This window comes from Equus caballus, chromosome 3, assembly GCF_041296265.1.
Source record: "Equus caballus isolate H_3958 breed thoroughbred chromosome 3, TB-T2T, whole genome shotgun sequence".
NCBI lineage: Eukaryota > Metazoa > Chordata > Mammalia > Perissodactyla > Equidae > Equus > Equus caballus.
Window position 1 is genome coordinate 85585956 of NC_091686.1, and position 72089 is coordinate 85658044.

At 41.6% G+C, this 72089-nt stretch overlaps 1 long non-coding RNA gene across 2 annotated transcripts; it reads right to left on the reverse strand.

Annotated features, from left to right (window-relative positions):
- Positions 1-15551: 15551 nt before the first annotated feature.
- Positions 15552-50610, reverse strand: LOC111772703 (uncharacterized). Of its 2 annotated transcripts, XR_011437580.1 has the most exons (7): positions 50568-50610; positions 35467-35580; positions 34955-35101; positions 33615-34516; positions 31813-32017; positions 31658-31723; positions 15552-15814 (listed from the first exon to the last, which is right to left on the reverse strand). It is a non-coding gene; the product is annotated as an uncharacterized lncRNA (long non-coding RNA). The 2 variants fall into 2 exon arrangements; XR_002806707.2 differs by lacking the exons at positions 15552-15814; positions 31658-31723; positions 31813-32017 and having other exon boundaries at positions 33385-34516.
- Between the last annotated feature and the right edge of the window lie 21479 nt (positions 50611-72089).

Sequence of the window (72089 nt, forward strand, 5' to 3'; positions counted from 1 at the left end):
AGGACAGAGCTTCATTCCCCCTTGTAACCCTGCTCCAGCATAGTGCCGGGCACAGAGAAGGTACTCAGGAATATTTGTTGAATGGATGGATAAATAAATAAAAGAATGATAGAACTGAGGCTGGCTAGTGGTGCGATGGTTAAGTTCACACATTCCACTTTGGTGGCCCAGGGTTGGCTGGTTCGGATCCCAGGTGCGGACATGGCACCACTTGTCAAGCCATGCTGTGGTAGGCATCCCACATATAATGTAGAGGAGGATGGGCACGGATATTAGCTCAGGGCCAGTCTTCCTCAGCAAAAAGAGGAGGATTGGCAGCAGATGTTAGCTCAGGGCTAATCCTCCTCGAAAAAAAAATGATAGAACCCACAGAATTTATCTTTTTATTAGCAACTGCCCTTTCACACAACTTTGTTTTAGTTTTAGCTTTAAGCCATTTTTGTCACTTACCAAGAAGAATATGATTTTTCTGAATCTAAAAATATTTTCAGCATTTTTTTTCTTTTTTTAGCAGCGGCTGTTCTTGACAGTCTTTGGATAATTCCATATTCATTCGTTCGTTCGTTCTCTCGCTCACTCGTCTATCCGTGTATCTGTTCCCAGAGGCCCAGACTAAATGGCATAAACTTCAGCACTCTTTCCTGAAAGATCCCAAAGCAACTCTTCAGCTTATTGGCGAGAGGGACTGTCAGCCTCTTAATACAGAAGAGGACCTGGGGCCCAAGAAATGGGAGAGGACGTGATCTACAGAATCAGGAACGAGGGAAGCTCTTAGGCTCCCATGTGCCCCCTGCTAACCTGGGTCCACAGGAGTCCTTCCACCCTGGCCAGTGACCTCCTCAAAGCCACCGGGAGTCGACTACACGGTGCCGCTCTCTTCCGCTTCTCTCCCCCTCTGACGCGCTCCCCCCCCCCCCCCCCCCCGCCCCCTCCCCCTGCCGATGAGCAGCCGCCTCCGCAGGCTTCCCCAGCGACGGGAAAACTGTCTGGAAATGCTGAGGAGCCGAAACTAGTGCTTTTCTGATGTATTGAATTCTTAAAAGTTCAATGTAAAACGACATCTAGCATCTCTTTTTGGTTTGTTTTCTGACTTTAAAATAATACAAGTTCATTTTTGGAAATTTTAGAAAATATAAAAAGGACAGTGAAGAAGATTAAAGGCTCCGACTATACTATGCCACAGAAATAACCACTATTAATATTTTTAATATTTCCTTCTACCTGGTAAAATCACTTTAAACTTCCTCTGTCTATCTTGTTCAGTTCTTTATCCTCCCTCTTTTGGTGCTCAAGAAATGAATGAACACATAGTTTGAGTTTTTCCTCAGTTTTTGAGTTTGTGCTGTATATACTCTTTTGTAATCTACTTTCTAGAAATATACCAAGAACGTTATTTTATCTGATAATATCTTTTTCTATGAAATTGTTTTTAATAATTTTAAAAGAATTTTTATTGGAGTCATTTGATAATTGTATTGGATTCCTTTAAAATATGGCTGCCTAATATTCTAAGGTATAGGTATACTATAGTTTTTTAAGCAATCTCTCATTATTGCTTTTTTAGACTTTTTTTCCATTATAAATAACACTATAAAGAGCATCATTGCCCATAAATCTTTGTGGGTGTATCTGATTATTTCTGTAGTATTTATTCCTAGTGTTGGAATTACCGGAACAAGGGTTATATATATGTTTAACAATTATGATATGTATTGGCACCTTGTCCTCCATAAAGCTTGTCTGGTTTATATTCCCCAGTAGTGAGGCATGTGGGTGACTTTGTTTTCCCTGGAGTTAAATGCTTTTAAAGAATCATTTGTATTATTCCAGTGTAAAATGCTTTTGAAGCAAGATGTATTTACCACTTTATTTTATCTGCTTCAGCCCAAGCGTAAGTGAACTGCTCCAAGCAGTTGCATTTTTCTTTTAAAAGGAGTGTTTGCAGCTGACCTATCTTCCTGTCGTTAGAGAACACCTCCCAGCCCCCAGGTCTTGGACAGTGAGTGCGTCTTCACAGAGTCACGGGCATCCTCACGGGCTGCCTTTGGTCAAGCTTTTGGTGATTCCTTGTTTTAGTTCAGATGAAAACAGATGTTGGTTTCTGCTGCCAGATTCCCTCTTATAGGAGGCTGAGCTCCTGAAGGGTCCCCAGGCACCTTTGGAAGAACACAGGTAGAACATAGGATACACCTTGAAGACGTGGCTGAGTCCGTGAGGCCAGTGCCAGAGACTTCCTCAAGAAACAGTTCCACCCAGGGCCTGAACGTCCCCAACCAAACCCTTCCAGCCTCCCCACCACAGATGAGCAGCCGTTCTGTTTGACAACAAATCCGTTAAGCCTATCCTTGTCTGTGTTCTTTTTTAATGGAAAAAGATTGTCGCAAATGCTCACCTCTTTGTACCCTACTAATCATTTAGAGGACGAGATGGAATGATCATACAAGCTCTCAAATAAGTCTCAGTTGGTTCCTGCTTCCATTGTCCCTGCACCCCAGACTCAAGAGAAGCAGGGAGCGAGCCTTACCTGTCAGTTCATTGCATCACTTAGAGTATTCCAACCAGTGATGCTGGACTCGCTGCTTCCCAGTCTCTTTCCTCCTTCCCACCTCTCCCTAGGAGGGTTGTTGATGAAGGAGATTTGCCCCAGACAACTAGACCAGGGAAAAGTATGAGGGAGGGAGCACAACGACTTAAGAAAAACACCTAAGGATTCCTTTAAATATACAGTCCTTTTAATATACAAGGCAATAGAAAAAGCATTTAAGTAAACATTTTTTAAAAGCAATATTCTGTTAGTATATTTTAAAATTCCATTTCTATGTTTTAATTTTAATTACATTAGTGTATTATAATCAATTAAATGTTGGTAGCTATATGCTGATACATGCCAATTAATAGATGCCTGATCCTGATGGCTGCTTAAGGAAATAGCTGTCCCTCAAACATTTTATAACATTTTATGTCATAGTATAAAGATGACTTTGGTCATTCTCTTCCATTATCCCCATCCCACCATTCTTCTCATCCCTTTCTTTTGCTAAGTAAATTCTTTTCCCCATTCTTGCTAAGTGGAAGACAATTTTGTTCAGTGCTTTAAAGAAATTAATTGACTAATTTCAAAGACAGAGGAAAATAAGCTTCTTTATTGTCTTCCAACAGCGGGGACAGAATAGACCAGCAGAAAGCAAAAGCTCAAAACCTGTGTGGACACTCATCTGAATACGTTACCCGCTGGGAACCTGGCCCCACGAGGTTCCAACTGACAGGAAATAATAGCACACGGATGGAAAAAGCTCTAACCTTGTCACGACAACCATGTAGGGCGGGGCCTTAAGGAAAGCTCTGGAGTGGCAGTGGACCACCTGACTGACCTGGATGCCTGGAGACTAACTTTTACAAAGATGAAGGTCCCCTCTGCAAAAGAAGGCGGCTCCCTGGTGCCTTAGAAACTGACGAGTGTAGCTCGAAGCTCTGCAGGCACGTTTTCTTGCTCCAGAAGGCAGTGAGAGTCTCTCGGGCTGTTGTGCAGCTGCAAGAACTCATAAAGCCAGTACCGTGACTTCATCTCTGGCCTGGGAGCAGAATATGACACAGAGCAGGAGCCATCAGCTAGTGCTAAACTGAGGTGAACAGGAAAGACTGGGAAAGACTGGAAAAGTCTGGAGTCTAGTTGCATACATTCAAAACTGCACCCAGCTATGATGGAAGAATTTTGCCATAAGTTAACAGTATCTTGAATACACATTGAGGGGACTGGTATGTGTGCAGGTATCTGACTCAGGTTTCATTTAAGAGATGCCCGATATCCTTCATCTGGCTCTGAAATGGCTTGCTGGGTCTCCACCACACAGGGAATTCATTCTAGCTTTGAGTTGGTTTTGGTCATTCCCTAATGCTGAGGGGGGTGTGTGTGTTTAGTGGTATACATTTGAGTAGGGAGTTTGAGAGATGTTGCCCTTCGGAACTGTGAAAATTCTCTTGCTTTGGTAGGAGAAATTTGGGATGTCTAAGGACATGCGCTAATCTGTGGTGAGGGTTGGTTTGGAAAACGCCGTTGGTGGTGGTGGGTTTATATATATATATTTTTATTGAAGTAACACTGGTTTATAACATATAAATTTCAGGAATACATCATTGTGTTTCAACTTCTGTATAGACCACATCGTGTTCACCACCAAAAGCCTAGTTTCCACCCACCACCATACAAATGTGGTGGTGATGTTTTTGACATTGAATAGCTAGGCATATACGGTCAAGTTCTCTCATGTGGTCACATGGTTTTCCACAGATCATGTAAATGGCTTTCCCATGTTATTATTTAGGACATCACATTGAATTATTCATTCATTTTTAGACTTTGTGATAGGTACATATGGATTTAAATTCTAATTTCTGTATATTGAATCATACTTTATAAACTCTGGGGCAATATGTTATTAAAAGATACTTTCTGAATCCTTTTGTTTGGTGGGCCTGGGAGAATAAGCATTTACATTCCCCAGATGAAAGAAATATTCTATTATAATAGTGGACCGCCTTATTATTCATAAAAATCAGAATTCATAAATATTATTTATAAATTCCTTCAGTGTTTTTTTCAAAATAACAATACATTTTTTCTTACCATTTGTTGAGTACACTTCATTTTATATTATTTTTCAAGGGATATTTTAAAAATGAAGATATCAAAAGAGCTTTCAAAGCATCAACGTAATAAAAAAAAAGGCAATATTTTTTCATTTATTCCTCAAAGTCTCTTCATGAAGCTGTGAGGTTGCTGATATGTCCTGGGCACTACAAATTGCCCATACCGGCTCTTCTCTAGGTATTTACACTTAGAAAGTCGTTTAAACAAGGGTTACAAACTTAGGTTGCCCATCCCAGGTCAGCTGTTAGTTACTTACATGTGGTTCATCCATTGTCGCATGGCTGACCTTCAGCACTGGTGAGATGTCACCAGGATTATCTCCTTCCCAATTCTAGCATTAAACGCGGCTCCTTTAGAGCACATGTCAGAATTCTCTAATGAGTTAGACTGCAAAATCCTGAGAGAGCAGCTGTGAGGAGAAGCGTGTTCATCCAAGAAACATCCACAACAAAGATGAGAATCAATGTTGGCGGTAATTGGCAACCTCTACTGCACACACTCTACTTTCACAGAAAAGAAAACTGAGGCCCAGAGAAGTTACGTGCTTAGTTTTGATATTCACAACTGTTTAAACACCAAATGGAGCCAAAAGACACACTTTCTTTCTACTGTTCACCACGCATTTGTTCCGCAAACACTAAATGAGCAACTTCCATGAGCCAAGCACTTGTCAGATGCCACTGAGAAGTGAACAGAGGCCGTGCCTTGGAGAGGTGTGCAGCCCAGCGGGGCAGATGGCCAGGAGCCAGGTGATAAGCATTGTTGTGTGCTGCTGCTGCTGCTTCTCCTACCTCAGCTTTCCTCCTTCTTTGGTTCAAGATCAGATTGTTACCTAGCCTCAGAACAACTCCATTTTTCCATCCCATTCTGGTTACCAGAACACTGTGTGTTACACCAAAATGAGGCACCCTTGATTTTTGTGGGAGACAGTAGTGACCTGTCTGAAGGGCATAAGCTTTGGGCTGTCTTTCTAGTGGTGGTGATGAGTTTGCATGCAGACGTTGACACTAATTCTGTCCGTCTTATAACTAAGGATGCCTTTCAAAAGCACAAACTCAAAAATATTGAAAAATTGACCCAGTTTGGAGCATAATCTGGACTTTGAAATGGAAAAGACCCAAGATAACAGTGGAGTAAAGAGAATAAGAGCTGGATAAAGGATTGACTAGTCCTTTGCAGCTGTTTAGTTCATTTTGTTTGATCCAATTCCCTAATTTGGGTGAGGCCAAAGCTGTAAGCATATTTAACTGCATTCCTGGTTTCATTTTAGAACACCACCCTCGTTTTTCTTTCTCCTTTCATCCCTCTTTTAATTTACGTTTTCCTGCTGTGCATTTGAATCCCTATAAGCTTTCCTAAATCCTTTCTGGAACGAGGCAAAATATAAATTAATCAATTGACCGAAGATTAGTCTACAATTGTAGTCATTTCTCCATCTTCTCCTCTCTCTTGGCTTACTTCACTGGCTTTTGCCTTCTCTGTTCTCTTGTCTTGGATCTGGCATAAGCCACCAGATTCCTCCTAATGGCTTTTCTCATTCATTTTTTTTTTGTTGAGGAAGATTGGCCCTGAGCTAACATCTGCTGCCAATCTTCTCTTTTTGCCTGAGGAAGACTGTCCCATCTTCCTCTGTTTTGTATGTGGGATGCCACCACAGCATGGCTTGATGAGCATTGTGCATGTCCACTCCTAGGATCTGAACCCCCGAATCCTGGGCTGCCAAAGTGGAGCATGTGAACTTAACCACGGCTTTTCTCATTCTTTATCCTCCTTTCCAGCTCAACCCAAGGCTCTGGTAGCCATCTCCTCTTCTTCAAGTTCTCTCCTCCATTTCCATGGTGACATCTGCTTCTCCTCTTATTTCTTCAGATGTTTGTTTGGGGAACCTTTCTAGTTCCTCTTCCTAACCGCATTCACTAATCATGGCGTGATACCAAGATTCCGTTCCTGGCGTTCATGTTTTTCAGTCTTCAGGCCAGCTCACTGACTGTCAGAGACTAACAGCCCCTTGAGGACAAGGACGATATATATATGTGAGTGTGTGCGGGGGGGTTTTTGAGGAAGATTAGCCCTGACCTAACATCTGTGCCCATCCTCCTCTACTTTATATGTGGGATGCCTACCACAGCATGGCGTGCCAAGCGGTGCCACGTCCACACCGGGATCTGAACCGGCAAACCCCAGGCTGCCAAAGTGGAACGTGTGCACTTAACTGCAGTGCCACCGGGCTGGCCCCAGGACGATATCTTTTTTAATATCACAGAAGGCCCTGCACACAATTGGAGCAACATGCGTCACTGATTTAACTTGATAACACAGAACTTCTAGGAGTGGGGACCTCTAGTGTCCCCCTCAAGAGTTTAAAGAAGAACTTTCAGGAAAAAAAAAATCAACTAGTTGTGGAATATATAAATTATATTGTCCAATGAGGTCTACAGTCTGATAAATCTATGAAATTAAAATGAACAAGAATCGAACTGAAATCTTTTATTATGCCCGGCGCCAACTTGAGTGCGTCTTACAGATAGGGATGTAGATTCCGTTTTGGAGGGTTGTTTTGTTTTTGCATATATTTTCTAAAACATCTAAGATATCTTGACTCCTTCCCTTCTCTCCATCCTCACTTCTGTACGGGGCTTGCAGCCTTATCGTCTGTCACCTGGATGACTGCAGTGTCCTCTTACATGTTCTCCTATCTTGACACCATGCTGCCTTCTGTTCCCTCTGTGTGTTCTCCACACAGCAGCCAGAGATTTTTTAAAAGCTACAATCTGGATGTGTTACTCCTCTGTTCCATAACCTTCTGTGGTTTCCTATTGCTCTGTGGATAAATTCCTATCCATTTGTATGACCTGCAAGGCCCTGCGTGATTTCACCAATCTTCCTCAGTTCCTAGAAGGTTCCTGGCCCCAGTGCCTTCACATGTGCTGTTTTCTGCCTGGGATACTCTGAACTCACCCTTAAGGGCTTGGTTTCCTCCGAAAGGCCTGCCCTGACTCCTCAGATTGGTTCAGAAAGGCTGATTCTTCCTTGTCATTCTTCATTGTGCTCTTCCTTCGTAGAATTTATGACAACTAGAAGGAAACGACTATTTGGGTACTTGTTTGCATAATGTCTACTTTCCCTTGCTGGACCCAAAGCTCTCTAAAGGCAGGCATGGTAGCACTCTTGTTCGCCACTTTTTCCACAGCATTTAGGCTGGCACACAGTGGGTGCTCCACACATGTTTATTGAATGTATGAATAAATATAAGTTCTAAAGATATCACACCTTGCTGTCTGGTATCCTAATAAAACCCCAGCGTTTAAAAAGCCGTTTAAGGCATTGCTGGAGCTGGGAGTAAAAGAAGTGGGCTGAGTTGGGAGTGATGTAGTGAGGGAAAAGTAGAACGAGATTCCACAGGCCCGAAGGAGCTGATCAGAATGTGAGTTGAATGAGGAGCCGTGTGAAGGTTGAGTAGAGTGGCCCAAAATCCGAGCCAGGGGTCTTTTCCTCAGTCGGGGAAAACAAAGACCTTCTCCCGTCTTCCGTACCTGCTAAGCCTGCACAGAAATGCCGTGGCCTGTCTCTGCATCCGATTTTGCACGTGGTGGATAGATCTGTGACTGTCTTCTAGGGACTCTGCTAGGTTGAAGCCATACGCTAAAGAAGTCACAGGTCATAATTCCTTTTAAAAATAGTTACGCATTGAATTTCACCTCACCTTTTCTTGGCTTATCTCTGGAATTTTGACATATTTCTTAGCATTTCAGGATAAACTAAGAGCTTTGGGAAATGAAAAGCAGCATCTATGATTTGAGAAATCCATAAATAAACCATAAGAAACTGAGCATGCCTATAATTCTCAACCTGACTGTGTTTTGGAGTCCCAGAGCTAACTTCATTCCATCTTCTGTGCAGTGACATTGATTTTGTTATTTTTGCATATATTAGCTGTGGCAAAATAACTGTGTGAGGTTTTTATTTTTATTCGTTTATTTATGTATTTATTTTGAGGAAGATTAGCCCTGAGCTAACATGTGCTGCCAATCCTCCTCTTTTTGCTAAGGAAGACTGGCCCTGAGCGAACATCCATGTCCATCTTCCTCTACTTTACATGTGGGATGCCTACCACAGCATGGCTTGCCAAGCGGTGCCAAACCGGCGAACCCCAGGCCGCCGAAGCAGAAAGTGCGCACTTAACCGCTGCACCACCGGGCTGGCCCCTGTGTGAGGTTTTTAAATCTCAAAGTTATTTATTTCATTAAAAAGACATAAGGTTTTTAATTTTCAGACAGTAAATTTTGATGCAACCTTTCAGAAACACAGAGTGTGCCCAAAGATATTTTCAACCAGTTGTTCAAAAAGGGTTTACTGGCTACTTACAACAGGCATGGGTGTGGAGCTGGGCATTAGGTGATGTGAGAGACAGAAAAGCCTCAGACACAGGCTCTGCCCCCAAAGTACTTGCGATCTACTATGGGAGACAAGATGGCGACACTTTTGAAAACTACAGTTCAGGGAGGAAAGTTGTAAGTGTTGTCATAGAGGCACAGGTGCAATTCTGTGTATCCTACATCTGTTTTGTGTGTCTTTTATATATATTTCGGTAAGGGAAAGATTCCTTCCAGATGGCGCTTCTGGAAGGAGGTAAGATTTGAACCTGGCCGTCAAGGATGGTAGGTTTTCTTATCGCTTGTTTATTAACTTATTGTATTTATTATAAAAAAATAAATATATCAGGTAGTATCAAGTGCAAAGGATGAAATAAAAACCTAATAATATCACTACATGGAGGTAATCACTATTAACAGCTTTTTCTCTGCATGTATTTATGTTTTTGTTTTACAAAATTGGAATCATACACTGTGTAACGTTTGCAACCTGCTTTCCTTGTTTAACAATTTATCATGAACGTCCTTCCGTGGCCGCTTGTCAGTCAATGCATGGGTAGGTTTTTTACTGGGTATCAGCTGGGAGGGAAATACCTAAATCTGAGCCATAGAATCTGTGCAAACAAAGGTCCAGAAGAAAGCGTCGGCTGCGCGGGGGAGCCATGTTCAGTGGGGGCCAGGGGTTTCCTGCTGGGTGCACCATTCCAACCTAGCCATTTCTCTTCTTGGCATCAGACAATGCTGCCTACACTTCAGAAACACAGCAAAGCATGAGCTCGTTCTGTTCTGATTAATAACCTGGTCTATATGATCAGCCCGAGGGCTGCTGAGATGCTTGGGGAAATTAAGAAAAACATGTCTCTATCTGATGGACTGGGGCCGTGGTCACTGTTGGGAGCGTCTCTGCCTTTTGATTTGTTGCCAACTGGAGCAAATGTGGCATGTGGGTGGATGTACTTTTATTTGGAAAAGCGCTACCAATTAGATGGTAAAGGCCTCCAATTTTCTGACTGTAATCTAAGCGGGTGTGCTCAGGGTGTGTCCCGGTGAGAAGCTTAACATTCCACTTGAAAACCGGCTAACCAAGGGCAAAGGCGCATAGGCTGGTTGTTTTGGTCTGAACCAGAATAATTTTTCAAGCGCCTAATGTGACTGTGAGAATGATTCAGAACGTCTGACCTTCAATGCGGGAAGTGAGTGTTTGCCACCGTGGCAGCATTCCAGGGAAGAACCGTTGGTGGGCTAATTCGTGATGATGTTACCAGGAGTTTTTGGACTCATGCCCCACAAATGGAGACTATTTGCATCTTGAAAATAAATGTTCTGTGGCCAGGTTGCAGATGTGCAATGAGCTACCCATGATTCTGTTATTCATCTGCTTACACACACACACACACACACACACACAACAATTTATCAGGAGGCTAATACCACTTGCCAAGGACAAAGCAAAATTCCACTGAGGACAAAGGGAGGGCCTTTCAAATCTGCCTTATTCTTGGGAGCAGGCAGGAAGCACATGGCACCAGGCCAAACTTGGTCTGACTCCAGGAAGGACATTGCACAAAGAATCAAGAGAGCAGGATCGAACCAGAGCAGGTGGTGAGTCCATAGAAGAGATGGGGTGAACCTGGCCTGAGAGTTTATAATGCCGGAATTGGATGTTCCCACAATGCAGTAGCCCTTGGTGGGATCCCTTTGATTGTCAGGTACAGATTCCATAGAAAAAGGTGATGGAAGCAATGGTCTCACGCTCCATCCTTTAATTATTACTCAGACAGAGGAGGGTTTACCAACAGCCCTCATAAGGAGTCTACTCAACAGCTGCTCCTATGCATGTCGCCTGATGCTCTCAGATGGTGCCAGAATGTGCCCATTCTGCCTCCCTGCAGTGGAGTCAGTGTTGCTCATTGTTTCTTCAGAGAAGTGTTGGTTCCTTTTCTTTGTTCCCTCCATCCTGCTTCCTACCTAACTTACTTCCAATTGTGCTCTTCAGGCCCACTGGCTGAGTCAATCCTGACCAAACCCCTCCTCCCCAGCCTTTGCGAGAAGAGGGTGGGTCCTGTCTTTCCAGGTCACACATTTCACAGTGGTCAAGTAGGGCAGGGTCTGAGGGGTGAACTGTGCAAGTCCACATGGGTACAAATTGTAGCTTTGATAATTATTAGCTGCATGAACTTGGACAAATTATTTAACCTCTCTGTGCCTTAGTGTCCTCATCTAAAAAGGAAAGTGAATAATATTATCTACCTCCTAGGGTTATTGTGAGGATTAAAAGACATAATACTCATAAAATGCTCAGAGCTGTTCCTGGCATTTAGTTAGCACTTAACCAATATTAACCTTTATTATCATTTTTAAGTTATTATTAATACTACAGAATTGGGAGGGCTCTTGAGCAAATTTGGCAATGAATATCAAAATCTTTTAGCCGTATATAGTCTTGGTTGCTCTCAAAACTTAGCAATTGTATAGCAACTCTTCTATCCTCTTTTTCTAGCCATTATTCCCCTACCGTTCATCAGATGATAAGTGACCGGAAATCAGAAATGAAGTATTTGCTCTGGATCTAAACTAAAATTAATTTCCACTTTAGTTTCCTTGCCAAATCCTGTGGCTGGAGGGACAAGCAGACGTTGCAGGATTTGAGACCTGTAATTAGGAGAGGGAGCGTGGTGGGGAGCCGCACCAGGGAAGAATGGGGGAGAGAAAGATGGAGGCGGGAGTTGTTCATGTGCCTCCCAGAGCACTTTGTGTCTCCTTTGTACCAGAGGGGCATTCAGAAGAACACCTGAGAGTGGCGGTGTGAGAGGAGCTGTAGTTGCCCTTTCCGGTTGTTAGGACTCGAGGTATTATTTCAACACTGGCTGGCACATCAATCCTACGGTTTTGCCAGACGGCATAAACCGCCAAACCTTCCACCTTCATTTTTATGGGGAGTTTTGCTAAATGTTTTTCCTGTGCCCTCATGTCTGGACACACCTCATTTTGAGTCAAGAAAATGAACTTTCTGCTGTGACTAAGAGGCCCCAAAACATTATATTAAAATTTGATCAGGGTATCACATATTATTCCACAAACCGGAACGGACCCAGCGGCCAGAGTGGCCTTTTTTGGTCTGTTTCATCCCAGACAACCCAAAGGGAAGCTGAGTAAATAGGGTTGCAGGCCCAAACAGGTTTCTCATGCTCACTAGAACGTGCAAATCACTAAGTAGTTCATGAAAGTCTTACTAAAGGTTTTCAGTCTAATCCAAAATGCAAAACATTTGAAAATGTGGACGGTGGATTTTTAATAGAGTCTGGCACAGTAATTACAAGTATTTCCTCTGAAGGAGACTTCCTGGGTTCAGATCCTGGCTCCACCACTTATTATCTGTGTGACCTTGAACCAATTTCCTGACCTTGCTGTGCTGGTTTCCTCATCTATCAAATAGTAGCTACCTCCTAGGGTCCTGGAAGGAGTAAAGGAAGCAGTTATTGTAAAGCCCTTAGAATAGCGCTTGGCTCATAGGAACCCCTCAGTTAATGAGCTATGAATATAATTTTAATTTTCAACTGCCTATTTAAAATCAAGAGTATATTTATATTTAAATGCTCAGGAAAAAGTATATTTTTAAAACACTTTTTCAATTGCAAAATTAATATCTGATCAATGAAAAAATTTACAACAGTGGTTTTCTGTTTTGAATATACATAGATGTACATAAAGAAATAATGTTTTAAAGTATAAGCTTGGTAAAAATACTTTATCAAGGCAAAAATACCGTAGATTTTCTCTTCTGTCTGTTGGTAAGGAGGACAAGGAAGTTGATTCTCAGCTATGCTTGATCTAGAAAAGTCTAGAAGGTTGCTCTCTACAGCCCATTGAACACTACCAAGTGAGCACCAAATATCACTTCATGCTCTTCAGCTGCGGGAGTGGATGACCCAGGGCTACCAGCTTGTATCAGGGCTTCGTCTGCATTCCCATCCTTTACTAAATCAGAGATCTTCGCATGAAACGGCAAGTCTCTCCTCTTCTCACTCTAGTATCTAGCCCACAATTTTAATTATCTTCTCTGGAACACTCACATATTTACAGTTCCAGCCCAGACTTTCCCAGTGCTAGACCATCTCCAACTTAATACAGCCTCTTGGATGCCCGAAGAAACCTCAAAATCAACTTATCTAAAACTGAACTTATCATCTTTCCTCTCAAACCTGACCCACTTCCAGGAGTCCCTGTTTCATTGAATGGCACTGCCATCCCGTTTTCCAAGCCATAAACTTCAGCTCAACCTTGCCACTTCTTTCTCCTTCATCTTTTATCCAACTCTTCACCAAGTCTTATTGGTTTACCTCTTAAATTACTATTGAAGTATCTACTTCCACATGCGTCTACTTCAAGCCTCACTACCAGCACTCAAGTTCAAACTATCCACACTGCTCATCTGAAACTACCCATATCACTCATCTGGACCACTGTCTTTTAGCTGAGTTTCCTGAATCCACTCTAGGCACTCCTCCAATCCATTCCCCACACTGAAGCCAGAGTAATCTTTTCAGATCTGATTAAGTCACCTCCCTGCTTACAACGCTCAAATGACTTTTCATTATTCTTAGAATAAAGATGACTTCTTGACTTCTTAATTCATCCTACAAGACCCTGCATGGTCTGGCCTCTCTCTGTCTTTCCTGTTTTGTCTTGTAATCCCTATTTCACTTGGTCTCTCCTCTTTTGTCCCTAAGGCCTTCTTTCTGTTCTTTGTCTTTTTCATGCTCCCTCTCACCACAGGGTCTTTGCACATATTGCCTTGAATGATCTTCTTTTCCTTCTCAGCTTAGTCAGTGCCTACTTTTCTTCTCAACTCAAGCATTACTTCTGCAAGGAAGTCTTTCTTGATCTCCCTAATGAAGTCAACTTCTTCAGGGAGTTAAAGTACTTCTCCTGATAGTACTTTATTAATGCAGTCATTCAACAAATATTTATTGAGCACCTGCTATGTGTCAGATTCTGTTCCAGGTACTAGACATATGGCACTGAACAGCACAGACTAAGTCTTTCTTATGGAGCTGCTATTCTAGGACGAGAAACAGACAACAAACAAGTAAATATAAATGTCACAGGGTGGTAAGTGCTCTAAAAACAAACAAAGCATGGAAGTGGTCAGATTTGCAGTTTTCCATTTTTTGCATATGGTTCTTTGATTAATATTTGTATTCCCCACTAGATTGTACGCTCCAAGAGGGCAGCGTTTGCTCACCCTTTATCTTCAGCATCTAGCACATCTATATGACATAATGTCTATCTCATAGTAGACACGCAGTAAAAATAATTGAATAACTCTCATTCCAACTAAGAGCAATTTCTGCTAAGTGGAATACAACACTGTTGGATTGCCTTATATAAGTAGATGTTAATGATTTTTCTAAGTGGTATTTGAAAGTGAATAGCACATCTCACTTCAATGCACTTTAACTTTTTTAATCGCTATATTTGAATGTAACACAGAGATCTTCTTGGGAAATTTCAGGCCCTGAATACTTTGAGTTCCCTTCTTTCTTTTTTTAAGATTTTATTTTTCCTTTTTCTCCCGAAAGCCCCCCAATACAAAGTTGTGTATTTTCAGTTGTAGGTCCTTCTAGTTGTGGCATGTGGGACCCCACCTCAGCATGGCCTGATGAGCAGTGCCATGTCCGCACCCAGGATTCGAACCTGTGAAACCCTGGGCCTCGGACACGGAGTACGCGAACTTAACCGCTCGGCCACAGGGCCGGCCCACTCTTCATTCTTAGATGAAAGACAAATCCTGAAAACATCCCACACTTTCTTAATTTTTATGCCAGTAAATGATTTTCAAGTTGGAACTCAAAAAAGCAATTCAATTAGTGAATTCTGCTGTGACCAAATAAACCAGTTAGAACACAAACCTGCTTCACAATCAGGTCTGTACTTTTGGGAAGAACATGACTCTCCCCAAAGGATGGACATGACCCCGAGGCCTGTAAGCTTTAGCTGGAGCTTTTTAGCTATTTCCAGGAAGCCCGACCAGCTACAGTTCCAAGGCATTTATTTTTCTTCTCTGTAGAGACAGTCAGCATCTTTTAAAACCAGAGTGTTTGCCTGCTGAGCATTTCTGGGCAAGGCAAAGCCCCATTCTGGTATTTGTGCTTTATTTCTCAATGAGAATGAAAGCTAAAAAACTAAAATGAGACAATGATAATAGGATGGTGAGAAGAAAAAAAAAATGAAAGCAAACAGGATTTTTAAAAGCGACATTTAATTTTAAAAGCACTAAATCCATCTGCAATAATTCTTCTAAAGCATTTTGAGAGTTTACTTGATAGCACATTTTCTCTTGGTTTTCATATTTTCTAAAGAAACTCTTGAAAAAGAATTATTTTGTCGGAATTCCTCCAGAAAGTGAAGGGAATAAAGCTCCAATAAGGCAGAAAATTGTGCTGAAAGCAGAATTCTAGTGGGATGGAAATGAGGGTGGGTGTGAGGCGAGGACACAAATTCATGGCCATTCGGTATGAAACGCAAAATAAGCAAAAGCACAAGGAGTTTATTTTCCAAGCACAGATCATCTCAGTCGGGTAGCTGTACTAGCTGAACCATAGAGCTCTACTGACATCTAGTGCACAAAACATAACGATCTTCTATGAAATGAAATACTCTCCATAGTTATATGTAGTAAAAAGTGAAATATTTATGTATCAACATAGGTCAAGGGAAACCATAGCAATTAAAGTCTTTCAATGAAGTCTTTTCTTCGATAATATCTCATTTCATTCCTTCTGCAATAACCCTGCAAGCAAAGCAGAGAAATTATTATCCATCTCATTTCACACATGGAGAAACTGAGGCTTGGAGAAAGAGATGCTTAGTGATTTTCCCAAGATGACCCGCCTAGTAGAACAGAACCGAGACAAAAATGAAAGACTTCTTTCATCTTAGACCTCTCTCTTCTGCAAATCTCCTTCTCTCTGCATCCACAGTTGTGCCTTCCGCACTTCAGAGGATGCTGAGAGATGTCCTCCAAAGGTAGATAAGAAGGTTACTGCTCACTTGGGATAGGGGAAGAGAAAGGGGCACAGTCTTGTCTCAACCCTATGGAAATTAGCAGAATCTCTGGATTTATGCTATCCTGACTTCTAAAACCACAAATTAGAAAAACCCAACTCCCTAGCAAACATGGTAGTTGGAAGTGAATATGGAAGGGAAAAGCCTCAAACTAGAGAGGAATTGAGAAGTACCAAATGTCCTTTTCCCCCTTTCTCAAATAAAAAGAACATATATACGTGTGTGTGTTTATGTACACATACATATACATATGTATACACACACATAAATATATACATATGCATATCGTGTGTGATATACACATCACACAAATATATACATTTTAGAGATACATATATATATATATATATATATATATATATATCTCCAAAAAAATCTTAAAGTTTCTTCCCCCTAGTATATTTTACACTGATGGCAGATACCAAGCACCTAAGTTTACGTTTCCCATTTAATAGCAAAAACAAAAAACAAACAAAAAAAACCCCAGGAGGCCAAATAAATAGAAGCACACAGTAAAGAAATTACAAGAAGAATTAACTGCAGGGAGATAGTCATCTTTATATCTAATGAGTAAAAATAACTTTATGGGAAAGAATACTTGCTTTCATTTAGGTTTCAAAAAGGATTTATTTGGGGAAAACTGCAGCCCCAATTCAGATTTCTGACCTGACTTCAACCTTTCCAAAGGCTTTTTAAAATTTGAAGGTCTCATAGTTAAAATAGTATAAAGTTATTCTGAATAAAACAATAATAACTACACACTAAAAAGTGAATTTATATGAACAAGCCAAAATATTCGGGGGAAAATATGGCTTTTCTTACTTATCTAGGGGAATAATGATTTGTTTAATGAACTTTATAAGAGCATTTTTACCATTGAAAATACCATTGCCTATGCCCTCATATATTTTAAAAAACATCGTTTCAACTGCTTTAACTATAACTTAAAGAGCAAGCAAAGAGAGCAGACGTTTGCTCTTCATCTGAACTATATTCAGTATTAAAACTTTCTGAAGAAAAAATATTTTTAAATATCCCATTATGAAATCTAATCATTTTGTGTTTAGTTGGTTAGAAAAAAAGTCCAAAGGAATGCTCCAGAAAATGTGAGATGAGATCAGGGGCATTTAGAACTTCAGCATTTTCCCACAGTTTCACTTTTAAGATTTGGCCCATTAAGATATGTTTTCATTGGAATCCTAAAAGCAAGAAGAGGATTTAATTCAGGGAAAATGATGGTTATTTGCTGAAACAATATAATTATTTGCTCAACCAGAAAATTACTATAATTTACTTAAACTTCCATCCAGCTCAGGATTTCAATTTCATATCTGTTTCCTTTGACATAGAAAATGAATATATTGGAAACTGCTGGGAGATTTATTAGGAGATCTTTATCTGAGCAAGAAACAATTAAAAATTGGTTATCAACAAATTTTGTGTATTCTTAGAATTTATGTACCCATAGAAGTTTTGACTCAAGAATCAAAGGAATGGTCTGGCAATTACCATGTTAATTTCAACAATGAAGAAGCCAACGCAGGTCATTCTAGCTTAAATAGCCAGCTAGCTCAGTTGTTGTCCACACTGACTGAATTAATCTAATGCTATACTTCCTCTGAAAGAGTGTTTGCTGTTAGTGCCCTCAAATGGATTCTGACTCCTTGAAAACCCATGTACAGCAGAAAGGGACCCTGCTCTGTCTTTTTGCACCATCCTCTGACCTTCCAGCGCTATATCAGACAATGCTCCGCTCCTATTCGTAGGGTTTTCATGGCCAATTTTTCAGAAGCGCGTGGCCAGGTCCTTCTTCCTAGTCTGTCTTAGTCTGGAAGCTCCACTGAAACCTGTACACCATGGGTGACCCTGCTGGTATTTGACATACCAGTGGCATAGCTTTTAACATCACGGCAACATGCAGCCATCACAGTATGACAACCGATAGATGAGTGGTGTGGTTCCCTGACCAGGAAATGAACCTGGGCCACAGCAGTGAGAGTGCTGAATCCTAACCATTAGACCACCACTGAAAGTGTGTACAATAGTTGAAAAGCTAGAAACAGGAAAGAAGTTATGAAAACCTGGCATAAGTTGCTGGTCTCAAGGAACAAATAGAAGTTATTATGGTCAAGAAATTCTATATAATAGGAATTGCAAATTTAAATATCCTTAGGAGCCAGACAGAAGACATGGAGGAGTGGTGATGGTTGGGGTGGTAACCAGGGTTGGTAAAGAACGTGATGAACTGGACGTGCCCTGTCCCAAGAGGCATCATCCACTACACACTTCCAGCCAATTAGATGAGGTAAGAATGTGGGGAAAGTCAGGAATCTGGAGTTTTCATCGAAATCTCCAAACTTAGAAAGGGCCAAACCAAGAATGTCTGTAGATTGCATTCAGCTCATGAGTTATCAGTTTACGATATCTTACATATAAGCATCTGGGCTGAATCAATTTTGCATTTTCTGTGTGTGTGTATGTGTGTGCTTATGTGTATGTGTGTGTGCAGACATGAATTTGCGTATCTTAGACCTCTCTGCGTATCCAAGGATGAGTCAAATTGACAAATTAAAACAACAGCCAAAAACAATCAGTCTGCTTAATTGATCCCCTTCAGCTATGGGATGTACACTGGCAGGTCCCTGAAGCACTGGTGAGGCCAACAGGGTCACCCTCCATCAGATGCCCCCTCTTTCCTTCTTGAGCACCCCCTCCCCGTCTCCTACCTTAACCGTACTTTTAGCATCCAACAGGCAGTATCCACAGCTCTCCTGTGCAGGACTGCCTTAGACCAACTGGAGCCACTTTGCTGACAGGTGAGAGAGCCAGAGGTACATCCCCCTAGGGTAAGCAGCCCTTAACAACTAACTTTCAGGCATGGGAATGTGAAAGCCCAGCTCTCCTGCCTTGGTTTGGGGCCACCTTGAGCTATAATGTACACCCCTGAGCTTTCCTGCAGGATTAGGCAGATGATCCCCTCCACAGGACTTTGTCTCCATTGGATCCTTGTTTGGTTTCTTCCTCTCCCCCTTTCAGCTCCCCTACTCCCCACTGGTCCCTCCCAGGAGCAAGCACTTCCTTAATAAATTACTTGCACATAAATCCGCATCTCAAATTCTGCTGAATCCAACCTACAACCACCAGCCTCCACTCTGCCTTAATTTCCTCTTCCTCAATATGAGGACAGAAATATTACCTACCTCATAGGGTGGTTGTGGCGATTACAAATGTTACCATGTATAAAGAGCTTAGAACAATCTCTGGCAATCACTATGTAAGTGTTGGCTAAAATCATTCTCTTATGTTGTTAAGAGGATGCAAATAAAAATGAAACTATCACACTTTCAGCCAAGTTCTGTTTCTGATGGAAGCATATATTGATTTCAACTTTGGAGATATATATACATATATATTAGAGCTCACTAAATCTTTTTTGTTCTCCAAGGTTCACACATGACCATATGACATGCCTCTGGGAGGAAGCAGGATCCCAATAACAAACCAAACTCAAGCACAAGAATGGAGGCTGTGTTTATAGGTGGCAAAACTACCAGACCATGGCATGGGACATCTCAGACACCTCAGACATCCTAATGAAGCATCACAATTGATTCAGCTGCAGCCCATCTGTCAAATGAACAGGCCATAGTAAGACTAACTCCCATGGTCCATTTGCTTCTTCTATATTGACACAACCTCAGCTTCCTGTCTTTCCTGCAGAAACAGGCATCTCTTTCCGAATTTCTCCGTTGTTGTCAACAGCACCATCATCTTTGTAATCCCTCAAGATTATAAGCTTAGGATAATTTATTTCTAACTTAGTCCCCTCAAACCAATCTATCATCATGTTTTGCTTATTGTTTTTTCAGAATGTCTAGCAGCTCTGTTCCTTTCTGAAGATGCCACTGTAATTAATATAAACCTTAATACGTCATGTTTCTCATACCATCTTATCTCTTCTGTCTTCAAGTCCTTGTCAATATAGCTGGTAGAATACACTTTAAGACTTGCATGGTTTCTCTCTATAGCCAAAGAGTGTGTGTAACCTGCTCAAATTATTTAACATGCAAGTCTGTAGTGCTATGTGCCAGGGACTGTTCTGAGTGCTTTACAAGTATTAACAACCATCCGAGGTAGGTGTTATTATTGCCCCTGTTTTATAAATGAAGAAACTGAAAGATAAATAACTTGCCTAAGGTTATAAAGCTTGTAAGTGTCAGAGCCAGAACTCAAAGGCACAGCAGTCTGGCTGCAGGGTCTGTGCACTTACTGTGAGGCACTTACTGATAATACCACACCACTACTACCACCTCTCAATCAGTGTTGGTCATCACCACCATCAACCTTTACCACGATCTCCCCCCAAACCCTCGACTCCAATTATCCCCATTTCTGAGTTTCTGTGGGCAGAATAGGATGAGAAAAACTCTGTAAATGGTGAGAAAATGGCTTGTTTGGTAGGTTTAAACAAGGAAATCATAGGAAATAACGCTGAAATGTGTGTAAGCAATCTCTCTGTGAAGGATCAGGCTATAATTATAGGCTGATCTGCTCATGAATGCCAAACCAATGAACATATCTATAACTGGCTCTCAAAATGTTAATAGTCTCAGTTTTTACAGCTTCCACCTTGAGATACGTTCTTAGGGAATTTGGCCAGAGGCTATTTTATGGCCCCACTAAGTCCTTTTCCTGGTGGACCAGGAACCAACCTCAGAGAGAGTCTATGTGTGACTCTCTTATAGTCTTGTGAGTTCCTTAAATCTCTAAGACCCTTCTTCAGTGGTTGGAGTGGTTATTTCTCTTCGTTTGAGAGTATTACTTCCAAACTTCCAGTGCCATCTCTTCAATACTTTTCCAGGATGCCTGTGTCCTCCTGCAAATAGGACCTGATGGCCTGCCTAATGTCCCAAAGACCCCATGAGTGATGTGTACATTAGGATACACTTATGACTCTACTACACTTGAATATATAATTTTTAACTTAATGACTTTTAAGATTATAAGCAACTCTTCCGTTATTACCATATTGATATGTATTTCATATTCAGAAGGCCTGTCCAAATTCTTATTTACCTTCAAACAAACTGAAAATTTGGTGGTGGTCAAGGGTCTTTAGAAATTTGCCAATCCTTGCCATAATTCTCTTCCAATTAATTTTCAAAGTAATTCCTTAGGTGATCGTTAACATCTTCTTTAGGAATCCATTAATATTTGCTAAATCTTTTAACCAAAATAGAATTACTAGGGCTGGTTTCAGTAAAAAATTACTGCATGAAGTGCTAAACATTGACAACAATATAAGATGTTCCGAAAGCTTTGCAAGATAATTATTAACTGACGAAAATAAATGAAAGACTTCAAAAATGTGATGTTCAGTCACCATCTGGGATGGCTTACTACAGTAAAATACAAAAACAATACTGCAGAATACATTTTATTGTATTTCTTCAAACTAATTCAATTATAGAACCATATAGTGGGAGCAGATTGTGGTTACTTGGTTGGGATGAACATAAGCTTTTAAATTATTCTTTTCATTTTGGACCCAAAGCAGGGTGACAGAGAATAGTTGGACATTAATTCCTTTAAAATTTTCCCTTGGGGGAATATAGCAACAATTTTATTCCATTGTAACTAAGACATATCAATATGGCTCCCCCAATTGGATCAAACATGACACACAACAGAACCATTGGCAGCAGATGAGTTGGTGGTATGAGATCAAAGCATGAATGGGGCCGAAGGTACTCAAAGTCAATTCTCTTGGCCAAAACTTTTGCAAGTTTTAAATATTCCTTATGATACTGTCTCAGGATTCAGAGCAAGATGGTAGAGAGTTTGTCATCTTATATAAAGTTCTGCTCCTGCCTTGAATCTTAACTCTAACAGTTAGATATGGCCCACCTCATGCTAGGCATCTATCTTAAATAACCTGGAGGGGATCTTCAACAAAAGATTAGTTAAGAATGCCAAAACCCATTTTAAAGCATCAATACTACATAAAGCTTACATAGATTAATTGGTGCATTAATAATCATTATTTATGCATTAATTTATACCAAATCTCATTTTAAAAGGGCTGTAATTTACATTATTAAAATATAAATAAGTGCAGAAAATTAGTAAGAGAGAATTAAGGCTAGGAAAATATTTCAAGTCAGGGGCAACGTTAGTACATTAAAATATAATGTACGTGGGGCCAGCCCCGTGGCCTAGTGGTCAAGTTCGTACGCTACGCTTCAGTGGCCCAGGGTTTCGCCGGTTTGGATCCTGGGCACCGACATGGCACCACTCCTCAAGCCATGCTGAGGCGGCATCCCACATGCCACAACTAGAAGGACCCACTACTAAAAATACACAACTATGTACCGGGAGGCTATGGGGAGAAAAAGGAAAAATTTTAAAAAATTAAAAAACGTTTTAAAAATAATAAATAAATAAATAAAACATAATGTAGAGTTGCCAGAAATAGTGTACAAAATTGTCTCTAGAAGCCAAAGAAAAGAGAAAACTATCTTGATATATAAAATTCACAGAATCCATAAACATGAAAACAGACCAATTTTTTCAGCGGAAAGCCAGTCTTCCTTGACATTAAGACCTGAAAGAATTTCTTCCATAATTTCTGATAAAGAAAATCTGATCAAATTCACTTTTATCCGTAGAATCTTCAACAGCCAAGTGCACACGCTCTTTCTTGTTTCTAAACTCTTACCATGTTCTTTTATCTTTTATTCCAAAATATTTATTGAGTACCTGGCATTTGTGTCAGATGCTGGGGAATACAACCGTTAAGCAGAACAGACCTAATCTTGGTATGGGGTTTATAGTTTGGCGAGCCAGAGAGACGGAAATTTTTCAAAAACCACGTAAATAAACATATATAGTTATAATATATATGTATAATACAATATATAAACATACGTAATTACAAACTGTAATCAGTGCTATAAAGGAAAATGATGAGGTACCATGAAAACAAATGGCCTGATCTACCCTCAGAGGTCAGAGGAAGCTTCCCTGAGGAAATGGATGAGTTTGCACTTGGAACTGCAAAAGGAGTAAGTGCTGTCTCGTTTAATACTGTACAGTGCTGTATTTTTTCTACTGTTTAAGGGGGAGGGAATCTGGTCTTGTTTTCCAAATTTCCCTAGTGGATGCTGAGCTGCTCTAGGCAGAAATCACACCGGCTCTCTGTATCCCCATCCTACTTCAAGCATGTCAGGGACACTGCGGCACTCAAGAACCCACAGCAGTCGAAGGAGGAGAGAACACAGTTTAGCATCACCACCACCAAAAATGCTCAGCAGGGATATATAGTTTCCTTTAGCCTCAACTCTTAGTGCTTTGAACTAATGACTGTTTTAATTGACAGGAAATTCAAATACATCTTCCAAGCACTCTATTATTATTACAAGTTTTGGGGGAGATTGGAGTTCCCCTGGAGAGAAATTTAAGCCGAAGAGCTGGAAAAACCCATGCTTTGTTACAAACTGGGAATTTCTCTTCACATGCTGTTGTCCTTCTGCTCACTGTACGTGATATTTCAATATTCCCTCCGCAGCAAAGAACCAGGCAGCACCTGCAGACCTGGCCTCTTGTTCCTACCATAACAAATTGTTAATTATTCACCAATACCACCAAATTGTTTTAACATGCCACTGAGGTCACTGAAACCACTCTTAATTTCTCTCTTCCCCATCTCTCCTTTTCCTTCTCCTGCCCGTCTTCCTTCCCTCCCTTCTCTTTTCTTTCCTGTAACCCTTGCACTCACCTCTCTCCCTTTCTACCCCCACTGACTCCCCTTCTCAGGATGTAAAAATAATAAAACCTGATGATCAGACGCTGCACGGTGACGCAAACCTCTTGAGTTCACTGATCATGTGCCTGGTGACTTCATCCCTAGACAGGGGCTTTTCCTGCCTGGAGTTGCCGCAGACGAGACTGGCCTCGGAGGATACCTGCCTGTTTGTAGGGAGCGATTAAGATATAGGAGCGGAGGGGCTGGCCCCGTGGCCGAGTGGTTACGTTCGCGCGCTCCGCTGCAGGCGGCCCAGTGTTTCGTCGGTTCGAATCCTGGGCGCGGACATGGCACTGCTCGTCAGACCACGCTGAGGCAGCGTCCCACATGCCACAACTAGAGGAACCCACAACGAAGAATACACAACTATGTACCGGGGGGCTTTGGGGAGAAAAAGGAAAAAATAAAATCTTTAAAAAAAAAAAAATGATATAGGAGCGGACATCAGAACAAAAGGGAACGGGTGTCCCTGTCCTATATGGGGAGGAGCAGATAGCACAGGAAAATATAAATTATAGAATCAATAGAAGTGGGCAGAGAACAAGGCTAGAAAGAGAGAAGAAGGCCCTCCCTGGGGAATGGGCAAAGTATAGTTAGGGAGATTGGGTTAGAAAACAGAATTTAGAGAAATTCCCAGAGCCAAGGACACAAGGAAAAGAGCTTAGCCTTGGGCTGAGTCTCGAAGGAGGAATTGCTATTGAGGGTTCTTTGTTTGTCCAGATAACTTTGTTTCCGCCAGCTTTATTGAGATATAATGGACGTATAACATTGTATAAGTTTAAGATGTACCATATGTTGATTTGATACACTATATATTGCAGGATGACTACCACCATTGCATTAGCTAACACCCCTGTCGTGTCACATAAAAGCATAACAAAGTGATGATAAAGTGCGGGGATTAGCTGTAGAGTTCTGTATTCAGATGACCCAAATTTGAATCCTGACCCTGCTTGTTAAGCTACATGACCTTGGGGAAGTGACTCACCTCCTCTAAACTTCATTGCCTAATCTGTAAAATGGAAAGGATAAAGCAAACCTACAATTGTAGTTGTCCCACAGTGGCAGCTCTTACTATTTCTTCATCTGCTATTACTATTACAACATTGTCTAACATGTGATAGGTACTAAATTTTGTTGTGACTGACTCTGGAAGGGATATATGTGCTATACATGAATAATGCGGACAGTTTTTCTCATAGGACAAAGCGCAACCAAACAGCCAGATTTCGAACAACTTCTTTCACATACTACAAACATTGGCTGGACATTAAAGAGCTTTAGCCTTGACAGTCCCCATGTGGCCACAGAGCACTGTCCTATGCTTATTTTCCTGGATGTCCCCCTATCATACAATCGGGTTTGCTCCATTCTTTGGGAGTTACAACCTTCCAATGGAAACATCAGCATCCTCTCCCTCAGGCCAGCAAGCTATGCTATGGAAAGGAAAACAGCCCTCTTGACCTGCCCGAAGATGCAACCTTGATTTTGGATGGCCAGGAGCTGAGAGCCTGGACCTCTGTGTCGATGGTCTCTGGGCAAAGATCGCATTTCCAATGACGTAGGTTTCTATCCACAGCAGGGCAAGAAAAATGACTGCATGGAATCTGCACTCTTTATGACCCTGACAGTGTGATTGTTAGGGCCACTCATGCCATTTTGTGTAACGAAAGCAAACAAGAAGAAGCCTTATATAAACCAAGCAGAGATGTCAAAATATTAAGATGGTCAGATCCCGTTTGGAACACTATGTTGGATTTTGGAAACCATATTGTAAGCAAATGCCCTAAAGTTGTGTCCCAAGGATAGCAACAAGATGAAAAAGATAGTGATAATTTAGGAAACACAGTACATAGATGTGTCAAGAACTGAATAAAGAGCTAAAAAACACTTTATAAACATCATCCCATGGAGTGTTCACCACAACCCCGTAAGAGAGCTAATGTGGTTCCCATGTGTCAGGTGAAAACACAAATCATACAGGTCTGTAAGTAGCTTTTCTAAAGTCACAGCTAAAAAGCTGTGATGAGTTATAATCTCAGGTCTGTTTCGCTCCAAAGTCTCTCCTCTTTCCAATTACAGAGATCTGGAGCGTGACTTCTCAGAAGGGGCTGGAAGCACTTGAGAATGGTTGAGATAGAGGAAGACTGATAAAGACAAGACATGGTATTTGTCTTTATTGTAAGAAAAACATCTTTGTTCTATTTAGCTACAAACCATGGTTCTAGGATGGAAGTTTCCTGGAAGCAGGTTTGACTTAATATAAGGGGGAATTCTTTAACAGCCAGAGCTGACTCACAGAGAAATGGGCAGACTTGGGCAAATTCTGAACATCCCAACACATTCAAGCAGTCGCCCAGTGTTCTTTTGAGAAGGATGTGGTAGAGGGAACCCTGCATCAGGTAATGGCCAGACTGTTAATTCTGAGATCCTGTCAATATCAAGATTATGCAATCCCAAATCAGCATTTGCACTGTGTGTTATCAGGTCACTGATACACATACAACAGGCCAGCTCTTGTGTAGAGCAGTGTTTAAACGAGGACTCTTCTGATCTCAAATGATAGAAGGCCCAACCCAAACTGGCCTAAGCAAAAAAGAATAAAAATGGAAACAAACAAAGTAGTGAGAACATATTGGCTCAAGCAACTGAAAAGTCATATGGATGTGGATGCGGCTAGAAATACCACTGGATCTAGGGGCACAAATGATGGCCTCAGGACCTGATTTTCTTCTTTTCATCTCTTGGTTCTCCTGCATCTCTCTTGAGTGACTCTCAAACAGGCTCTCTTATATCTTATCATATCAAGATGGCTTCCAGAATTTCTGGGGACTACATTCTTCCGGGCTCAAAACCAGCAAAAAAAAAAAAAAAAAAAAAGAAGATGAGCTGGGAGTGTTATTTCCAATGAGGCCTGTGATTCACTTTGATAAACCTGGCTTCAGTTATGTGTGTGCCTGGCACTTATTACCATGTCCAGAGAAATGAGGAGGTCTGATTGGCTTGGGCCAGGCCACATGTTAAATTCCCAAGAATCCCACCCAGACCACATGGACAGAAGTAGAGGAAGAGTGGATTTTTTTACTCTGATGAACGTTATTGAGGGCCTGCTATGTGAATAGAGCATTGTGCTGAGCACCACCAAGCATACAAAGATGACTAAAAAGAACCAAAGCTATTGCGTATGACAGCTAAAGACAAGGCAGATTCATTTGTACTGAATGACATTTAGGGAGTGGCTTATAATCACCATTCTGCCTTTATGTAGGAAATCTGGGGAAACTTTCACTGGTTCTCAAGAGGAGCAATTTTGCTTTGCAACCCCTACCCTCCGGGGAACATTTGACAATGTCTGGAGATGCCTTTGGTTGTCACAAGCAGAGGAATGCTCCTAGCATCTGGTGGGTAGAGGCCAGGGTGCCGCTAAACATCCTACAATACACAGGGCAACCCCTCGCAACAAAGAATTATCCAGCCCAAAATGTCAATAGTGCTGTGGTTGACAAACCCAGCCGTAATGGAAAGCACATAAACATGCACTTGCAGTGTCCAGAAGCCTCCCGGTTATAGGTTAAACCCTATGGTACTGTGATAACTGATAGCGCTACAGCACAGCTCCAAGAAGGGAATGGCATGCCACATTCAGGTTGGAACAAAGGGCAGAGGACCAGGCCTGGGTTCTGTTTCATCCGAAGGCACTGCTAATAACTGTTCACACGGGGTTGGTCACCTTCACTCTCATCCTAATTAAAGCATCCCAGCGGGAACTCATGCCACATTGCCTTCCAGCTTCCAGGCTGATCACCCACCAGCAATTCATACCTGCTGGAAACTAGCTGGATGACTAATGAATTGCACAGGGTTTCTGTCAAACACACATCTTTAACTGGTCAAGAGACCTAACTTCATTTCAGAACTATTTGCTTGCATCTCAGATGGGTGTTCCAGATGTCAAGGGCAGAATCCTGTTGATGATCCAGGAACCATGCCAAAACTATTTGCTGGAAGCACTCCAAGGAATTGACTTCACACTCTCTGCAGTGGCCTCGAGTCGGCCAGTGGTGGTGTTAGGATTATTATTGAATTTGTGTTGCACGGCCAGACCTCACAGTCCAGAAACTTCATCAGCCTGCAATGACGCTCTGCCCACATTACTTTAGCAAGTTTGAAGTAGACTGGCAGACTGAAGGATGGAACAGGAAAGAAGGGGCTGAAACTGTATTATTCCAAGCCAATAGACCCTTCTTCTGCCTCTCTGCCTCATTTTGAATTTGTAAAATCCTGCCATGATAAACTAATCCGTTAACAGTCAAAGATCACCACTTTTAGGCCATGTCTATTCAAAACCCCCAATGCAATCATTTCGTTCATTCAATTTTGTCAAGAGGGGAAACAAGTCAAACCAACTGTTGGACTAAATTAGCATTGATTTTACTTAAATCAGTAGTTCTCAATCTTGACTTTACATTTGAACCACTTACGGAGCTTTTATAAGTCCTTGCACCCAGGCTACCCCCTAGGCGGCTTGTGTAAAAATCTCTGGAGGTGGAATCCAGGAGTCAGCATTTCTAAAGCTCTCCTGACAGTTCTAAAGTGCTCCTGTCTACATGTCCATCCTTCACGCTTTATGATCTGGCTACCACCAATGACTTAAGGAGACATAGACTACGAGAATGACCTGAGCCTTACAACCAATGAAGGAGGAAGGAGGGAAATTCCCTTCAGACTATTTCCACAGGTTCATGACCCCTGGCGTTGGGGGTTCATTTATGTATAACTTCCTCTCCATTAATAATTAAAAAATAGCTGTTCAGTTCTCTTGTGCAGCAATAACTCTGCAATGTAAAAGTGGTTTCCTACAGTTTATGCAATTGGAAAAGAAAATCATTAACACTTCAGACCAGAGAGTGTGGGCAATACTGAGATAGATCATTTTCTGGTATTACTGCTTATTGGCCATGTTCATAAAAATAGTCAGTGACAGGCAACTGCATAATAGTAGGGGACAGGGGACAGACTTCAACTTCATGTTAGTCCATTTAGGGAAGCACCAATGACCTCTATACACTTACCTTAGCCTTAAAAAGAGACTGCTGCTGTGTTATGGATCCTTGGCCCCTCTTGGATCATTAGAGCTAAAAGATGCCACCCACCTTCCTAAGCTCAGATTTCCTAAAACAATGGAACATAAAGAGATTGGATGAACTTCCTTCGTCCCTTGTACTGGAGAGCTCTCCAGCAATTAGCCTCTCTGCAGGAACTAAAACTACCCTTAAAAACTTCATAAATTCTGCCTGAGAGTTTTATTTTCCTAAGCCTAAATTCCTAATACGAGCTGTTTCCTGAAATTAATGACCAGCTGGAGAGAATATGTGTTTGGAGTCTGCATATACACAGGCCGTAGATCCATCTCAGGTCTAGATCCCCTTTTCCTGGGAGTGATATGCTTCTCACAGCCCCTGATATTTCATCATACAGGGTCATCACTAGAGCCGGCCTGGTGGCATAGTGGTTAAGTTTGCACACTCTGCTTTGGTGGCCAGGGGTTTGCTGGTTGGGATCCCAGGTGCAGATCTACGCACCACTTATCAAGCCATGCTGTGGCAGGGCTCCTACATATAAAGAAAGTAGAGGAAGATGGGCACAGATGTTAGCTCAGGGCCAATCTTCCTCAGCAAAAAGAGGATGATTGGTAGCAGATGTTAGCTCAGGACTGATCCTCCTCCTCAAAAAAGAATAAGTTCATCACTAAATTACTCGCTGTCATTCCCAATAGAGACAGGAATGTTTGATACCATTTCAAGCAGTGAGGGGAAGTGGATGGCAGGGCAGATTGGAGAGGGTGTCGGGCAGGAGGTCTACTTGGCCGAGGCCTCATATCCCAGGGGGCCTTGTATGTACACTCTTAACTTTATCTCCAAATCATGGAATTCATAGAGTCACAAAGATGAATGGGCAGGTTCAAAGATGTTCATTATATCAGTTTAGTGTATACCCCATTAGTAGTCTATGGTGCCTCTAGTATACTATGAATTAATATTTTTATAAATCCTGAATTTCTTGTGAATAATGTTATTACATTGCATTGTTTCTTCATGGGTTAAAAGTGTTGATATATTAAAGGTAAACATTTAAAATATACTACAACTTTTCAAAATGTGTTTTGATATGTCTAGTTGTTTTTAATGAATCCAAAACTCTGGAATCGGTCAAAGTCTCTCTGAAGTTCTGAGAGGTGATGGCAACAGGGTGTACACAAGGAGATGGTCAGCGGAACCATTATAGAGGGAGAGACGTACTCAGTGTGGCCTCTGTTCTCCGAAGCATCTTAGCTGGGGATGGGGCTGGTAGCTCTTTGATCTCTCCCTTGCTGACAGAGCCACATTGGGCTCTCCCTTGAGCTGGCATAAAAGAGAGACCGGATCGCCTTTGAGTGGTTCCTGCCCAACAAAACGCAGACAGATGGGTCTGCTGGGGGAGGAGGTGTCCCCAGCGGCGAGGACTGCTGAACTAACTCTCTGCCTGTGGGCTGCTGTTTCACACCTTCCGTGGTGAGCAAGCAGAGGATGAGTTCAAAGGTACACATGAGGGGCCCCTGGCCCCACTAATGAGTGCTCCAGTGCCATAGCCTGAGAAGCTGAACACACCCTAGACCTTGAGTTGAAGACTTTTAAACGTGTGTCTATGGGTTCATTCTCAGATGATAACTGTACAGTGCAAAATTCTTTTCAATGCCCTGGCACCCTGGGGAGAGGTGTTATTGCTGATGGGAAGGGGGGAGTGCAGGTGGTTAGGCTAAAGAATGAAAAATAGCCAGTTCTAAACTAGTGGTAATAATAGAGCCAAGGATGGTGTATTAATTTCCTATTGCAGCTGTAACAAATTATCACAAACTTAGTGGCTTAAAGCAATATGAATTTATTATCTTACAGTTCTGGAGGTTCAAATTCCAAAATGTATCTCACTGGGCTAAAATCAAGGTGTCAGAAGAGCTGCATTCCTTCTGAGGCTGTACAGGAGAATGTTTCCTTGCCTCTCTGTTTCTAGAGCTACCCACATTCCTTGGCTTGTGGTCCCCTTCCTCCATCTTCAAAGCCAACAACAAGGAGATGAGTCCTTTTCACATAGCATCTTTCTGGTTCTGTCTTCTGATTCCCTCTGACTCGTTTAAGTATCCTTGTGATGACATTGGACCCTCTCACATAACCCAACTTAATCTCTCCATTTTACTTTATTTTCTCCCTGAAGCCCCAGTAGATAGTTGTATATCCTAGTTGTAAGTCACTCTAATTCTTCTATGTGGAATGCCACCAAAGCATGGCTTGATGAGCAGTGTGTAGGGCTGTGCCCAGATCTGACCCAGCAAACCCCAGCCGCCAAAGCAGAGCACGTGAACTTAACCACTCAGCCACGGGGCCAGCCTCCAATCTCCCTATTTTAAGGTTAGTTGATTAGCAACCTAATTTCAATATAACCTTCACTGCCCCCATGCCATGTAATCTACCATATTCACAAATCCCAGGGATTAAGAGGTAGATATCTTTGGGAGGCCATTATTCTGCCTACTACAGATGGCATGTATAAATTACAACTGGAGATCAAGCAGTCTTTCACTAGCAGACACTTACTGAACACTAATTTGCAGCAGAGATATAAACAATAGACATGAGTAGAGAAGGCAGCATGATAAGCAACATGATGGAGGTCTTTGCAAAGGAGGAAAAATGGCTCACTCAGCTTAAAGTGGGACAGGGAAGTCCTCACCCTGAAGATGCTATTTATCCAAGAATCTCGCTTGTTTCCACCACATTCCTGACAACCATATCAGAGCTGCAAAAAAAAAAAAAAAGTGGACAAATGGGCTAATGGGATCATCACCATTGATATTAATTGAGCACTTACTATGTGCCGGGTACTACCTTGGAGTTCCTGATTCGATGGGTCTGGGGTGGGGCCCAGAATTTGTGTTTCTAACAAGTTCCAGGTGATGTCGGTCCTGCTTTGAGACTCACTGGCATGGTGCAATCAGCACAGGCATTGGAGTCAGACCTGGCTTTGAATCTGGCTGTGTCACTTACCAGCTGTGTGACCTTGAGTGGATTCTTAGCTTCTTTAATTTTGCATCTGGAAAATGACAATAATTCACATCCTGTTAGTTGTGAGGATTTTAGGTGAGATAATACATGCAAAATACAAAGCAAAAGACAGACCCCTGGTAGACTTTGGTTTCCTTTCTTTTCCACCAATCTTCACGCTGAATAGAAGATGAACCTCAGGATAAACACCTTCTGGAGGACTGCCACAGGCTCTGAGCTCCGAGGCTTGAGTTAGAAACTTTCCTAGCTAGTTAGATCTAGAACCCCAAGCTGCGGCAATGATAGGAGGAAATGACAGCCTCCTTGTTCTTTCAGTGCATCAGCTATGTTGAACTTTGACCTTTGTCCTCAGCAATCATGTGATTAACAAGATGATGTTTCACAAGAACTTCACCACAGAACCACACTGTGATATGCTCGTGATTCAGGCCTCCCAGAAACCCGGAAAAACCGTCTCATCTTAGGAGAGCCATACTAAGGCCAACAATTCTATTATCCTGGAACTTCTGGTAATAGTGATGGGAAGAGATCTTTAAAAGCATCTGTGGCTACAAAAACATGGGTGATTTGTGAGGACCGAGAAAAGAGCTCAGGGGGAAAAGAAAAGAGCTTAGAAAAAAACTGATCACTTGAATGACTGGATCATTATTTTCACTATTTTTCTTCTTAGGGTAAGCATCATCTCATTTCAGACTTTCCTTTTTTCAGTCATCTATCTGAAACAAAACCAGTGCCAGCGCACTTTGGGTTTGGTGGAAAGTCAGCTTCATTTTTCCCAGAATGAGTCTCATCACTCTGCCAACTTCCTGTTCCCCAAGGCAGCATCAGCTGCTGATCACAACCCTCTTCGCCCAATTTCAGACACATCTGGTAGCTTCATCTTAAGATGCTAAAATCGCCAAAAAGAGCCGTAGACTCTTTGAGATATTTTTTGGTTGTTAAGACAAAACAACAAAATTGGCTTCTTGAATATTTTTAATATTATCTCCTTTGGACACAAAATATATTCCCAGGAGAGTTTGTCTGATAAAATAAAAGCAAGAGGCTGATGTCATGATTCACTAGAAAGATAACCCTTGCAGAAGTAAGCACCCAGGCCCCTGAGTCAGTGCTGATAAACACTTGGCAAACAGGGTTACGAGCATCAGGAAAGCCGGGTATCTATTGTGCAAGTTTGTGAGAAAATTGGAGCTTGAGAAAAGTAAGTCTGAGTCTCTATTTCCTAAACATTTCAGACTCGTGTGTGCTTACACTCACCCAAACACACACACACACACACACACACACACACACACACAGTTTTAAAAGGGTACCCGGAATGTGTTTGAATCAGATATGGTAAGACATGCAGACATGGAAATGACTACCAAGAAGGGAGAAGTTTCATATACTCACAGATTCCTAGAAACAGGAGGCATGACACACAACGCAGGGCCACACAGGGAAGCTCCAGAGTTGGTCAGGAGGCAGAGGGAGTGAGGGGGAAACAGGGGCAAGGGCAAGAGCTTTCATTGTGGCTTTTGTGGGAAGAACAAGTGAGGCAGGGTAAGCAGACTTAGGATTGGCTAGTTTGAATAAATTCAAGGAGTTCTGGGGCATCGGGGCTGTCACTAGTTGTCTGGTACCTGGTTTTGGAGTGACTAGGGTAGGTGGATAGTGGCCCAGAGAGTGAGAATCCAGTAGAGGCGGTGGTTGGGGGTGTGGGCTCTGCATTGGTTGGTTGGCATTTGAAAAGCAGGCTCCTCGGCGAGTTGGTGCTATCTCTTGGAATTAGCTAACCCTGGGAGGGGCAGTCCCTCCAGGGTCAGCAGGGCCCCAACATGTCAAAGCATCAGAGTATGGAAAATAAAAAGACATGATTAATACACACACACAGCTGGGAAATTTTGCAGCGCAATACCCCACGCCAGGCAGCTGTTTAGTTTGGGGATGATTTTGTGTTTTTTCTGTAGACCCTTTATTGGCAGTTTTGACATTGATGCTTTTTCCCCCTGAAAGGGGCTGTTTCAGTAGTGGATGTTGCTGCCTTGTCTCTGCATCACATATTCTGTCACCAGTGTAGTGGTGGGGTGGGAGGGGCGATTGGGGTTTTAGCTTTGCAGGGCCTTCCAGGAGCTGCCTCAGCACTGAAAGAAGTGAGATCTAAATCTAGTGTAAGTCTGATAGGAAAGAAAAAGGCCGCAAAGACTGGGATGAGAATGCTGATGATAGCGATTCCTTATATTACTGGTACAAAAAATTTCAAGGAGTTTAGCAGACGCGTATTTTCTCAATATCCTCAAGAGGCAAATAAGAGGCATATGAGAGCTCCAGTCTTTGTTTTCCAGCACTCACTTCCTTGCCCCATTCTGGTACCACACTCGATTGACTCTGCCTCCTACCAACACCACCACCAAGGTGGCTGTGTGACCCAGGCTGGGCCAATCCCAGTGTCCCATCTTCCTGGCCACATAGACCTTCACCCAAACTGGAACAACCTCAGCCCTTCCTTGGGGTTTCTCTGCTGGTGACTTCAAGGTTCACAGAGCTAGAATAAAACAACAAGAATAATAATAGCTGATATGTGCAGAGTGATTATTAGATGCTGAGCATACTGAAAGCACTTTACATATCTTATCACTTTTAGCTTGATCTTTACACCACCCTATAAGGTATTATGATTATCCTTATAATAAGAGGAAACTGAGGCATTAAGACAATTAAAGAATTTGCTCAAGGTCATCTTCTGAGTGGCAGAGCCAGGATGCTGCCTGAGGCTGTCTGACTCCTGAACCCCAGCTCTGAACTACTACTGTCTATTTTCTCTGGAATGGCTGGCAGCTGCGTTCTCTGCCGTTTGGGGAAAGCTGATATATGGTAGAAGAGAATAAACTGTTTCCCATTAGGAATTGTTTTCAGCTGCATATAATAGAAAACCCAAATAACATAAGCTTAAACAAGATTTAGGGGTTTATTTTTCTCTTACATAATATGAACTGCAGAAGGAGGCAGTCCATGGCTAGGATGCAGTCTTTCAACATCATCAGGGATGCAGGCTCTTTCTATCTTTCTTCTCCTCTATCCTTAGTACATAGTTGCCATCATCAAGTTGCCTCATCATCCAAGATGGCTGCTGGAGTTCCAACCATCAGGTTATGATTCCAGGCAGGAAATAGGAAGAATGGAGAAAGGAGGAAAATGGTGGTTATAGCAAGAGAGTCAACTCTTGAAGCCCCACCCTATACCTTTTTCTTATATCTCTCTGGTCACTCTGGACTGAAGGGAACTGGGAATAGTCTTTAAGGTGATGTTCCTAAGGAAGGAGGGAGGAAGAGGTAGCAGCTCTCAGTCTTTGCCACAAAGTCAGATATGTTCTAAGAGGACATTAATGAGCAAGCTTCCATATGCCCAACTCACTAACTCATAGTTGCAAAATTGAGAAAAGACTCATCTTCTGAACCCCAGCCTGGGGAATTTATCATCATGCCAAGAGCTCACCTTCTAAAGGTGGCAGCCAGTGTTGAATCTGCCATCCTTTTAACCTCAGGAAAAGCTGACAAAATTTAGCAGAATCCACCAGCATTCCATCTTATCTTGAGTCTTGTAGAAAGCCTAATGCAGGAGAACTAGCTTGTTAGAAATGAAATATGCAGCAGGTCGATGTCAACTTTCTCCAGGGCCTGCCAGAGATAGTGCTGACTGACATCCCAGGCAAATGACAGGAGCTGGCTTTGAAGTTTTGTTGCATATCCCAACTCAGCAAGGACTTAGACTGCCAAATCCATTCTATAAGCAGTTATCAAAGGCCCCCAGAGCAAATGAAAATGCTTCACTCACAGAGTCAAATAGCCCTTATAAACAGGCCCTGAAGTTGGACTTCTCTCTAAATTTATGAGAGCAGTGAATTTATATTATTTCATATATCAAATAAAAATGGACAGTGCTGTGACATTTATAAGACCCTTTCCCTCCTGTGTTATTCTTTCCTCAATGTATATTCATACGTACACAGCATAGACTTGCCCATTCTGTAGGAAACATATCAAGAACGCAAGGGAGAGAGCATGGCTGGTAATTAACCCTAAACATCTCTCTGTCCTTATAAGATGGAAGAAGGCCTGATCCTTCGCCGATGTGTACACCCCTACACGCACATTCAGTTGGTCTTTAAGCCAGTCCCTACACACCCCACGAGCTTTTTTTGTTTCTTTCTTCATTTTTGCTTCCATGACCTTGCAGATGCTCTCCCCCTGCCTAAAGCACTTCTCTCCACCTTTCAGTCTGATGACCTTCAGTTTGTCCCTCAAAACTCCACTTAGATGTCACCTCATCTGAGAATGCTAAATTCTAAATTCCCAAAGACTCCCAGAACAAATTCATTGCTCTTTCTCCTGTCCCATGCAAGTACTTAGCACAATTATCATAAATTGTGACATTTCTTTTCTTGTCTGTCTCCCCGACTAGACCGTGAGCTCACCAGCAGGAACTGTTTTACTTATTTCTATATTCAGTGCTGGGTACACGGTACGTGCTTATGAATGTGGTTGGATTTTAAAATGAATTGAGTTGGACAACAGTTCTCATCTATACTGGTTTTCCCTGAACTTATGACCCCATGCGATTGTTTTCCTCACTCAGATGCTTTTGCTCCTCTAGGAATTGTGTGAAATCTTACAGTGCTCAAGTTGCCCCATTTGCCTGAGATACTAGGTGCAAAATTCTGAAACCTTCAAACTCTGATGCCAGGAAATCCACTTTCCTCTTTGCGCTCTGGTTATTTTTAGTCAGCTTCTCTAATTCTTCTCAAGTGTGAGAAACTGTGAAAGAGGGAAATATGTCTTCTAATTAAGCAGTTACAGATAAAAATTTTAATTAATACTCCCTATCTGGTCCAGGAAAACAAAGAGGCTATTATTGGATCAGAAAAGTTCTGTAAGATATTCCTTATCTCTAAGTCAGATTGGCAAACTCTGAGCTCTCCTGGACCCTGTGGAGTGTGGCTGGGGGGCTATGGGTGGGTGGAATGGAGGACTGAGTGAGTGTGTTGGCAAAGGACAATTGAGGGAGGGTGGGCAGGATGCCTGGACCACATATGGTTCATGTACAAGGTTATTGGACTTAATTTTGGGATCAAATTGTATATGGTTATGGATATAAGGAGTCCAGTTTTGGAGTTAGCTAGGTGAAGGTTTGAATGATGGTTTGGTCAATTACTAAGCTTGGCTAATTATTAAGCTTGTGAGCTTGGGCATATTCTTTACTGGACCTCAGTTTTATCTGTAAAATGAAGGTGTAATATTCACAGGGTACCTGCTGGGATGCAGTGAGCTTATCCCTTTAAAATATCCAGCAACGTGTAACTGGAACATAGTGAGCTGAGTGTTAATCTCCTTCTTTCCCCTTTGAAAGACTTGGGGCAAGAGAGGCAGAGATCGTCATCTCTGATTGCTCTCCAGCCCACCCCTCTCCCAGCAGCTTTGGAAGAAAAAGGAGACTTGCTGTTTGGGGTCATTGTATAGAACCAGTGTGTGCAATTTCCTTCATTCAGCAAATATTATTCACTGAATATTTAATTATGAATTGGACTATAGTCCCTTCTTCCAAAGAACTCACAGTCTAGAGAGAAAGACAGATCAGTAAGAAGTTAAGATTTTATCCTAAGGGCAATAGACAGCCATTGAAGGTACAGTCATACAGACAGACAGTGTATAGAACGGATTAGAGACAGAGAAATGTGTTGGCAGTACAGGTGGATGGTATTTGTAGCCTGAGGGAAGGACTTGTGGTGAAGGAGTTGTGGAAGAAGAGCGGTTAAATCAGGTGTGCTGATTTAACACATTTTAAAGAGGTAGAGTTGACAAACTTGGTAGATTGGAGGTAAAGGAAGTGAGGAAGGGGAGGAAATTTGGACTCTTTTACCAAGATAGGAACGCAAGGGAAGGAGCCTTTAATGGAAGCTGGGAAGAGGGGTGATGAGTTCAATTTTAGACATTGAGTTTGAGATCCTATGGGACCTCCAAATAGAGATGTCCAGCAGACAAATGGATGTGCAATTCTTAAACACAGTAAAGAGATGTGGGGTACAAGCTGAGACTTAGGAGTCAGAATATAGATGGTAGATGATCTGATGAGATTATCCAAGAAGGATATGTAGATTGACTAAGCCTTTGATCAGAAAATCTAACACAATTTTTCTTTATGGCTTTTAATTACAAGGTTGACTGTGTCTTTGTGGCCTAAGGTTATGTGGCTAAAATATGAGCAAAGAGTAAGCCACAAACTCAGGAACAGGACCCCACTATAGTTTCAAGAACTCATACTTGTTCTTTATGGTTCAAAGATAGTGGCTCTCTCCTGGTTCTCTGGGTCCCTTTTCCCCAAATATGTTTTTATTTGACTAATATTCAGAGAAAAGCCAGAGATGCAAATGAGCTGATGCATGGCAAATATAACTGTCTCCATGACCCAGATTTCCACAAAGTAATTTAAGGTACAAGTAAGTAAGGGGAAATAGTATGAGGACAGGACATTGTCCTAACTTGAAGGTAACCTGGCCCTTCTCCCAAATTTCCTAAAAGATACAATGTTGTTTACCCTGATATTTCCCAATTAGGTCTCTGGTTTTCACCATTCAATTCAATGTGATCATAGCATGTATTTCCTAGGTGCATGGCACTAGGTCTGCCTGGGCCATTTGGCCATGAAAATAGCGTATAGTCAAGTCTCCTGGGCAGAAGCAGCGTTTCTCATCTTGAATTATGTATAGTCTTGAGATATCCTCTGGGATCAAATTACGTAGCAAGATATCCACCTGAGCGCCATGCTCTCTTCTTGGCCAAAGGAATCTGTGTGGGCATTTTTACAATAGCCATATGTCTAATGATTGCAAATCTTGACGTATGAGTCACTGAGGTAGCTAAGAAAGCTAACGTTGGTAGGCCTATTCACTGAAGTATCTCAAGTCCAGTATAAGGAAATATAGTGTACCCTAGACACAGAGTCACAGTCTCATACAATGACTACATAGTGGTCAGAAGTACTGGCTCTGGAGCTAGACTGACTGGGTTCGAACTGTGGCTTCAATGTCTATTAGCTGTTACCCTGGGCCTCTGTTTTCCAGTCTTTAAAATTGAAATAATGATCGTGCCCACCTCATTGGGTTATTGTGAGAATCAAATACATGTAGAGTGCTTAAATCAGTGTCTGGCACATAGCAGATGCTCAATAAATGCTAGGTATTATTATTTATATTACTATTTTGAGATCTTTCTAGAAAGAGGATAATGTGCTTATACTTGTCTCAGTCTCACATAGTCATCTAAGGAAAACAGAAATATGGAGGTAGTTAAGAAAAGGTGCATGGGAGTATGTCATGAAGTCAACACAGAACAGCTGGAGTCGGAACACTCACTGCACACGATCTGGTTGGTGACATCTTGCAGAAGCTAAAAGCATCAATGTGTTATGAAAAGGTCCAGAGCACTACTCAGAGTCCAGTTCGCTCTGACCAACCACATTCTAATGACCTGGGTGCAAATGAGTCAAAAACACATGGACTACATTTCCTGTTGAATACACTTGGGTTTAAAAATTGAGGGGGAAGGAGCACTTGCCAAAATGCATTTCGTAATAATCACTGTAATAATGAATGGTTCGCTGAGCCGGAAACATCAATGGATCATCTGTGATGCTCATTAAACCCACGAGGCAGCAGGTTGAAATACTCAGGAAATACTTAGAAAGAGATCAAAGAGGTTCTGTCCCATTGGCGCTTGAGTTGAAATATGAATAGATTTGGGGAGGAAAAAGAAGATGTTTCCTAACTCTGGTCAGGAGCATGGCACCAAGAAACAGAAAAAAATGTTGCAAAGGTGACCACTCGCTTCTCTGGACTGATGGCAGGGTCGCATATTGGGAGACTCGATCCTGCGCCACTTCTTCCCTAGTTAGCTGCTGGACCTCAGACAAGTTCCTTCCCCTCCACAAGCCTGTCCCCTCGTCTGCAGAGTGGGGATTCTCCATACGATGTCCTCTAAGCTCCCTTGCCATCCTAACATCAGCAGGAATTTTTGGCAGAAAATAGGGACTTGAATCCTCTTAGTGTTTAGCAAGCAAATACCATGTCTAAATCAGAAAAATTGTTCGATATTTGAAGATTTGGAAGAGAAGAATATTCAAGAAGAGAAAACATTCCTATAATAGAAGATTTCTGCTTTTGCCAATTGACTACCTCACCAAGGAAAACTGGAAAACTCACTTCAGACAGGAATGCTTTAACAAGGCAGTTTTGGCCCAATCTCCTGCTGGTGTGTCAACATCAGTTTTCGCTGATGAGCTTTGACAGGAGTAGAAATACTAAAATTGAGATGCACCAAACACACACTTTAATTGAATTGCAGATGTCTGGATGAAAAAAATCGATATCCATCCAAAGCCAAATATCCTAATCAGAGGATACACTTCTGGGATAATCACCATAAATCTAAATGATTAGTATTATAATTATTATTATAACTTCATTGCTTAACCTTTTATTAGCTAAATTTTACAAATTTACCATTGAGATTTGAAGCAATAACTTCCGAGCTTTATCAGTTGCTAGATTGTTTCTGGGGTTACTTGTCTTCACATTTGCTACCCTAAATAGTTGCTCACTTGAAACTGATGGCAGAAGAGAAGTGAGAAGTTTTCTAGATACTTCCTTTTTCTCTAATACTTTCTTGATTTCATCATAGTTTACATGTTCTCTTATACCTGAATCAGTGATTATTTACCATGGATGCTGCTGTACTTAATCTTGAAGGTTTCCTCCTTGTAAAATTTTAGATGGAAAAGCTGGCATTCTGCTTTTAATTCATTCACAGAAACCCTAAAAAGTTCTCTCTCCTTTTTTCTTTTTGTGAAGAGGATTGGCCCTGAGCTAACATCTGTTCCCATTCTTCCTTCTTTGCTGAGGAAGATTGGCCCTGAGCTAACATCTGTGCCAAGCTTCCTCTATTTTATATGTGGGATGCCACCACACTATGGCTTGATGAGCAGTGTGTAGGTCCATGCCCAGGATTCAAACCAAAGACCACCAAGGCAGAGCACGTGAACTTAATGACTATGCCACCAGGCTGGCGCCATAAAAAGTTCTCTTTTTTGAAAAAGTCATTGCCTAGATAAGATTAAGTCACTCAAAGTTAAGTAATTTCTTTAAGGTTATTTTGTTTAATGTTAAGAATGCTAGTACACCAAATGATTCCACAAAGACTCTAATTATGATAAAAACTGAGGTCTATTATTCAGCCTTGTATTATTATTTTAACTTTTATGAGGACTTGTTGGCTAAAAAAGGATATAAAGTTCTTCCTAAACTTGTCTAGCTAATGCATCCTCTTAATGTTTATACTGACAGTGAATCAATTTGCCTATTTAATTGTTTGAAAATTCTTATTTTTGTATATATAGTTAGCTTTTACAACAATCAGTAATTATTGCAATATTATACTCTTGAAATTAGTAAGTGTACACGTACTTCAAAGAAATAATAGAATTGCAACATACAAAACACATAAAGAGATTTTCACTCCAAGTTACTGCAACAATGCTGACCTATATTTAAAAATTAGTATTCAAATGCTAATAAATTTGACTAACACACAGTGTTCATATGGTTGACTTGGTCGATGATTAAAAATGATAGACGTGATTGAAACTTACCCGATCACACAATCACTGAGGCTACACAAGTTCAGGGAGGCCAGAAACAATACTGAAGGAGCATTTGGCTCCTCAGCCTTCCAACAGTGGGGGCCAAGGCCAAAGTTAAGTGGCAACTTTGGACCAATGCCAGGCTACAGTGCATTCCTAAGGGTTTCATAAGGCTTCCCCTCCAACCCCTCCTAAAGAGAATTCCTTCCTCGGTCAATTTCAGGAATCAAGGTTAGGGCTAGAAATGAACTTTAAGATTTTATGTTTCCTTTTTCACCCCAAAGCCCCCCTAGTAAATAGTTGTATATTTCTAGTTGTGGGTCCTTCTAGTTGTGGCATGTGGGATGCCGCCTCAGCATGGCTTGATGAGCAGTACCATGTCGCCGGTCAGGATCCGAACCAGCAAAACCCCAGGTCGCTGAAGTGGAGCGTGCAAACCTAACCAGTGGGCCACGGGGCTGGCCCCTGGAAACTAACTTTAAAAAAGCTGAAGAGCTTACATTTATTTACATGAGAGCATTGTGGACCCAGGTTTAGAAGGTGGAAGCACAAGGTGAGTGAGATCAGCTGCGTTTGGAGAGGAAGACAGAGAGAGAGATGTTGCAGGGAAGCAGCTGCTATAAAGATGCAACTCTGGGGAGAAAGAGATGTTTAAAGATGCTTTTTAGGAAATTTTGCCTTGCAACGGGTGGCAGAGTTTTCCATTGGCTGCCTCTTCAAAGAGACTTTCAAAAATTTTCTTTCAAGACTTTGATGTGAAATTTCCTTCTAGATGAATCACATGCCTACTATTTTTGAGAACAAGAAGGCTTAGTCTCATTCAAATGGCAAAGAAGAAAGTCAAAGTCATGCTGTGCTTGCAACAGTATTCACATTTAAATACCTCTTAATTAGAAATGACAAATGGAAATATGTTTCAAGCACATTAGAAATGTTCATTTTGACTCAGAAGTTCCACTTCAAGAAATCTAGAATAATTAGAAATGTGGGCAAAGATCTATGTGCACAGGTATTCATTATACCATTATTTGTAGGAGCAAAAACAGTGGAAATCTCCAAAAGGGAAATTGGTTCAGTAAATTACACATAATCACATGATAGAATGTTATGTATCTATTAAAATGATATTTACAGTTAATTTGGAAAAGTCTCATGAACATTTTAAGGGTTTTTTTAACAGTATAAAATATAATTTTATGACTGTGATATATTTTTACCAGTATAAAATTTATATATAATACACATGTTTCATTTGCATCTTCCTGAAAGTTCTGCAGGCTGAAACAATTTTGGCCAGGCTAATGGAATAGAAAGCGAAGCTTCAAGTACCCATTTGTCTGTTCTTTGTAGCCCTTTAGAAACAATTTCCCCAGGGAAAAGCCCGGTCCTACTTGCGAACCAGGACTTCTTCAGCTCACTTCTAAATGGAGATAGAATGGCTTCCTGAAAAGGCGGGTTAGCTTAGACCACCTAGTCTTTCCAAGAGGATTTCAACCCTACCCTCGGTATTCCACCCCGACTCCTGCAATCCCCACCAGGATCACCACCCAAACTGTCTCTTAAGACCCATGGGTCTTTCTTTATTTTATTTTATTTTTCTTTTAAAGATTGTCACCTGAGCTAACAACTGTTGCCAATCTTTTTTTTTTTTCCCCTGCTTTTTCTCCCCAAGTCCCCCTTGTACATAGTTGTATATTTTAGTTGTGTGTCCTTCTAGTTATGGCATGTGGGATGCCACCTCAGCATGGCCTGATGGGCGGTGCCATGTCCACGCCCAACATCCGAACCAGCAAAACCCTGCACCAATGAAGCAGAGCACGTGAATTAAACCACTCAGCCATGGGGCCGGGCCCCAAGACCCACGGGTCTTTATCAGTGGCTCTCACAGAGTGGTCCCTGAAGCAGCAGCAGTATCTCCTGGGGACTTAGTAGAAATGCAAATTATTGGGCCCCACCCCAGACCCTCTAAACCAAAAACTCTTGGGGTGGGCTGGTAACCTAGGTTTTAATAAGCCTTCTTGGGAATTCTGATGTAAGTTCAAGTTTAAGAACCACTGTTCCATATTTAACTCCAGGTGCTCATTAGTGGTAGACCTCACCACTATACTACCCAATACTTACCAATCCTTGGAGGAAAAACATTACTTACAAATTACAAAAAAGAACCCCATTATTTACAAACTATATTTACAAATGATTAATTACAGGATATGACGTCCACCTATCTTCCTTTAGATTGATCTATAGATTAATCAGACTGCTCAAAGATTGTACTGGTCACCCACGTAATTGCCTTTTCTGAATTCTACGTGGTCTTTATTGAGGGATGCTACAAAACAGACCACAAAATTCATCATTTGCCCCATTTGGGATGTTGCTGAAGCAGGCCTTCTCTTCTCTGTTCTGGCACTCTCCCTCTATGTGAAATGATATATTATTAATCTATTTACTTGCATATTGTCTGTCTCTTCCACTATAACGTTAAGATCCCTAACACAAAAACTTATCTTATTAACTACTATATTGCTAGCACCCAGAACAAAGCCTGGACCAGAGTAGGTACTTAATAACAATGAAATTATAAACAAACAAATAAATAACATCATTAGTTACATCACACAATGGCCAAATATTTATAAGATTACTTTTGCCAGGTCATAATATCAACAATAGCAGTATTTCTGTCGACTATTAGATCTGTTTTTAATCTTATGAACACCAAGTATTTTGTAACTGACCAGGCCCCTTTGGGAATTAGTAGCCTACACACCTACAGCAAACTTTGTGGAGTGCCAGAGGCAAGGATAAAGGTTTTCATGGTTTGGAATTTTTAATCAATCCCTGGTTCCATCTTATGGTCTTACCCTTGTTTTTCTTTCTGCTGCTCCTATTTTTTTTTTATCTTTTTTTTAAATTTTTTTTTTCTGCTTTTTCTCCCCGAGTGCCCCCAGTACATAGTTGTATATCTTAGTTGTGGGTCCTTCTAGTTGTGGCATGTGGGACGCCGCCTCAGCGTGGCCTGACGAGTGGTGCCATGTGCATGCCCAGGATCTGAACCAGCGAAACCTTGGGCTGCCGAAGCGGAGTGCGCAAACTTAACCACTCGGACACGGGGCTGGCCCCAGCTGCTCCTATTTTTAACTGACGTCATGTCACAGTGTTTTGTTACTTGCAGTGTGAGCCCTTAAGTGCAGTGTTCAAATCCCAGTTCCACCCCTTACTTGCCTTGGGCAAATTGTATAACCTTTGTCCGCCTCAGTTTCCTCATCTGTAAAATGATCATAAGAGTTCCTATGTTATACGGTGAAGTGCTGAGAATAGTGCCAAGCTCTTTTTAAGTGCTGTGGTGGTGCTGGTGGTTGTGGTGGTAAAAGAAACCAATAAATAAACAGACACATAAAGAGAGTATGCTCAAGTGTTTATAGTGGTTATCGCCCCGTATGGAGTTGGGGAATTGTTATATTCTTCTTGTACTTTCTATGTTTTCAAAATCTTAAACAAAGAACGTAAAAAAAAAAGAGAGAGAGAAAAAAGAAATGACACATGGTGTCCTGGACTTTTGTAGTTGAGTTTAAAAAACATGACAAATCTCTAAAGAGCAACAAGCAGATCTGTCAGAAAAAAGCAGCTTTCTAGTTTATCCTAAGATATATGGATGAAGCGGATGATTGTGAGAGGTACAAAGAGACGTGATTCACTCTCGAAGATGACTGTGTTGGCTTATTTCCCTCAAGAATTCCTAAAATCTGAATATGGACATGTAGAAAGATGGTGATGGTCTTATATTTCCCTTATGTATTTTCCCAAACATGATAAAAGTTGTTATCTTAGGGTTTTATTGCCGTTTCTAAACTTTCAACCACTTTTTTTTATACTCAGTCTAGTTTTAAATTAAAAAATAACATGAGATAAGTAGCAAACAGTAAAAGACACAGTTGTAATAAAAGCCGCTTAAAGGACAGGGCTCGTTGCCTAGTGACAATGGGGTGCTGGATAGTCTCCGCTTGCCTCTCCAGATCCACCCTTCACCCTGCTCTGTGTCCTGGGACACTGACCTCTGTGGAGTCTATCAGTTGCTTCTTTGCCCTCTGTTTTCTGTCTGTTTTAGCCAATGGCCATCCTTGGCAAGGGATTGAAGGTCAAGAAGAGAAAGATGTTGGGGTATTTGCCCCAGGCTCCTTCCCTGTGGGGTTTTGGGTTGGCAGGGGTTGTGGTCCTCCACCAACAGCCACAGTTCCTGTCCGTCAGCCCTCTCCTGCGGCTGCAAGCTCCTTCCATGTTCCAGCAACTACTGCCTCTCATTTCTCCTCCAGGCCCAGGCAGGCACGGCTTGCTTCCAGCTGCAGCTAGCTCCAGGACATTCCGCTATAACTGGTTGACTTCCCTTCGCCCTCCCCAGACCTTCATTAAACACTCCACAATGACTATGTTTAAGTGTAAGGAGGGTCAAGACTCTCACTGATACAGAGGAAATGTGCCAGAAGAGATGCAGTGAAGGAAACCAACCAGACTTGTACATAAAACAGTTCCAAGCCTTCTAGCAGCCAGGTCAAAAAGCAGAGCATGATGGATTACATGGCTCCCCTTATCTAACAAAAGGAAGCATATGAGGTAGCAGAAGAAAGGCTTTTTTTCTTTATACTGAACTCTGGGTGGAATTTTTCACATGCATCTTTACACAATGGAACATTTCTTAGTGTTTATGCATCCCACTGTTGTCATGGTGCTCTGAATCCATGTAGGAAGAAAGTGATCAGCATCAAGATCATGTAAGAAGTGGTACCAGAGTGAGGAAGATTAAGCACCATTAGAGAATGTCACTTTGCCTAGCCAAGGTGATAATCACGCTAGTGAAGTAACAAGACCGCCAGGAACTTTGCCTTGTTCACTGTGGTATCTTCTAGAATAGTGCCACAAGGCACATAGAAGATTCTCAATAAGTAATGGTTAAATAAAACAATGAACATCTCAAACTCTTCGTAGTGTGACATTTTGGCCTGTTGCACATCAAAGTTTCTAAATGCCACTTTTCCCTTAAGGAGGAAACACACTATTGTAGAATATGGTTCTCAAACTTGGCTGTACATTGGTGTTATCTGAAAAGCTGTGACAAATACTGTGGCGTGGGTCTCATGCCAAGTCATTCTGATTTCACTGGTCTGAGGTTCAGCCAGGGCATGAGTACCTTTTTTTAACAGTATCCAGATTATTCTGATGTACAGACCAAATCGAGAACATGGTTGTGCAAAACTTTGTGGGTCCCGGCCTGGATCCACTAGTAACAAGCAGAGCGTTCAACTCTGCTGAGCCTCAGTTTCCCCATGTGTGAAATGAAGACAAAATGACTGCCCTGAATACCTCACGGGCTTGTTGTGTGATTTGAGCAAAATTACATCTGTAAAAGTTCCTTGTAAATTCTGAAATGCTCTACACAGATATCACCGTCATCATTAATGTGTAACATGAAATGTGTTAACATACGAACATTAGTAACACATGAACCCGCTCATAGTGTTGAATATTCTACCTCAGGTCACATTTTAAGGTCCCCACAGAAGCTTGTGTTTGATACTGAAGTCTTCATGTGATACTAGTAGAAGTCCGTAAGTAATCGTCCCCCAAGTTAAACAAGACACATCATATTCGACAACAAGACTGACAGCTCAGAGTAGAGGGAAAAAGGCGTTTTCTCGAAACTTGGTGAGCTTGTACAAAAGCCATGCCCAGAATGCGAGTTTCCATGGTCATCTGGCCACACATGAGTTCAATCTCAAGCTCAGTCATGTTGAGAAGTCCAACTGTGGCCCAGGATGAATGGGCTTGACCCCAGCGTTATTCTATTCTCCCGCAGATGTACGACCCACGGTGGTGATCATTATCTGGGTTTCTTTTAGAATCCTCCAGTCTACTGGCTCCCTTCCATTGTTTATTTATTCCCTAAATGTGTGTGATCATAGGAGATGATATTCCTTTTCCTTTCCGAAAACCCCAATAGATATTTATAAGAATTCAGTCCAAAAACATTGGTATTCCATGTTCTACAAGCAAAAGGCTGTTTAAATCTACTGGGACATTTTGAAACTTTCTTTGGACTATAACAAATAGTAGACTTGAAATGAATCATTTTTATAAAACTGTAGATTGTCTTCTATTCAGCTTGAAAAACCTGTTTTCCTTATAAAGTGTTGAATGTTTACTAGACTCCATATAATTTGTATAAAATATACCGGGATGGGGAATGGGGAGAGAAAACCCTACAGATTTTTTTCAACCTAAACTTTTCTTTAAGTTCCCTTAATCATGCAAGTCTCATGTTGGCTCATCATCACACAGCCATTTCCCAGAGCAAAAATATCTTCCTTTTAAGTATGGAAGCCTTGTCAATCAAGTCTGAGTTCCTTAGGAAAAATCATTTCTTGCTAATGCCATGATTTTAATTCAGGCAAGCGCCTTTGGCATCTTTTCAAGCTTACTCTAGGCCCAAATGTCAACTTATAAACTCATTTGTTCAGATACTTCTGGGAGATGCTGAAGGGAGCCCCAGACACATGCTGGAGATGATGTAGATTTCTACATCAAGGGGCTGTAGGATTGGGAGGATGTGGAAGGGGAGGTGTAGAAAGGTCAATTTGCCTGAAGAATTCACCTGAAAAGACTCAACTAAATATTAATTATGTAGATACAAAATAGAACAGAATCTTCATAAATTTCAAAAATACAAGCAAATGTGTTTAGAAAGTGAAGAGATCAGATATAAAGCACGATAGGGTGTGGGAAATTCAGAAAAGTATTGATACGTTTTCAAAAACATAAGCTGGAATACTTTGATTCCTTGATGGCACTTATATGCTCCAATGATTTTATATGCTCAGCTTGGCAGCTCAACAATTTGATAGCAAATTATGTGATCTTGGCATGTAAGACCATGCCCAGATAAAATTCGCTGTTTTAAAGGGCACAATTCAGCAGTTTTACTATATTCACAGAGTTCTGTAATCATCATCACTATCTAATTACAGTCATGCATTGTTTAACGATGGGGATACGTTCTGAGAAATGCATCGTTAGGTGATTTTGTCATTGTGCAAACATCACAGCATGCACTTACACAAACCTAGATGGTATAGCCTACTACACGCCTAGGATGTATGGTACTAATCTTAGGAGACCACTTTCATGTAGGCAGTCTATCATTGACCAGATGTCATTATGTGGTGTGTGACTGTATAAGAACATTTTATCACCCCAAAAAGAAACCCAGACCCATAAGCAGTCACTCCCATTCCCTTCTTACCTCAAGCCCTGGAAACCACTCATCTACTTTCCATCTTTATGGATTTGCCTCTCTTGGACATTTGATATAAATGGAGTCATACAATGCAGTCTTTGCATTTGCGTTTTCCTTTAATTCTTTAGATGTTGTTTCCTTTACTTCTTTGAACAAATACAAATAACTGACTTAAACTCTTTGTCTAGGTAAGTCCAACATTTGGACTTCCTCAGGGACAGTTTCTACTGATTCCTTTTTCTCCTTTGTATGGGGTATACTTTCCTGTTTCTTTGCATGTCTCATAATTCTTTTGTTGGACTCTGGATATTTTAAATAATATAATGTTGCAATCCCCAAAATAAGATTCTCCTCCTCTCCAGGGTTTGTTGTTGTTGTTGTTCATTGTTGTTGTTGTTAATATTTGTTTGCTGAGTTACTCTCCTGACTTTCTGTAAAATCTATATTCTTTTTTACTTGTAGCTACTGAAGTACCTTCTCGGTTAGTTTAGTGGTCAACTAATTATTGGACAGAGATTTCCTTAGATGTCTTGAACCAATAAATTTCCCACTCTTTTCAGAGTTCTGTACGTATGTTGTGACATGACTCCAATACTGTGGCATCTACAATTCTGCCTTAGCCTTTACTGCTTGCTTATACAGAGCCTCAAGGTCAGCCAGAGGCTAGAGATTAGAGCCTTCTCTTTCCTGGTCATGGACATGTGTGTGGCCTTCTAGACTCCCACTAATATGTTGGAGCTTTTCAAAGTCCCCTATTGACCTCTCATTCTTCAGATTTTCCCTTTGGAAATCCCCAGCTGGTATCAGTGTCTCTGGCAGTTGTGATGCTAAACAATTGCCATTGATTATTTTCAACAAACATCCTGGGGAGAGGGGTTTCCCAGTGTGCAAGGTCTGAGTTAAGTTGAATAAAGACAAGCTCTATAAATGAGGTTTTCAGGGAGCTGCCAGACAGGTCAAATCATGATAAATCTCTGGACATGGAGTTTTGGGGGAGCTCCAAACCTGTCTGCCCTTTTCAGGGACTGCAAAGCTGTTAGATGCTGTGGTTGCAAGGCTGCTTGTATTCAAGACTACTATGGAGCCAGGGACAGGGAGATGAGAATAGGGATAGTTAAAATGTCACAAAGCATGCTGTCCTTATCAAGATTCAGCCATTTTTCTCGAATAAACACTCCATAGATTTGTGAAAACTTTTGATTAATTTCCAAAAAAGTTAATTTTGAAAATTCTTGCCATTGTTTGTTGCTTCTTTTGAGGAGTGGATTTTCATAGGTCCTTATTCCACCATCCTGGAAGTATTTCTTTCTTCCATTTAATATCTCAAGTGTCATTGATTGAGATAGTCCTGGTTTGGGATCACAGCTCTAACATTAGGCAGCTGTGTGACCTCAGTACTCAGCCTTCCTAAGCTAAGTGGTTTCTACTTCAGAAGATTCTGTGAAGATTATCTTGGAAAATAAATGTAAAGGGTGAAACAACAACCATATCTGTTACAGTCTGTCATTTGTATCACTCAGATCCACTCATACCCCATGAGTCTACTCTCTTATGCTTCAAGGTGGTAGCTAGCCACAATCTCTAAAAAGAGAAAAATACTAAAATTGGGAAAGCTTACAGAATAAGCTGCAGTTCCTGTTTTCACAGCTGGATCTGATGTCATAATTGAAATCCATCACACCCTTCCCCCTTTCTATCCATTCTAGATTCCTCTCACTCTAAGCCTAGGCAGTTTTCGCAGTAGGATGATCCAGACCTTCATCCCTGAGGTGTTTGAGCCCTGGTTACCTTGTCCTTGTAAGGCTGTGATTGCTACAATTAGCTGCTCATAGTTATCACTGGACAGGGAAGGATCAAGACTTATCCTCCATGCTGCCACCTCCATCATAGTGAATTCACCGACACTGTACACTTTCATGCCTCCACTATGAAGAAACAACCTTAACATCTCACAGGTTGGCTCCCTCCAACAGTAAAGTAACTCCTTCTTTGCCTGCTGGCTTACTATCATCAGGATCACAAAATGACGAGGCAATAGTTGTAAATTTATGTTGAGTGGAATTCTTATATCTCTTGGTGGAAGCATTCCCAACCCCCTCCTAGCGATTATAATCCTGCAGAACCTCAAATTGCCGAGATGGAAGTAAAAATCCCCAAAGCAGGTGACTGGGAGTGCTGGTGACTCTGCCACCTCTTGGTTCCCAGCATATGTCTTCCAGCTCTTGGGGACACAGAATCGTGAAAGGCCATTTGTTCCATTACATATAGACTGCATTTGGGAAGACAGTGCCCCAATGCCACAGTGCATTGTCCTCTAGCTGTGGCCTTAGCTGAGCCTTTGAGACACCATTTCAAAGTTCTATCAGGACAATCAAGAGATTCTGCATGATGGTGCTATATGGTAGAAGCAGTGAATTCCATGGTAATGTGACCATTATTAAACTTACTTCACCATAAAATAGTCCCTTTGGTCTGAGGGATGTTATGTAGATCCCACGTTGGTAACTCAGACACTCTGTAAGTCCTTGGGAAGAGGCCCTGGAAATAAAGAGGGAAAACCTATATCCGGATAATTGGGTTCTGCACCCAGTTTCCCATGTACTTGCAGGGGGAGGGTCTTCCCCCTAAACCACCAAGCAATTCATGCACACAAGCAGGGTGTCCAAGAATTCAACTCAATTCTGACACCATCCACCTGGAGATAGCATCAGATCCCACAAGTCAAACGCTCAGTCCTACGATACTGCCCCCTCTCCCTACTTCAGATGCCCATCGTAAGTCCACATTATGCCTCTGTGCCTCTAACCAACTGGCCACAGATAGAGGCTCCAATGACCCTCCCTCCTGGGGTTCAGTCAATTTGTTAGAGCATCTCACAGAACCCAGAGGAACATTCTACTCTCTAGACCACTGTTTTATTATAAAACGATGTGACTCAGGACTAGCCAGATGGAAGACATGCCCAGGGCAAGAAATGGAGAAAGAGCGTTGAGCTTCAATGCCCTCTCCAGGTGTGCCACTCCCCAAGCATCTTCACATGTTCATCAATCCAGAAACTCTCCAAACCCAGTCCTTTTGGGTTTTTACGGAGGCTTAATTACATAGGCATGATTGATTAAATCATTGGCCATTGGCGATCAGTTTAACCTCCAGCCCCTCTCGCCGCCCCATAGGTCAGGGGGGACTGAAAGTTCCAACTCTCGAATCACATAGGTGGCTCCCCAGCAACAATCCTTAGGTCTAAAAGTCACCTGATTAATGTAACAAAAGACACCCATGTTGATCTCATCACTTAAGAAATTCCAAGGGTTTACCAGCTCTGTGCCAGAAACAAGGACGAAAACCAAACACATGTTTTTTATTATAAATCACAATAACACACCAGAATCAGTATAAATTCCAATAATTTTTAATCACTGCCCCTTCCAGAGTGGAAAAGGTCTGTTACAATCAACTTGACATCAAATGTTTGGTTGGTTTCCTCAGAGACCTCAGTATCAGCCTTGGCTACTAAGAAGTCAGATACCCATCAGTGGTAGTAACTATATAAGATTTGGTGAAAATGAACTCATGCTATTGAGCACACGCATAGCCCCATCCCTGCCACCATGGCTACCTCACGGTACTGGAGGAAGCCCTCAGACAGAAAGCAGAGAGGGTTTGTGCTTGAGGTAGGTGGCTGTCAATATGCTAGGAACTAGTCCACTGTAGCTGAAGGTGAACTCAGAGGTGGGCCAAGGGTGTATGAGGTTAGCCATCAGGAGCAGCTGCTATACTTGCACCTGAAGATGCATAGCTAAGGGCCACCCTCCCCAGGACCATTCGTCTGTTTAGGGTTCCCCCTTCTTCTTTGCATTGTTCCTTTTCAGGGAATCCCAGTGTATACTTACATTTTAGAGACAGTTTTCTCTCAGAGAAGTCTCTCTCTCTATATATATATGTATGTATATTTTTTAGAAGAAAGGATAAATATATCTGTAATTATATACGTGTGTGTGTTGAAAATAAAGACATTATAATATTAAAAATGACTATAGATACATGATCAGAGTATAGGTGACTTTTTTCTTGTTTTTATTTTTGGATACTTTTATCATTTTCAACCATAAAATATATTGTTTCTATAATCAAAAGTTACTTTAAAAATCTTGAAGAATTCACCCTTGCATTTCAGATATAAATTTTGGACCCTTTTGTCTACAGTTTCTGCAATCTTTTCAGTTGCTTGAAAAAGAGGGATTGGTTGCCATAAAACAGAGTTTTTCAAGTGGACATGAGAAGTGAGGGAAGAGTCACTGACCATTCAGTCATGCCGGAAGACAAACGCTAGGTCACAATATTCAACACAGTCTGATACCATGTTGTTTCTTCGAGAGTGCCTTTCAGACTGAAGAGAGACATACTGTAATTGCATGAATTGAGTATTTACTGTGAATAAATCTGGGAGGTCCCGTGAGTTAGAAATGTAATTACTCTAAAACTTTTGCAGGAAAAGACTGTCCTTCCAAAGGAACTGAAAGGAGGCCTAGTCTTTTTGTTCCACTTCATTTTTAATCAAATCTAAGCATGCTTTCAGTTCTTGAATGAAAAGAGGTAGACAGCCTGAGGCAGGTTGTCAGCTGCCCTTCTCAAGTACCTGTCTCCTTTGCTTATCTTCCTGAGGGCTTTCTCCAGCACCTTGAGAGAATTTGTTCAGCCTGTCTACAGGACGACTACAAATGCCAGGGATGTTGCACACTCGGGAGTAGCTCTCAACCCGTGAGGGACAGAAGTCAGTGGATAAATACCACAGCTTCCTTGTCTCTGATGGAGGTCCATTCAGGAGCATATTCCACATATTTCTCAAAAGGTCCTTAGGGAGTTTGAACTCAGTTGCCCACAGTGGTCAATCCCTCCTCACTGCACTCTGTATTAGGTTTGACCCCTTCTCTGCTTCACTTTCCCTACTTCCTTACTTGTGTTCCTTGGGACAACCTTCCCAAATAACCTATTTGCACTCCAGTCCTTGCTTCTGGGTCTGCCATTGGGAAAACTAAAATTAAGACAGTATTTTAAAAGTTGAAAACAAAAGCACCAACAGGGAGTGAAAGAGAAAGAGACACTACTCAGGAAGTATAGGTGGGCAGTGCAGAGACCACAGGCACATCCTCACCCAAGGTTCGTGTCAAGGACTGGAAAGAGAGACAACAGGAAAACAGAGGGGCACAAGATTCCAAGTGGACATCCTCTGCATGTGGCTTAGGCAGGACACCCTCACCCTAGTTAAGTTAGAAGAGAATTGATGGGAAGAATTCCAGGAAATCTCATCAAAGGGAAGTACATGAATATGGCAGGCCTCAGGGGATGTGGAGAGTCTTCATTTATTCATCCATTCATTCACTCAATAAGTATTTATTGATGGCCTACTCCCTACTGTGAGCTGGACATCATTCTAGGCAGTGGGGATACAGATAGAACAAAATAGAAAAAACTCTGCCTTCATAAAGCTCAAATTCTAGCAGGGGAAGACAGACAATAAACACAACTAAACATATAATATGTCAGCTGATAAGTGCTATAGTGAAAAATAAAGGATGATAAAAAGAATCATGGGATTTGTTTTGCTTTGTTTCTGTTTTGTTTTGTTTTAACATTAAGGGATCTATTGAGGATTTCATTCTGAACCTCTTGGTCTCAAGTTCCTGTGCCTGACGTGCAATCACGGAGACGCCAGTGGCTTGGAGATAGAGAAAGATTTATTCAAACTGGCCAAAACAGAAGGCAGGAGGATAGGTTCTCTCAAATCTGCCTGAATGAAAGAAGAAAGCAGGGGGTCTTTATAGAGCTAAGGGGCTTGGGAGGAGGAGTTTCGGAGAAACAAAGGGGAAATCAATGTTTCTATCAGCTCAGATAAGCCCTTGGGCAACCAGACTTCCCAGGTCAACAGCAGCTGGAGGCTGGTTATCTGGTAATTGTAACTTCCTTAAAGGCATTCTTTTTCTTCTTCAAAACAATCTCGTAAGTCCTTGTGACCCTTGAGCCACCCCTCAGGTTAAACAAGAAAATAGTAAATTAACAAGATTAACTTCTATTCTTCTGTGTCTGTGTTGGGAACATGGCCTAAGGGTAATCATGTCCTTATTGAATATTTACAGTAGCCCTCAGGAACCTGGCTTCAGATTCTCTGATAAGGTGATGTTTGGACAGAGATCTGAGTGAATAAAGAAGCAAACCATGTAGCTTTCTAGGGGAAGATCAGGAAAAGGGATGGTGAGGGCCAAGCCCCACAACCACAATCCTCCAATTAGAGAAGGAGCAAGCTTGATGAGCATTAGTTTTCTATTGCTGACATAACAAATGACCACGAACTCAGTGGCTTTGAAAAATAGAAATTTATTATTTGCCATTCTGGAGGTCAGAAATCTAACATGAGTTTCACTGAGCTAAAATCGGGTTGTCAGCAGAGCTGTGTTCCTTTCTGGGGGTTCTAGGGAAGCATCCATTTCCTTGCCTTTTAAGCTTCTAAAGGCCACCTGCTTTTCTTACCTGATGACCGCCTTCCTCCATCTTCAAAGCCAGCAATGCTGCATCCCTTTGAACTTTCTTTTGTCCTCACATCTCTCTCTGACACAGTCCCAGGAAAGGTTCTCTGATTTTAAGGACTTACGTGATTAGATTAGGCCCACCCAGGCAGTCTAGGATAATTCCACAAAATTCTGGATCTTAATCACATTTGCAAAGTCTCTTTTGCAAAAGTAATGGGTATTCACAGGTTCTGGAGTTTAGGGCATGGACATCCTTGGGGTCATTTTTCTGCCTATCACAGAGAGTTTAGAAGAAGGATGTGGGTAGGCTCAGGGTCTTTGCTGACATAACTAATGATCTTGAGATGAGATCATCCTGGAGTATCTGGGTGGGCTCTGAATCCAAGTGTTCTTATTAGAGCGAGGCACAGAGAATTCTGACACAAAGAGGAGAAGCTGATGTGAAGACAGAGGCAGAGATTAGAGTGATACAGCCACAAGCCAAGGAAGCTGCAAGAGGCAAGGAAGGAGTCTGCCCCAGAGCCTTCAGAGGGAGTATGGCTCTGCCAACATCTTAATTGTGGACTTCTGGCCTCTGGAACTGTGAGAGAATAAATTTCTGTTGCTTTAAGCCACCTGGTTTGTGTTAATTTGTTATAGCAGCCGTAGGAAACCAATATAAAAGTACATCTAATGTACTGGATTTTCTCACTTTCTAAAAGAAGGCAGAAATCCAAAATTTTTTTACATGGGCAATCTCCTTATTTTTAAATGTTGAAATTTTTTTACATGTTAAAACACTGAGCCATCCAAACAAAACACACCTGGAGGTCAATTCTAAGTCACTGGTGCCAGTCTGCCAACTTTCTGCTAAATATTCACAAAGCCTTCCCAGTGCTTAACCACTCATTAGTCAACTTCAACTTCAACGCACATCCAAAAATCAGATTTTTTTTTTTCTTTATGAGGCTTGTTCTGGAAATAGGCTAGACTGCTTTCTGAAATCACAAGGTAGGAAACAAAAATAATCTTGTTCTTGACATCCATCATTATTTAACATTAAAAGTGAGAAGCATTTCAGATCCCTTGTTTGATAGACTTTGGTATATAAAAACATCGATTAGTTTTTTGAACTTGACATTTGTTTTTCAACCCAAATCTTTGTCACAGAGATGGTTGCTAAATTTGGCCCATTCGGACATCCACCCTCATTAGAGTTTCACCAGCAAACACTGGCTTGAAGGCCAATGGCTCTGTCAGAAGAAATCAGCTGTGAGCCCATCTCAGCCACCTCCTCTTGGCATTCCCACAGAGTCTTGAATAATTGCTGTTAGATTCATTTCTCTAAGTAGTTTTAATTTGCTGTCTCCTCATGAGCATTTTTAGATTTCTAAGTCTTTTTGCCTGGATTCCAGGGTATTTTTTAAGAGGAAATAACAACTAAGCTTCCCCATATTTGGGCTAGGACTGGCTAGCAGGAGACCTGGGCTTCATTCCCAGTTTGCCACTAAACAGCTGCACGACCTTGGCCAACTCTCTTCACCTCTCTAGGCCTCAATTTCCTGTAGCTGATCTCTGAATTTCCTTTCAGCTTTAAAAATTATTTTGACAGTGCAATTTAATTATGCAACAAAATCTCAAATCTAGTCCATCTCTCTTCAGACTTACCCAAGGGTAGGAAAGGCAAGATGCATATTTTCATTCATTCACCAACCATTCGTTGGGCTTCTACCACATGCCAGATACTCTGCTAAGTGCTAGGGCACAAACTTGAAGATAACACGCACCCTGCTTCAGAGATCTTGCAGTCTATTGGGAGCTCGGAATGCAGAAAATAACAAAGAAATCAGCAAATATGATATAGGGTTATGTTAGAGAGATGCACAGAGCTCAAGGGAAGCCTAGGAAAGGCCATGCAACTCATATAGGAAGAGTCAGGAGGGTCCCTGGAGGAGGTGATGCGTAAACTGAATTTGCAGAACCAGCAGAGATTAGAAGAGAAGAGAAACATCGGCTCATGCAAAAACATAAAGGAATAAACTAGCCGAGCAAGTGCGTGGGACTCAGAGAAGAGCCAATAATTTTTATCTGAATGAATAAAATGGGACAACAGCAACAGCAACTAAACTGCATTTTAATCCATTTTTTCATGGAACGTTATTCTCTAGATGTTGCTAAATCGATGGAAGCTAACAGCACTACCACTATATGAAATCTGGGTAACGTTCACTGTCACAGTGGCTCACAATGGAGAATTTTTCTTTTCCAGACACTCATTTATGAAACTTCAAGGTTCTTGGATGTGGATAGATTCCCAACCATATCCAACCTCTTAAACTTTTGCTGCTTCATGACTCTATCACCCCAGTGTGGAAAATATTCACAGCACACAAACAGGAAGTTAGGGATAAGATAAAGCTTTCTGCTTACTACACAAGACTACAAAATACTGCATTTCTATGTGAAGGATATGTTTCTTCTAATTTGATCAGAGTGAGAGTCATGGCAACATGAAGTGATTCCCTGTTCCCGATTCAAACACTGTAAGATCTACAGATGAAGACCTCCCATAATCTAAAGTGTTTTTACAGGTTGTTCCTAAAGCTGATAGCTTCAAGGGTCAAAGGAATCAGGCAGTGAAAGACAACTGTAAAAACAGCCGGCAGTCAACAGCTCTTCCTCAACCAGTTAAAGTGCTACAGAATTGACCTGTGTATAGGAACTCTCGGGAACTTGAAATTAAAGGACCTCATCTGACCTTTTGTTTAGAACTAGTGTCTTTTCAGGAAATTCAACTGTAAGAAGGTGTCAGCATCTTGGGAGAAAGAAGTTTGAAAACATACACCATGTATTTTCTTTAAGAAATAAAACTATAACAAAGTTATTTATGTCCATATTCCCGTCATGTTTATGCAACTGCTACCAGGCTCAGTTCAAGTGTTTATTTAGAACAAAAACCCTCGAGAACGCAAGAAGACTTCTTGCAGCAGTCCTTTAAATGTTGGGCGGCATATTGCACAAAGGAGGCACTCACAAACAGGTGAGGGCAAAAAAGAATGGAAGCAACCAACTGGTACAGAAAAATTGGCCTGAACACTTAATGAAGAGCCAAAGGCAGAAAACACCCTAACACGTGGTCTTGCAGCCCCTTTCCCCACTCTGCACCTGCTCCAATCTCTTTCTGCTTTATCATCGTTGGAGATGGGGATCTAGCATCCTGGCAGTCACACTGCATTCTAGTGTGTCTCAGGAGACTCTCAAATCCTTTTCTTATCAAAACTGCTTAATCTCACTCACTTAGCTCCTTTAGAGGGACAAAAACCACAAATAGGGACTATTCAAAACACATGAAACAGGGGGCCATCCCTGTGGCTTAGTGATTAAGTTCAGTGCACTCCGCTTCAGCAGCCTGGCTTCATGGGTTTGGATCCTGAGCATGGACCTACACCACTGTGCTGTGGCAGCATCTCACATACAAAATAGAGGAAGATTGGCAGAGGTGTTAGCTCACAGTGAATCTTCCTCAGCAAAAAAAAAAAAAAAAGTACTTGAAACAACTTGAAGTTCAGTTCTATTTTACTGATGGTGTGATCCGTGATTTAAGCTAGTTCATATACAAACCATTAACACTTGTCAAAGGACGATGTTTTGCAAAACTAAACACTTCTCTCTTAAACATTCCCTTATCTGCACCGGACTTAACTTGACATGCCTTGGCTCACGTTAATTTTGCTTTTATCTATTTCTCCTGAATAGTCATGATTTTATTTACCTTCAAAATTAACCGATGAAATACGGGAACTTGAAAAAACCAAACATGAGTGATGCTCTCATTCTTTGTGTTTTACCAGCTGGATCAGGCTGAAGTTAATTTTCTTTTTCCTCAAGGAAAACATTCAAAAATATTACCTCCTCATGCCATCATCTTTAGTTTGAAGGAGCTCTTTCTTCTTTTCCAAGGGAAGTGCAGAGTGTTCTGGATCCAGGAATTCTTAAACCCTCAGGAAGAGGTGATGGAGATGAAAGACTGAACTTGTCCTTAATGGAGGTCCCATGCCTCCCTTCCCCCCGGCCTGGAAGCCACTGGCTTCAGGTCGTGTTTGCTGCCTGTAACTTCCCTCAGGGCACAACGAAACCTCATTTATCTCTGGACCTCCATCAGCAGGTACATACAGTAGCAGCTGTTAATAACCGTTTGTTGAACTAATTAATTTAATGGCAAAAAGAACATAAAAGCTCCAAATAAATTGAGAACAAAATAATAAGAGTAACAATAGGTAATATTTATTGAGATCTGCTAGTGCCAGCCAGCATTTTAATTACTTTACATGGATCAATTTGTTAATTTTATACAGTCATCAAAGGAGGCAGATTCCACTTCTATCCCTCAATTTTCAGATGAGGAAATGAGGCACAGATAGGTTAGTAATTCGCCCAAGGTAGCCAAGCTGATGAGTGACAGATCTGGGACCCACACCCCCAGGCAGTCTGGCTCCAGAGTCCAAGCGGCTAACCACAAAAGCTACTAATTGCCGTGTTTCTACGGAGTCCACAGGTTCTATAAACTTCTGCTATAAGCTGTTGCCCAGACTTCGTGGCTCTTTCCCCATCACGTTCCATTGTAAGTTCCACTGCCCCACATTTCAACAGAGAAGTTCTGGGGGACGATTGAGGACTCAGGATGGTTTGGTGACCCAAATCCTCATTATAGGCGTTACAGATAGGGAAGTAGGATGGTCAGCCAGGAATAAAGAATGCTCAGAGGCAATGAGGTTTCCACACTCTTGGGCCTTCACCAGCTGGTGAGCGCCTCCTTTGTGCAAGATATCTTCCAACATTTAAAAGGGTGTCACAAGAAAAGGGGATTGAACCAGTTCCATGTTGGACCAGAGAAGACAATAACGACTAATCGTAGAAATTACTGGAAGGCTGACTTTTCCCCCAAAAAGTTGAGAGAGTAGGAAAATGAACACCTCTATACCTACTCCGTAGATTCAAAAATTAACATTTTTGTCAAGTTTATTTTATCTACTACATACGCTATGTGCTTTTTTTTCCTGAACCATGGTAAAGTTGCAGATATCCTAATACTTCACTCCTATTTTTAAAATGCATCTCCAGTTATAAAGACATTCTCCTATAGAACTACACTACAGTTTTCTGTACCTAAGAAGATCCACGGTAAATGAGAGGATGATTTTGACCAAAAATATGAAGAAATTTGCTCAGAATTAGAGCTCTCCAAAAGTCAAATATGAAGTGAGTCCTTCATTATGAGTAGAATGATCTCTTACCCACCTCTCAAGGAAAACAGAAAAAGACTTTACACACTAGGACATGATTGGAAATCTAGTTCCTTCCTAGGTTTGGCTTACATAACTAAAGTCCCTTCCTACTATCTTAGCTCTGGGAGAGAACAAAACCTAAACTACTTCTCTAGAAATCATTGCCCCTGCTCTCCTTCTGCCATCATTCTAGTGCCCATTCTCTCATAATCCCAGGTATCTGCCCACTTGGGCTGCCCAACCATCCTCCCTGGCTCCACTACATAATTATTGACTCTTGAAGTTGGAAGATTCCATCAAGGCCATCTGTATTAGAGACTGCTTGACATCTTAAAAGCCCCTTCTCTCCATCCTGCGTCTACTCCCTCAGTGCCCCAAAGCTGAATCGGCAGTAGCGCTTCAAAAGCTCCAGGACCAGCATGATGTCTGGACTCTCTTCCCAGAGAGAGAAGTCTGAGCGCTGGATCCTGCCTGCGGTTATAGTTTATTGGCCTGAGCATAAGGTGGGATAGGACTGATCTATGAACCTAGAGAATGGGGCTGAGAATAATCTGAGTTCAGGGATAGTGAAACAGCCAGACCATCCAAGTGAAGGGGAAATCCAAAAAGACTATACTGAGAGCCAGGATCCACCATTAGACAATAGGACATAAACTATATTAGTCAGTGTTCTCCAGAGAAGTGGAACAAATAGGATACGGATATATAGAGACAGAGAGACAGAGAAATATTTGTTATAAAATATTGGCTCACATGATTATCAAGGCTGAGAAGTCCTGATGGTGTGGATTCCAGTCCAAGTCTGAAGGCATGAGAACTAGGATCTCTGAGGGCAGGAGGAGAGCAACGTCCCAGCTCAAGCAATCAGGCAAAGACTGAGAATTCAACTTTCCGTGCCTTTTTGTTCTATTCCAGGCCCTCAATGGATTGGTTAATGCCCACTCACATTGGGGAGGGCCATCTACTTTACTTGACCCACCAATTCAAATGCCAATCTCTTCCAGAATCACCCTCACTGACACACCCAGAAGTAATGTTTAACCACCTCCCTGGGCATCCCTTGCCACAATCAAGTTGACACATAAAATTAACAATCACAGAAATCTAGGATCCTGGAGATTTAGAGAGGAGAGTTGGAGACAGACCCTAGCAAGAGACCCTGAGCAGTTAGGGGGGCGCTCCTGATAAGTGCCCACACCTCTGGCTGAGAGGAAGGAGCTAAAGGAATGGAAAGGGATGGTTGCAATGAAGCCCAAGGAGCAAAAAGAGGTACATGAGCTAGGAGAGCAGGAGTTTAATCTTCTAATCCAAAGGGTCTGATTAACTTCAAGATGTTCTCCCAGAGCCCAGCCCACGCTGACGGCCTCTGCCTTTCCTGTTTCCCCACCTCAAGATCAGAAGCCCTCTCCCCAGCAAGAAAGAAGAAACAACTGATAACTTTGGGTAGGGGCTCTATGTCAGTGGAGGAGGAAACAATGGGATACAAAAGACAGAGAAGCTGTAGTGGAGGGAGAGAAAAGAAAGAAAGAGAGAGATTCCAGAAGGGATGCTCTCTGCTGACTGGAAGGACAGTTATACAGCATATAAGAAAAATCTAGGGGCTGACAGAACATGGGAGAGGCTGACAGTCCAGCAAAACCAGACCCAGTCCCCATCCTGCTGTGAACAGGATGATGACTCTCAAACCTGAAGTACAGAATTAGTTGAACATTCTCAAGATTACGGGTGTGGGCTTGACCACTAACAAGAAGACCATTGTGTAACAGACAGCACTGCCAGTCTCTTTTGCGACAAGTGGCATAGTACAGAGCTATTCAGAGCTTTAAAAGTTCTCACAGGAAAAAAGCAACTTCCCCATACTTATCCATTCCTCTAGAAAGAAGCCAAGAATTCACTTTCCTATTTCTACTAAGAAAGTATCACCTGGTCTTTGTGTCTTACCTTCAAAAACAATAACTGGACAGAGACAGAGAGGGAAAAGTGGATGCTTCTGAGCTTTCCTCTTTCCTTCTTCTCTGTCCTAGAAGCAAGGAGAGAAGATGAGAAGAAACCCAGGACCTAGAGGAGGCAGGGAGTGGAGGCTGCCTCTCAAGTTGCATGTCAGTGGAGAACTCAACCCCAAAGATTGTGGCCTGCCTTCCTTCAATATACTTGTGGTGGCTTTGTAATGTGTCAGCTTGACTGAACTACATTTTCCAGAATTCCCTTTCCTGTATCTTTCTGGTTACAGTGGGCCACAAGAGACATTTTTGTGAGATTTGGAGAGCAAAAAGGAAGTGGCAGCCATATTGGTTCCTGTGCTTGAGCACAGGAGCTTTTGCACTATGCATGGTGTCCTCTGCTGACCTGCCTCAGTGACTTCAGGGAGCTGCTGGCTCTGAGACTATGCCCCCTTTTTCTACTCCTGGGCCAGGTGTGTGTTTAAGTCCTTGATGAAGGGTGCTAGCTTCTCCTGCAAGACGTCACTTCATCAAGGTTGGATTTGAGAACTGACGTGAATTCCAATCTGTCTTCATGGGTTCCAGCCTGTCCTTACTTACTCTTGCCCACGAGACATCCATCTCCACTTCCCAACTACCTGCCCTGTAAACTTCAAGCTCACAATCAGACACATAAAAACAGCTCAAGCTTCAGACACAAAGATGTATCTCATACATGAATATGACATATATATATGATGTACAGTCACACATTGCTTAATGATGGGGATACTTCTGAGAAATGCATCATTAAGCATAGTTAGGCCATTTCTTGTTGTGTGAACATCACAGAGTATACTTACACAAACCTAGATAGTATAGCCTACTACACACCCAGGCTGTATGGTACCAATCTTATGAGACCCTGTCATACATGCGGTCCATTGTTGACCGGAAGGTCATTGTGCAGTGGATGAATGTATATAGAAACATATATATGTATACATGAATATATATATATGTATATATATGTATATATGAATATATATATGTATCTGCTTCTCTGACTGATTCACTACTCTAAAATAGAGTTCCAGATCCTCCCCAGGACATGCAGCTCAATGTTTTCAGGTCACATTAATTTTCCATCCAGATTGGTATCAGCAAAATATTTTTTGTTTCCCTGCCAGTAGAAATAAAAACATTAGAGCCCAGCCTTTTCTAAGCAATATCTCAAACATCCCCAAGCTGACAACTTGTGTTAAACATTCTCCATCTCCTTCTAAGTGGAGAAAGTTAACTATTCCCATGTGATTGTGTTTTTGTTGTTGTTTTTCTCTCTCCATACAATGAAAAGCTACTTCTTAGCTGTACAGTTTTGAGCAAGTGACTTCACCTCTTTGTGACTCCGTTTCTTCATCTGCAAAATGGGAGCTAATATACAATGTTGTGATGATTAAAAAAAACAGAAGTAAAGAGATTTGTACATTATCTGGCACAGAATAATTATTTAATTGAAAAAAGAAGAGAAAGCAAGGAGGTCTTGATTTTTTTTTTTTTTTTAAAGATTGGCACCTGAGCTAACAACTGTTGCCAATCCTCTTTTTTTTTTTCTGCTTTTTTCTCCCAAAATCTCCCCAGCACATAGTTGTGAATTTTTTTTAGTTGTAGGTCCTTCTAGTTGTGGTATGTGGGACGCCACCTCAACATGGCCTGACGAGCAGTGCCATGTCCGTGCCCAGGATCAGAACCAGGGAAACCCTGGGCCACAGGAAGCAGAGCTCGCGAACTTAACCACTTAGCCACAAGGCTGGCCCAAGGAGGTCTTGATTTTTGACTGAAGGAAAGAGAACCTTAGCCATCCACAAGAGAGCTGGAATCAAAAGATCAGGCACAAACAGCAAAGAAAGAGCTCAGGGATTTTTCCAGACTCACTCTAGGATCTTGGCTAAATCAACTTTGAAGAACCTTTTATTTTAAGAAGGGAAAATGGAAGAATAGTGACTCTCAAAGCGGATGAAGACTTCTTCAGCTTCTCCAGTAATTGAGCTTGAGACTGGGGCACCTGCTTCTCGAGGCCACAAGATGAGTGTAAGAACTTCAGAACATTGAAAAAGAAAGCAGCATTTTATCCTTTTAAAAGTTAATTTTATTTATATTTTAAATTGGAACAATTGCCTATGGTACAAAATTTAAAATATACAAAAAAATATATAATGAAAAACCATTCTCCTTTTCCTGTTTTCTCTTTCCTCTATCACACATTGCTTGTGTGTCTATTCAGAAATAAACTATACATGCACAAATATATATATATACACACACAAGTACCAATATAAACATATATATAGACACACATACATATATATCCATCAATAGAATACAGGTCAAGTAGCTATATATGTTTATACATTATTACATACTATGTATTTTAGATACACAATTTTTATTTTAATATAGCATACTCAGCATATTCTCCTCTGCTTTTCATACTTCACAATGTATCTTGGAACATCTCCATTTCAGTACAAATATGCCTGCCTCACTTTTTTTAATGGCTTCATAATAGTTGTATAGATGTATAAGAATTACAATAATTTTTGACCTGTACAGTTACATTGTTTCCATTTTTTTACTGTTACAATACTGCTGCAATGGATGCACTCGTACACATAGTGTTTCACATATGCGTGACCATATCTGAGGATAAATTCCTAGAAAAGGAAGTTGTTGAGTCGAAGGATTTGTATGCTATTTATAGATATTGCTAATCTAATTTTGTTAGAGATTATATCAGTTTACACTCCCACAATCCAATTCCGTTTCCTACACTAACAACAGTGTTATCAAAAATTTTATCTTTACAAATGTGATTGGTGAAAGATATATTTCATTTTAGTTGTAAGTGGCATTTCTCTTGTCATGAGTAAACATTGGATATTTTCATATTTTAAGAGCTATATAAAATTTTCTTTCCTGTAAATTATCTATTAACATACCTGCCCAATTTTCTACTGGGTGGCTAGTCTTCCTTGTACCAATTTGTAGGAACATTTTTTATATTAAGGAAGTAAACCCTCTGTGATACGAGTTATAAATAGTTTGTCTGTGGTCTTCTGACTTTGTTTATGGTGGTTTTGCCACACAGAATTTTTTCAAACAACATGTATCTTTATGTTCTACTTTGCTCCTGAAAAATACTGGTCTAGCAAAGCTTTCTGAGAAATCAAAAGCTTGTTCATGAAAACCTAGACTAAAACTCCCAAATAATATTAATTTAATAAAATATTACTTGGATTTGATGTAAGCTTGAAATCATAGTTGGACAAATTTCTCCCAAAAAATGTGTATGTCCTAGGAAAATCTTGAGAGAGTCCATAAATATCGGTGAAATATTAAGAAATATCTAGTTTCGGACAAATAAAAAATCTTATGAAGCATTAATCTAATTAGATCTTTCTGTTTCAAATCTCAATATTCTTAAGGTATGTGTGCTAAATACTGAATCAGACAGAAGTATTACGTTAGCAATATTAAAATTCTTATTTGTGTAAAAAAAATTAACTGTAGAGGCTGCATGTCACACTAATAATTCATAGGAAGAAAACCCCAAAACCAAAACCCTCATATCTGCAAACTCCAAGCTAGTCTGGAACATTTCACAAAGCTCCACCCTCCTAGATGCCCTCTTCTCACAGGCCATATGAGAAGCTTCTGCAGAGAAGCAAAGGGCAAACCACCTCCAGAAACCAGAGCATTCGGCCTCATGTGGCGTTTCTGACTTCACAAAGGCGTCTCAGTGAGTTCTGTCTCCTGAGATGGGAGGAAAAGGGAGTAATTCTGTTCTCCAGTTGTAAAAGTCCAGTGCTGTCCCAGAGCCAAACTGAGGGAAGGATTCAGGAAGGAAAATACAGGCAATCCAGGGCAAAACAGGAAGGGCAGGAGGATTCCACAGACTTGAATGGACCCCAGACAAACCCAGCAGGTATTCAGAAAAGAAAAGCAACATCTCTCCCCTCTGACAGAGCAGCCTTGTTATCCTGGGAAGGTAGCCATCACTTAGCATGCACTCTCTCTTCCTAGTCTCTCCTGGAAGAAGGGGCAGACTTTCAGCTAGAGAGCCCCACATCTGTGACCTCGGAGACCCCGAATGATTGTTACTTTTTGTCCCTGGTGTTGTCACAGATGCTCCTGGTTTCCTTGCTGACTCTGGCTCAAGGGCCCATCCCTCCATGTTGTCTTCCCTTTGGATTCCGTTTCCAGGCTCTCTCAATTCCAGCTTCTGAGATGGCCTTTTGTGGGCTTCCATTTCAGTAGCTGAAGGAGACACCATCAGGAGGAGCAAGGAAATAATATTGTGAAAAGGAGCTGCTTTTCACTCCCCTCGGCCAATGTGAAGCCAGAAAAAGCAGTGTGTTCTTTTTATGGCTTCATTCTGAGTCAATGTGTCTAAAATATCAGCGAGAGGGAAGGCGGTAGAGCAAGCTCTTCTGTGGCCAAGGACAGAGAAAACTTTCTAAAATCAATACTGTTGTCTCATTCCGCCAGTTCTCACTTTCCATATTTTAACCAGAATTTCTGCCCCTTTCCTTCTCTGCCCACCCATTCAGCTGGAAAACACTGTGGATTTCACAGAGCAGCGAGCATCTGAGAAATATTGGGACTTAAGGAAGTGGTAAGTTGTGCAGATGCTGTTGATAAACTGGGTCTGTAAAGCCAGCTGTCTGTAAATATGCCAAAGCCTTGACTAAAACAAATGGTTATAGCTGTGAGAGCCAGCAAGGACCCCAGAGACCACAAAGTACAGATGCCCTTCTTACAGAAAAGCCAAAGAGATCAGAGGTGGTTAAGTGTCTTGTCCAGGGTCATTCAGTGGCCGGTGGCAGAGACAGGATCCTGAGCCAGGTTTTTTGACTGGAAGTCCCACTGTTTCCACGGTCTGCATATGAAATGACTGCAGATCCAATGGCACTTGAAGCCATAACCATGGGGTGGGATTCTGTGAAAGGATTGCCGGGTGCTTGCTTGAACCGGACTCACACACACACACACACACACGCACGCACGCACAGAGCTTATGTACAGTGCCTTTTCAATCCTCAAGTCAGAAAGCAAACCCTTCAGCCTTGGGGCTTCTAACAAGCTGTGCACAACCCTCCATAGCCAGTAATTGGAAAGCTTCCTATAATATCAAACCATGTGATATCAACCATTCGTTTGTCTAAGACAGTGAAAACTTTTAACTAATGCAAAGAAGTTACCTTCACAAATATCTCCACTATAATAGCTCAGGGGTGTTTTCAAGTCTGAAGAATTACAGAGGGCTTGATAAACACTTCATGCTGTTTGTCTTTGATTTTGGTGACTCCCAGATGAGGCTTGTCCAAAAACAAAACAAAAAAAAAGATTTAGAGAAAGGAAAAATTATGGACTTTCAACTAAAAGTCTGGATTTAAAAGTCATTTGGCTCCTATCATATTTGCCCTTGGGAACCAAGAGTTTTCCCTTAATTCTGCTCTAGAATTGAGTGTCTTACAGTTTGTATACGCCAGATATCTCGTCTTTTCTTACAAATGTCACTAAAATGATAACCTTGTGGGACTAAGACACAGGCCTGGCTGGGAGAGGTCAAAGTGCACAGAGCATTCCATTTCTTGAGCAGCAGTCTGACCTCGCACGGCCAGCTTACTCTCCATACATGGGTAGCTGGCATTCAGTGCTGGCTGTTAGCTGAGTCTCCCACCTACAAGGAAGTAGAAATCCATCAGTCTCCTTACTCCTAAGAAAAAAACAGGGCTCTGCTGCCACTGAATAGGGGTGTTCCAGTAGCACCCATGGTTGCCACCTGCAAAATAACAAAATCAGACCTCAGTAATTCGCCGTGGTCTTCCCTGCTGGTGACCCTTTCTTAGATAGGAAAGGGTCACCCTCATCCAAAGGAAGTGTGCCCTCATCTACTGCAGAGGAGGCATTTTCTCTCTCCCCTTGTACTAAAAACATAGTTTGGATGCAAAGGTTGGTGGACCAGGGGTTGGCGGATCATGGAGGAAGATAAGTCGGTGGTCCATGCTATTGTCACACCACCCTCACTCTCTCAGCCAGCACTGAATTGTCATGGGGTCTGCACTTGACCTTCAGCTGTAGCTCCCTCCTTTATAAAAGCGGCCTTGGAGGGTCAGAACCTCAAAGCCTCTCTGAGAAGGACCCTGTCTCTGAGCATGTCTGATGACACTTTACTGTCTGTGTGATGGGAACTGGAGAGCCAGGGGGTCCTGTCTTCTTGTCTTCTGGCTTCTGGACACACCAGAGTAATCTACACTTACCTCTCTATTCTCACCTCTCCTCCCGCCTCAATACAATCCTGTTAGAAAATCAAATCTTAAATCAATCAATCTATAACGGGGAAGGAAGGAGGGGTGGGCGTGATCTAACAGCTGTTATAATTTATGTTTTTTCTAAATCTTAAACACTTCATTTCAACTTAAAATATATAAACGTACAGAGCCAGCCCAGTGGCACAGCAGTTAAGTTTGCGTGCTCTGCTTTGGCGGCTGGGGGTTCGCTGCTTCAGATCTCAGGTGCAGACCTACCCACTGCTTATCAAACCATGCTGTGGCAGGCATCGCACATGTAAAGTAGAGTAAGATGGGCACAGATGTTAGCTCAGGGCCAATCTTCCTCAGCAAAAAGAAGAGGGTTGGCGTCGGATGTTAGCTCAGGGCTAATTTTCATCAAAAAAAAAAATATGTGTATATATAAGCATACAGTGTAAATTGTATATATACACTATATATTATATATTTTAAAATATATGTTTAATACATAAATATATAAATGTGCAATTTACTTATCAATATGTATGGCCAAGGCCTTTTCTTTCAGTGTGAGTTTATTGTCTGGTGAGCTATAAAATCTTTCTGACATCAACCATACCCATGCATTGTCTGCTATTCCCAAATTCAATTTTTCAAAGATGAACAGAAATTTAAAGATACTTCCCTGTCAGTTGGAGCATAGAATCTTTGAATTTTTATTACTTTTTTTCACCTCTTTATAGCTGTTTAGCACATGTACTTATAGTTTATCTTTATCTTTAGTTTATAGCAATGACTATTTCATGATGTTTATATCAGTGGCCACAGAATAAACAGAACAATCTAGATAACTGACTTCATGTGTGATCATGTTTCATTTGATGTTTGTATTTTTTTCTCTCTAGCACACTGGGAAGGGTACAATATAAAATGGGGAGGGAAATTCAAATAAAAACTTGTGTACAAATGTTCATAGCTGCACTATTAAAAATAACCAAAAGGTGGAAACTACTCAAATGCCCATCCACTGATGGATGGATAGACAAATGTGGTATGGCCATCCAATGGAATGTTATTCAGCCATAAAAAAGAATACTGATAAATGCTACAACATGGATGCACCTCGAAAATACTGTGCTAAGCGAAAGAAGCTAGAAGCAAAAGGTCACACACTGTAATTCCATTTATATTAAATATCCAAAACAGGTAAAACCATAGAGATAGAAAGCATATTTGTGGTTTTCAGGGGCTTGGAGGAAGGGGGATGTGGGAGAGACTGCTTAATGGGTACGTTTCCTTTTAGGGTGATAAAATGTTTTGGAATTAGACAGAGGTAGTGGTTGCTTAGCAATGGGATTGTACTGAGTGCCACTGAGTTGTATGCTTTTAAATGGTTAGTTTCATGTTATGTGAATTTTACCCCAATAAAGGAAAAAAATAGGAGAAGGGGAACAGGTCCCAAGCAACTCCCCCACACACATGCACACACACATGCACACCCACGTGCACTCACACGGTACACATGCATGTGCATGCAGGAGTAACAAGGGTAACCCAGGGCTTCCTCAGCAGTCAGAACTGCCTTCCCAGAGGTTACTGCTCCGTTACTCCTTCTGCTGCACCAGAGGCCTGTTGATCTCTCAGATCCTTAGCAGTATTGTAACCACCGTAAGGTCTTCTCTTCCTCCCCACCCAGACTAAGTTCCACTCTCTTCTGCTCAAAGTCTGCATTAAAGGGACTGCCAGGATCCAGCCTTGATGGGCCAGTTGGGAGACTGTCTTGAGAAGACCCAAGGAAGTCTCATTGCACCATTCACTGCTCCATGAAAATGAACAGGACCGTAAGCTGCATTTCCCTCCTCCACTGGCTCTCACTGAGGGGCATTGTTTTCTTTCTTTAGCACAGATGGCCCACGCCTGGAGCTGAACACGCCAATTGCTTCTTCCAAAATGTAGACATTGTAAGCAAAGCCCTGCTGGCATTGCACGTGTTAGCCGCACTGCCCTGCTTAAAATTTGTATCTCAGGATGGGACGGGCTCAATGACTTCTGATTGAGGCTTCCAGATGTTGCACAGGAAGAAGAGAAAGAGCCCCGATGGGAGAGCTCAGCTCCCAACAGGAGAGTCTCCCATCCTTATCTCTGGGAGCCCTACATAAAGCAGACCTCGCCCTGGGAGCCCGTCACGAAGTGCGGCAAGCCTAGGAGAGGAGGATTGAAGCTAACAGAAAGCAAATGTCTACCTTGGCAATGTCTACAGCTGACATCAGTTTATTTTCCCTTCCACTGTTAATGAAAAAAGTTATGCCAAGACAGCTCTGTGGAACATGTGAAATGCAAAAATGTTCTGTTTGACTTTGATCGTTTGTGCTTCCTATGATAAGCAGCATATGGCAGCAACCTTAGCTTGTGACTGTTGTAAATTATCAATTTAAATATCTTTTCTGCAGAGGCTTATCTTCTGCAGAAGAAAATGTCAAAGGATTAAGAGGAAAAGAATTGCTCCAGCAAAGCCACAAAAATATTTGAATTTATATATTATAATGAACTTGATTCCATTTGTTATCCTGGTGTCCCCCAATTCCGTAGGTTTATGGTGTTCCTCTTTAACATCCAAATGAAATGGCTGGACCGCCCCCCCCCCCCCCCGACTCAATGGGCTATGGGCAGCCTCCCTCCAGTCCCCAACAGAGATTGCCAGTAGAGCAGGGAGAGATTCTCCTTCTCTTGACCCATCCAGGCTGCAGCCTTCCTTCTGACTGTCCCATTCAGCTCTACAGATGTCACCCTGTTTTATGGCCTCTTTCATGCCCTGGTGGACACTTCCCCATCCCTCTTCTCCCCCAGAGAGTCACTAACCCAGCGTTATTGTGCATCGCATGTTTTGACCCATAGTTGGGGAAATGGGGAGAAAGGGACACCTACCAAACAGCGCAGGAAAGGGCAACAATTAAAAATATGGATTAGATGCTGATCATCCTTAGATGGCAGCTTGTCATCAATTCCTTGGCTTCCTCTACCCCTCTGAGAGCCTTCTCTTCTCAACTCCAGCTTCCAGCCTCAAACCTCCTAAACACGGTTTACTTTCTTACATAGAGCCATTACTTATCTACTACTCT